General features: G+C 41.7%; 2 protein-coding genes, 1 long non-coding RNA gene and 3 other non-coding genes across 7 annotated transcripts; 4 read left to right on the forward strand and 2 right to left on the reverse strand.

Annotated features, from left to right (window-relative positions):
• Positions 1–7,734: 7,734 nt before the first annotated feature.
• Positions 7,735–7,973, reverse strand: LOC147867520 (uncharacterized). Its single transcript, XR_015532399.1, has 2 exons — positions 7,925–7,973; positions 7,735–7,770 (listed from the first exon to the last, which is right to left on the reverse strand). It is a non-coding gene; the product is annotated as an uncharacterized LOC147867520 (long non-coding RNA).
• Positions 7,974–23,746: 15,773 nt separating this feature from the next.
• LOC147867521 (uncharacterized) lies at positions 23,747–27,151 on the forward strand. Its single transcript, XM_087315309.1, has 4 exons — positions 23,747–24,210; positions 25,285–25,479; positions 25,684–25,877; positions 26,540–27,151. Exons 1-4 carry the CDS (start codon positions 23,808–23,810, stop codon positions 26,849–26,851), a joined length of 1,104 nt encoding a protein of 367 aa, XP_087171435.1. The 5' UTR covers positions 23,747–23,807; the 3' UTR covers positions 26,852–27,151.
• Positions 27,152–27,574: 423 nt separating this feature from the next.
• On the reverse strand, positions 27,575–36,899 carry LOC147867522 (Prolyl oligopeptidase family protein). Of its 2 annotated transcripts, none has more exons than XM_087315312.1 (14): positions 36,534–36,899; positions 35,349–35,565; positions 32,061–32,171; positions 31,868–31,916; positions 31,683–31,792; positions 31,036–31,539; positions 30,728–30,856; positions 30,356–30,649; positions 29,805–30,263; positions 29,647–29,712; positions 29,499–29,559; positions 29,224–29,373; positions 28,257–28,394; positions 27,575–28,106 (listed from the first exon to the last, which is right to left on the reverse strand). In XM_087315312.1, exons 1-14 carry the CDS (start codon positions 36,880–36,882, stop codon positions 27,819–27,821), a joined length of 2,925 nt encoding a protein of 974 aa, XP_087171438.1. In that variant the 5' UTR covers positions 36,883–36,899; the 3' UTR covers positions 27,575–27,818. The 2 variants fall into 2 exon arrangements, with proteins under 2 accessions (XP_087171438.1, XP_087171436.1); XM_087315310.1 differs by having other exon boundaries at positions 35,349–35,568.
• Positions 36,900–63,885: 26,986 nt separating this feature from the next.
• On the forward strand, positions 63,886–63,959 carry TRNAI-UAU (transfer RNA isoleucine (anticodon UAU)). Its single transcript has one exon. It is a non-coding gene; the product is annotated as a tRNA-Ile (tRNA).
• Positions 63,960–64,841: 882 nt separating this feature from the next.
• On the forward strand, positions 64,842–64,915 carry TRNAI-UAU (transfer RNA isoleucine (anticodon UAU)). The gene has a single exon. It is a non-coding gene; the product is annotated as a tRNA-Ile (tRNA).
• Positions 64,916–65,216: 301 nt separating this feature from the next.
• Positions 65,217–65,290, forward strand: TRNAI-UAU (transfer RNA isoleucine (anticodon UAU)). The gene has a single exon. It is a non-coding gene; the product is annotated as a tRNA-Ile (tRNA).
• The last annotated feature ends 6,799 nt before the right edge of the window (positions 65,291–72,089 follow it).

Consider the following 72,089-nt stretch of genomic DNA (forward strand, 5'->3'; position numbering starts at 1 on the left):
CCGGGAGGGAACCAAGCAGGAGCAATGTAAGTACCTTGTCAGCCAGAGGTACTTCAAGCAAAGTTGTTTGGTTTATGAGCCCATGAAATGCGTTCATGTGCTCCACCATGCTGGATCCGTGTTGAGCGGCAAGCTCGACCGGAGCCGGATCGGCTGAATAAGCCGGAGCTGGTAAGCGAGACGGATCGGGCGAAACGGATCGGTATGACGGTGACAACCGAACCGGCAAGCAATGGAGGCCGGGTGCAATCCCTAACCGGAAGTCCAATCGGAAGCCTAGTATAGGATAGACTACTAGGTAGCTATAGTCTCGTAGTAAGTGTCAGATGCTTGTGTGAGCATTGAAGTACATGGTACTTCTGTCAGTCCCAAGAGGACTTGTATAAATAGTGCTGCTTAGCACAGTGTGTGTACAGAGTCTGAAAATAATTTTGAAATCACGTTCTGCTCTCTCTGTCTCTGTCTGTTTGTCTGTCTCTCTCTGTGTTGTTCTCTGTTTTACGCTTCCGCAAACACTCACGTTTACATGGTATCAGAGCGCGAGGGTTGAGAACCTCTGCTGCAGACATTTACTCTTGAGAAGAAAACCCTAACAGGTCGAAAACAGACACAGTAGAAGACATGGATAGAGGCATGGCTACGTCGCTCCCGGTGGAGAAGCTCGACAGGAGCAACTACGCATCCTGGTCTTACAAGATGCACCAGTACCTGCTTGGATACGGGTACTGGAGTTATGTCGAAGGAGCGAATGATGCGGCGCCGGACTCGGCACACAAGGACTTCCCTGTATGGGAACATGCGGCAAGCAGGGTGATGTACTGCTTCGCGTCCAGTGTCGGCGATCAGCAGCTCAGCCATATCTGTGACGCCAAGACACCGAAGGATGCTTGGGGGAACCTGAAAAAGGTTTTCGCCGCAAGCACCACTGCCCGGAAGCTGCAACTCAGACAGGAGTTGAGCAATGTTCGACAGAAGAACATGTCCGTGGCAGACTACATGAGCCGGATAAAGGAGATATGCGACTCGCTCGCCTCTATCAATGTTACCGTAGAGGAAGATGAGATGGTGCAGGTATGTCTCGGAGGCCTGGCGTTCACGTTCGGAGCGTTCCAGACTGCGGTGTGTACAAGGGAGAATACCCCCTCATTCTTTGACTTACAGTCGATGCTCCTTGTAGAGGAGAACCACGCCGGTACATCTACCAGTGCATCCCCGGACAGCCGAATGCTGTACATGGGAACGGATCGGCTCCATGGGCGTGGTGGAAGAGGTGGGTCGGCACGCAGTGGAGGCAGCCGGCTAGAGCAGGAACGGAGGCACTATGAGCGTGCCGACAGCAGTTCCGGGACTTCCACAAGCAGGGGGAGTCAAGGAGGTGCCGGAGGCCGGCAAGACAAATCCGCTACGGAATGCTGGTATTGTGGCAAAAAAGGCCACAGGGAAAGCGAGTGCTGGAGAAAGCGTGCCGATTCGGACAAATCCGGATTCGGCAAGACCGGTAAGGATGGCTGGCAAAACTTCCACTACGCAAATGGATCAGGAGGATCCGGAACCGGAAAGGCCGGTAAGGGGCCAGCCTTGGTGATGAATCACAAGGCAAACTCAATGAAGAAGACCACTTCCAAAACGGAGGAAGTGTGGTATGTTGATTCCGGCGCGTCGAACCACATGATGAGCCACAAAGAGTGGTTCTCCTTTCTGGAGAAACCGGATCGACCAAGAGTAGTCAAAACTGGAGACGACACTCCTCACCCAATTGTGCACGTCGGAGAAGTCCCTCTAAGCCATGTCGGACAGAAAGGGAAGCTGATGAACGTATTACACGTTCCGACAATCACGAAGAACCTGGTGTCCGTCGGTCAGATTGTCGACCAGGGGATGCAGGTGCGGTTTACGCACCTCGGGTGCTTCATTGAGGATGAGGGCAAAGTCATTGCACAAGGGTGCATAGACGGGAGGATGTTTATCCTCAACACCAATGACTTTGGCACCGCTCTGTTCGCGAAACGACAGAAGGTCGAGTCGGACATCGACCTGTGGCACAAGCGGATAGGCCACGTCAACTACCGGAGGCTTCAAGACCTACAAACGAAACAAGTCGTTTTCGGTTTGCCAAAGTTCAGCGGCCGGAGAGCCGAAATTTGTGAAGTTTGCCAACTTGGGAAGCAACACCGGCTTCCATTCCCCACCGAACGGAACCAGAGCCGTAACAAGCTCGATCTCATCCATTCGGATGTGTGGGGACCGACATAAAGTGTAAGCCTTGGCGGGAGCCGATACTTCGTCTCCTTCATCGACGACTATACTCGACATACTTGGATCTACCTCATTGAGCGGAAGAGCGAAGTCTTCGACTGTTTCCGGAGCCTCCAGAAGATGGTGGAACGGGAATCGGAGAGGAAGATCAAATGCCTTCGGTCGGATGGCAGAAAGGAATATTTTTCCGGCCAATTCACTAGTTATCTGCAACAGAAGGGAATTCGGCGAGAGTTCAACTGCAGATACACACTAGAGCAAAACGGTGTTGCCGAAAGGAAGAACTGGACACTCGTCGAAGCGGCAAGGGCAATGTTGGAGGAGAAGAGCATGCCCCGGTTCTACTGGGTGGAGGCGGTCCGGACGGCCGTCTACATACAAAACCACATTGGTGACAAGGTGTCAGCTCATGAGCTGTATTTCTGGCGCAAGCCGAACTTAGGACACCTTCGGATATTCGGCAGCATAGCGTATGTGCATGTGCCGGATCAGAAGCGGAGAAAGCTGGATGCAAAATCAGAAAAATGCATCCTAGTCGGCTATGCTCAAGAGCAAAAGGGGTATAAGTGCTATAACCGCCGGACGAAGGAAGTCCGAGTTAGCCGGGATGTCGAGTTCGATGAACCGGCATCCTGGTACTCCGTACCGACTCCGACTTCCGATCCCGACCCAATGTCGGAAGATCAGGCCAGTGAGCCTGAATCAGTCCTGGCAGAGGATGATGAAGTCGGGACTCAAGATGAGAGTCCGGAATCGTTACGGTTGAGTGGACCGAACGAGCGACTGAGTCGGTTGGACCAGTCGGATGAAGAGACAGCAAGTGGTGGAAACTCTGCCGTGCTCTCCCCGCACAAGGAACCGAGGAAACGGTTCATGCGCAAAGAGAAGGGGAAGAGGAAGATGCAGGAATTCGAAACCGGCAACGATGAGTCGGATCGGTGCGTATCCGACTCCGGAAAGGAGAAAGGCGGATCTTCGGCAACGAAGACCGAACTGGCCAAGAAGGGCCTCAAATCAGGTGACGGTGCGTTGCGCCGATCAACCCGCCAGAAGGATCCCGTCATGCGGTACGGGTACAATGAATACATGGCGCATCATTATGCGTACATGACTAAGGTAACAGAAGTGCGTGAGCCAGAGAGCTACGCAGAAGCGGCAAAGGACGCAAGTTGGCGTGCCGCTATGGACGAAGAAATGCGGGCACTCGATGCCAACGAAACTTGGGACCTAGTTGATCCTCCCCGTCACTGTAAACCGATCGGATGCATGTGGGTGTACAAAGCCCGGTTAGTGGCGAAGGGATACGCGCAGACCCACGGAATCGACTACGACGAGACCTTCGCTCCTGTGGCGAAGATGACGACGGTTCGTGTGGTACTGGCGGTTGCTGCGGCAAGGGGGTGGCATCTTCACCAGATGGATGTGAAGAACGCCTTCCTTCAAGGAGAGCTTGAAGAAGAAGTCTTTATGACTCAGCCCCCCGGATTTCAATCGGAGATGAACAAGTCGGCGGTATGCCGACTGAAGAAGTTGCTTTACGGCTTGAAGCAAGCCCCCCGAGCCTGGAACGCAAAGATCACGCACCGGTTGCGTAAGTTGGTGTTTGCTGTCTCTAAGGCGGACTCTTCGTTGTTCATCCGGCAAGGCTCTGACGGTCTGGTATGTATACTCTTGTATGTGGATGATTTAGTCATCACCGGACCGGGTCTTCCCGAAATCAACCACGTCAAGTCCCAGTTGTCGGACGCATTCGAAATGAAGGACCTGGGGGACCTTCATTATTTTCTTGGGATCGAAGTGATCCGGACCCCCGACGGCATATTCCTCTCACAATGACATTACGTGTTGAATATGTTGTATAAGTTCGGCATGACGGATTGCCGACCTGTCTCCACACCCCTGGACCGGAACCAGAAGCTCCGTCCCAACTCCGGACCGGCTTGCAATGAGAAACGGTTCCGACAGGTTGTCGGAAGCCTGATCTACTTAACCATCACCCGACCCGACATCAGCTATCCGGTCGGCATGGTAAGTCAGGTCATGCAGAAGCCGACCGTGGAGCACCTTCAGTGCGCGCAACGAATATTACGGTATGTCAGCGGCACTAAGGACCGGGGACTGCTATACCGGCGAGGTATACCCGAAGAGCTTGTCGGTTACACAGATGTTGACTGGGCCGACGATGCGTCTGATCGCCGCTCCACTTCCGGATACATGTTCTCCATAGGTAGCACGGCCGTTGCGTGGAGCAGCAAGAAGCAGCCCACAGTGGCTTTGTCAAGCACTGAGGCTGAGTACTGGGCCGCTACTGTTGCCACTTGTGAAGCCATCTAGCTTCGGCGACTGCTGCGAGACTCGCGGATTGAGGTACCGACCCCGATCCCGATTTACTGCGATAACATGAGCAGCCTGCAGCTCCCCAGGAACCCTGTGTTCCATGCTCGCACAAAGCACATCGAAGTGCACTACCACTTCATACGTGAGCGGGTCCTGAGCGGTGAAGTTGACCTACGGTATGTTCATACGGATCGGCAAGTTGCCGACATCTTCACCAAGCCGCTCGGATCGGACAAGTTGTAGCACTTTACCGACATGGTCGGTATTCAGCATCTTGACGTGCCGCACTTGAGGGGGAGAAGCAAGGGCAAAGTCTTTACCGAAACGGGCAAAGGCCAAAAAATTGTTGAACCCGTCGGTAAGAGGAGAGCCGGAAGAAGAGGAGACAAGAAGATGACGGAAGCCAAGTCGACGAAGGAAGTCGACACATCCGAACAGGTCGGAGCAAGCGGTTGTGAAGAAGAGTTGTGCACTCAGGAAGAGAAGTGCATGCTGTGCGGAGGTCATCACGACGGTACTGACCATGATGCGGAGTCGAATGAAGAATTCGATTTCGGTTCACCGGCTGAAGAAGCCGAGGGAAGCATGGAGAAGGCCAAGACTCAGAAGTGGTCCGATGTGGTGAGAGGCCTGAAGCCGGAAGTCGAATCGGAGTATACCGATTTGGACAAGAGCTGGAACAAGTCAGAGACAGCTGACTCGGATCAACAGATGGATCCGGATGAGTCGGATCGACTGAAGGCCAAGGGGACATGGACACAGCGGAAGTCGATGCCATCGTGGGAGAACCGACGGATCGGCAAGCGCCGGAGTCACAACAACATGAGTGCTGAGATGGGCCTATTGAGCAGACATGCCGACCGAGAGGGTCGAGGCGCGTAGAACCAAAGGGGTCGCGGCAAACGGGACCAGACCGGACGAGGAGCGTGAGCAAGGCGGAGTGACACCAGGAGAAGTCGGTTGGAAGAACCGACTACCATAGAGGTCGACACTACGACCCCACCTCAGGTTGAGCTTGAGGGGGAGTGTTGAGCGGCAAGCTCAACCGGAGCCGGATCGGCTGAATAAGCCGGAGCCGGTAAGCGAGACGGATCGGGTGAAACGGATCGGTATGACGGTGAGCAACCGAACCGGCAAGCAGTGGAGGCCGTGTGCAATCCGTAACCGGAAGTCCAATCGGAAGCCTAGTATAGGATAGACTACTAGGTAGCTATAGTCTCGTAGTAAGTGTCAGATGCTCGTGTGAGCATTGAAGTACATGGTACTTCTGTCAGTCCCAAGAGGACTTGTATAAATAGTGCTACTTAGCACTGTGTGTGTACAGAGTCTGAAAATAATTTTGAAATCACGTTCTGCTCTCTCTCTCTCTCTCTCTCTCTCTCTCTGTGTGTTGTTCTCTGTTTTACGCTTCTGCAAACACTCACGTTTACAATCCGTCCTGGTACCATAGTCTCACTAACTTCCGAAATACCAAAACCTGATTTACGACGTTTTTACTCTCCAACATAGTGCCAATTTTCTCCCAAAGCACAGGAGCTTGACTTTCTTCATTGAAGTTGTTATATACGCTCATGTCAAGAAAGCACCGGATGTACGTTGTTGTCTTCATGTGCATCACCTCCCATGTTGTGGCATCGATCTTGTTCGGTTTCTTGTCCCCGAACTATACCGGTAGCCAGAGATCTTTGACCACGAGCATGTCCCTCATCTTCGACTTCCACACTAGGTAGTTGGAGCCGGTGAGCTTGAACATGCTGCCAAATGATTCTTCTATTTCCTTTGTTCGCTCTAATACCAGTTTGTACGGAAATAACGCTTGGCCACAAGCGAGTCTTCAACAAGGAATAGAAGAGAGAACAATTTGAAACCGAGATGACACAGGATGTTTACATGTAAAACCCTAAACGAGAAAAAAACCACAGGAGCCCACAGACTCCAACTATTACTATGAGAGGAGGAATACAAAATGAGACTCACAAGGAACGACCTCGAGCTCTATGTCTTCGCCAATGGCGGTTACAAACAGAAAATTAGTTATGTATCTCTCTCTCTCTCTCTCTCTGTATACAACAACTCTACAGCAACTCACAATAACCACATACTAAAGTAATTGCCCTAAGTCATATTTATAGCTATATGACATTTGGGCTATTTACAAATATAGCCTCGATGGGCTCACCATGAAACATATTTACACATATGTCCTTGGATCTGGTTTGCACCGGATCCATCTGGATTCACTCGATCCGAATTTCGGGTCTTATCCGGAACCCTTCCAGATCCGGTTCTCATCCGGATCCCATCCGGAGGGACCGAATTCCCAACATATGTATAAGTATAATCAATACCAAATCATTGTATGAAACCTTGAGCAACAAACCTTGCCTTAAATAACTTCTCCTTTATCATTACTTCTGCACAAAAACCCAACGATAGCCAACAGGTGTATGGACAATAGGTATCTCTTGAATTTTACCAAAAACTCCTCATTTGAGAAGACTATTTAGCTCAACTTGAATAGCTTCTTTCCATTGATCCCAAAGAGGAGATGATTTTGCTTATTGAATAGTTTGAGTATCTGATTCTTTCACGAAAGATGTTTCTTAATTGTTTATCTTTTGCTCCAATAGGCCACCCACACTTCCTTTGAGATTCTATGACATCTGGTGGTGATTCTCCAATCGAAATTCAAGCAAGCACATTCATAGCAAGATTAATGTCGGAGACCTTCATGTTGAAAGTGTCAACAAAAGCATGTAGTGCATTGTTGGCAATACTTTGTAGATGTAATATTCGTTGAACTTCTTCTCCCCCTCTCCAATATAGGGATCCGGTGGTACTACATGTCCCCATGTTGAACGATAGATTCGCAATAGTGAATAAAGGTTGTTGACGTAAACTGGGCAGCGTTTTCCATCCGAATCGACTTAATTGGAAAATCTAGGAATTGTGCACGCAACTTGATGTTAAGGATGAGGAGTTGAGACAATGCCATGTTGCGAGTAGAAAGAAGTGTGACGTGAGAAAAATGCGTTGAAGCATCTTTGACTCCCATGAAGTAATCAAATGGTCCAGAAGGAGGGTGCACTGGTCCATGGATATCACCATGTATATGCTCCAAAAATTTTGGTGACTCATACGGTTCCTTGTGCAAGGAAGGATGAATCACCAACTTTCCTTGTGCGGATGGAACACAAAAACGAGTTTTAACTCGATTCAAGTATTCCAACTTTAAAGGTAGATCATGAACATTATTGATCATTCTCCTAATCATTGTATGGCTAGGATGACCTAGTCTATCATGCCAAAGATCCATTATATTAGTATTGACCTTCGAGGAAATATTGGAGTAGTGGGCAAATGAAGCCATGTGGATCTTCAAGGCTTTAACGTTGAAACAATACGATTGGTTTGGTAAGACTTCTGACTCATCAATAACTTGGGTAGTATTTGACAAGTGCTTGACAACTTGCATTGTCTCTTTCCCATCTTGTTCCCATGTCATGAGATGGTATCTGTGAAAGTGATTTTAGAATTCAAGGTATTGGACACTACAAAAATATAAGGTATGGAGCATTCACATCTGGAGGCCAAGAACACGATCTAAGGTTTGGAGGATAAGTCAAACTAAAAGCAAGAAAGATGGAGAAAAGTAAAAGAAGAAAAAAGTGGGTCACCAAAACACAGTCTACAACGAATGATAATAACTCATTCGTTTGGAGGCAAAATATCATGTTCAAATATGGGTTAGAAAGAAAGCTTATGACGAGAGCTATCCGTAGCTTTTTAAAGCTCTACATTTGGAGCTTGTATGAGGGAGATATGACAATTAGAAGATCATTGTGTCATAGCTAAGAATAGGAGACGGAAAACTTCTAAAAAAAGCGTAAAAAAGAAAGCAAGGGAAAGTTATCTAGTTTAGAAGACTTTTATATAAAGGAAGAAGAGTAAGGTAGTGAAAGTGGAGTCTCTTTCTTGTGATGATTTCTTTCCAATTCATGTAGTGTTGTTTGAATTCTTATCAATAGATATTTGTAATTGTATCTTCTTTCTCTCTTCCTTCTTTCATGATCAATAGATCTTTGTAGTTTTAGATTTATATATCTTCTTTATCTTTTCTTTCTATCATCACTCTTTCATTTTGGCGCTCCAGGGAGGGCCGATCCTTTCTGTATAACGGGAGGAACGGTTGTCCACTCATTGATGCTTGGATCTACCGATTCATCATCAAACTAATGGCAAGATATGGAGTTCGCGATGCGACAGATCTATGAAGAGAACTTTTCAAATTGCGAATGGTTTCATCAATGTGCTACCTCGAGTATGAGAAGACGTTTTTGGATAGATGGTCCACTTGGATTCACTTGTTGGAGGCATTGAAGATGTATACTTCAAGATGCAAAGATTCAAAGCAGGGCTAGATCCATATTTTCAATATGAAGTGCATATGAAGTACCCAAGGTCTTTCCATGATTTGCTTCGAGTATGTCAAAGTTATGATCAAGAATTGAAGAAGTTGTTATTTGGTGAAGCATATGGAGTATTGACGTCATATACCATAAATCCAAGCTATAATAATTGTGGATCAGTCATGAGCCAACAACCAACATACTTGCAATGTCTGATTCAACAGGTTCCCTCATATCATTATTCTAATTTTTGGAGTTATAATGATGTCTATGAAGGTGATTCCAGAGACAAAGAAGAAGAGGTGATGAATGTTGAGTTCCCCCATATAGTTCATGAAGATAACCATGATATAAAGAATGATGATGTGAAAGATGAATCCAAGGAGATTGTTATGAGAAGCGATGCTATGGATGGTGATGCCAATATACATCATGTTGAGGACATTATTGATACAACAAGCGATATGGTGGTTGATGACGAATATGTGCAAGATGAAATGGAAGATATGACAGAAAAAGTTGTTGATGGTGAAGTACCCACAAGGGAGTTGCAAGATGAAGAAGGTAACCTGGAAGTGATAGATGAAGATTGGCTTTTGGAGATCAATGCGTGTAAGGAAGCATTGGTAAGTTCCAAGTTGTAGTGTATGAAGGTGTTCATGCAAGATTTGTCTTTTGGATTTGCATTGAGTAGCAACAAAGTTATGTAGGCATCAACTCTTCAACAACAATTTGAGAAAGAGCCAAGAGTGTTATGGGCATGACCATATAATATCTCGTAGTGAGAATTTACCGTAGTATTCTATACACGTGGATAAGTGTGAGGGTTAAACAAGAGTGTAAAGAAGGGGAGGATTACTTTTAATCCTCGGGATTGAGGCAACCCATTAGGCCAAGTGTGAACTTGCATGGGGGCCTTGGGTATCGTTATAAATAAGAGGCCTCGCTACCCTCATTTCATCATCTGGTTGACTACGTCGAGACTCTGTCTTGTGGTGGGTCAACTCTTGTAGCGAGCGCGCCAGCACCAGGTACGACTCGACGCCACGGCGGTGGTATGGGACGCCGATCGAGGTTCGAGTCCGTCTCGATCCCTTCGCTCGGGGGTGGTCGGGTGGATCAACACCCTTCTTTCTCTCTCTCCTTTCTATCTATGTATATTCTATCCTTATCTAATGCTTACATTAGTTCATGTTTCTAACCGTTGGTATCAGAGCCTATGTTGTAATGTTTCTTTTGTTGGTTTTGTCTTCTTGATGGATGGCGATTGATCAACGTGCGGTCGACCTTGTTCCAAACAGCAATCAACAAAGGAACTTCGGTAATATTTCTTGTTTTTTTTCTATTCTTTTGTCTCCCAATTTAATCATGTGTATGGTTAATATGTAATTTATTTTTTATATATATTCAATGATGTGGAAGTGGTAATTAATTGGTTGTATAAAACGTTTACATATGTGTATGAGGTCAATACCTCATTTGACATATATTGAATATGTGATTAGTGTCGTATGCGCACGAGGTTAATACCTCAATTGCGTATTACGCTCACATACATATGTTACGTATGCGTATGAGGTCAATACCTCGATTTCGTTGTAAATGATATGCGTTTGGTGTCGTATGCGTATGAGGTCAATACCTCAATTAAGTATTATGATTAAACCTTATTTTTGGATGTTTCGTGTGCGTAGAGGCTACATGCCTTGATTACGTGTCTCGATTTGATCATATGTTGGCTATTTAATGTTGCGATTTGTTTTAATATACGCATATGCGATCACGTGTATACGAATTTGATCATATATATGTGATAAATAAACATATGTGTATATTTGATATTACGTGATCTTTATAACGAATGTTTTCCTTTTCGGGGAAAGGATCTTGGTGGCCGTCCTCACATTTTTGTGAGAATGGCGTTGTCACCATCCCTTTTTTCAACAATTTTTTATTGTTGACATTCCCGTTGGTGACTTCGATTTTATTACGTAAAGAAATCCTATAGCCACAATGATGTTGAGAACGTAGGGCTTGACCCACTTCATGTGAGGTCGCTCCTATGACACACATATCCAACATCCCTCATATGGCCACGTAGGTCTACTACGAAAAGAGCGTGGGCCATGATGAACGAGAAGCATATGCCCAAGTCATATTGGGCCGAAGCTGCACATACGGTTGTCTACCTAATGAACCGGTGCACAACATCCGGAGTGCACGAGGTCACTTTGCATGAAAAATACTTCGAAAAGAAGCCAGACTTATCGCAAACCCGGATATTCGGCGCGATAGCATACGTGCACATACCCGACGAAAAGTGACAAAAGCTAGATCCAAAGTCGGAGAAATGTATTCTCGTAGGATACTCACTCACCTAATGAACCGGTGCACAACATCCGGAGTGCACGAGGTCACTCCGCACGAAAAATACTTGACCATTAGTTTGCACTTTGGCGTATACCATCATAATTATGAGACTTGAGGTTAGGTAATGTACCAACATATTTTGTAGTAAACGAGGGGGAAATAAGGACTCTTGACATATATGTTTCTTTTAAAAAAACATATATGGGCAAATGCATCGCATATCTTTTATACGCATGAAACATTAAACATTCAAGAAGAGCAACATACTTGGTTGGCTCAAATGTTTAATGCAATTGTTCTCGAGGTCTTGGGGTCCTCGTAATAGGACTTAAAGAGCTAAAACCACATATTTGGGCACAAAAACATAGTTTATTGTTAACATTTTTCGTAGTTGTGTGTATAAACTACTCATGACGCGAACATACATGGTTGAGCCTCGGGGAGCCGCCATGAAAAAATTGATATAGAGATCAGGGAAAGACATTAATTTGTCACCCCCATGGTTTTTAAAACACCTTTGTGTTACCATAGTAACCTGATCTTGAACCTCATCTCATATGTCTAGAGGGGGTATTGACGTGAGATCATGATATCGATTAATGTTTGCCCATGATATGTTTACATCACGGCATGATGTTATGACTATTTGTCTGACATTATCCTATTTCTTTGCAAGAAATAACCAATCAATGACTCAAAATAACGACCCGATGTCATCCGCTCAAGCGGAAGGAACTTTTTCGCAAATAACCTAATACCTTAGTTTCACCGCTCAACAGATGACTGAACTTCGGAAATCTCAAAGTGCTCTCGAGGCACGTGTCATTAGTTTACAACGTGAGACTAATAGGCTTGATGAGCGACAGGGTGAACCATCGTTTGTCGTTAAGCCATTTACGGGAGAAAAAAAGGAAAGAACCGAAGAAGCAATCTACACATGGTTGGGCCGATGGGAGTCTCATTTTGAGCTCTATCCCACGCTAGATAGTATGAAGATTGCATATGTCCGCCGAGAACTAGGGGGTAAGGCCGTCGCCTAGTGGCGTGGACTCCATACTTTGGGGAAATTGCCATATACCTGGACAGATTTTGTCACAGTTTTTAAGGGCCAATTTCTACAACCTCCCTCTCGAACCGAGGCAGCAGAAGCTTTAATGAACCTCTCTAGTAGGAAGTTTTCCTCGCTAGAAGACTATGTTCACCATGCTAGAACCCAAATCCAAAAGTCGGGTCTAGAAGGGGACAATTGGTTAATAGCTTGTTTGGTCAATGGCATCCCCCATTTGGACTATCACTGGATAGTGCACGATAAGGATCCAAAATCCTTCTAAGAGGCCGTTGAAATAGTTCTTCGCTATCAACGCACTTTGAAGAAGGACCACAACAAACCCAACGAAGCGCCCGAGACTAAGCAGTCGCAATTCGCTGGGAAACACAAGACACCCAACGAATTCATGGATCGCGATTGAAAGTGACAACATCCTTTTTGCGTATTCTGCAAAAAGAAGGGTCATACAAAAGAGAAATGTTGAAAGCTCCAACGGAAAGAGCACGACAGCAAAGCTAAAGTTGCAGTCCATAAAGGTCAAATTCCTAATGTCCTTCAGGTCTATACACATCATTTAAGTAATTGTCAATGTTCTTTCCCTCATTATGTATTGGAATCCAATGATTTACTACGTGCAAACAGGTATATCAATGGATCTCCCGTACAATTTTTGTTTGATTCGGGAAGCTCATACAACTTTGTGAATGATCGTTTGGTTCAAATATGGGGAATCCAACCCACCGTAAGTGATCACACCTATACGGTGCACTTGGCTGATGGAAGAGTACAATACATCAACGGGGTGATTCATTCATGAGGAATTTCTATTAACACTTATATAGAGGAAGTAGACTTCCATGTAATGAATCTTTGTACCACTGATGTAATATTGGGTTATCCCTGGTTCTATAATAAAAGCTCTTCTTTAACTATTGATTGGGTTCATCATTCAATTACATTTGTACTCAACGATTGTACTTAGTTTATTCAATGTGTAAAAAAACAATCCCTCTCGATTGTTTCCTCTCCATCAATATCCGAGTTGTCTTGTTCTACTCTATTTTATTGTGTACTTGATCCAGACATTCACGTTTACAATATCGATAATGTCTCGGTTCAATTAACATATTTTGAACAACAACTTGATGAAATCTTAAATGATCTTCGTGATGCTTTCCGAGTGAACTACCAGATGGATTACCTCCTAAATGTAATATAGACCATCGTATAGATATTGTACCTGGCGTTGCACAATAAGTATATCGCCTTATCGCTTAAGTCAATCCGAAGAGGAAGAGGTATCTAAGCAACTCAAGGACTATTTACAAATGGGTTATATACGTTATAGTAAATCTCCATGGGGTGCACCAGTTCTCTTAGTTAAAAAGAAAGACGGCACATGGCGTATGTGTATTAATTACCGACGCTTGAATAAAGTGACGATCAAGAATTCGTATCCATTGCCCCGGGCTGACGATCTAATTGACCGTCTCCAGGGAGCTCAATATTTTACGAAACTTGATCTCCGTACTGGCTACCATCAAATACGTATAAGTGAGGACGATGTTCCTAAAATGGCATTTCGTATGCGCTATGGCCATTATGAGTTTTTGGTTATGCCTTTTGGTTTGACCAATGCTCCGACTACATTTCAACAAGAAATGAATGACATTTTCCGAGAACAACTTGGAAAATTTGTCGTTATTTTCTTGGATGATAGTTTAGTTTATAGTCGTACATTACAAGAACATGCTAAACATGTCCGCGTTGTTTTACAAACATTGCGTGACAAACAGTTTTATGCAAAGATCTCAAAATGTGAGTTCTTCAAGAAATCAATTACTTATCTTGGACATCTCATAACCGAACGAGGAGTTGAAATTGATCCTTCTCACATCGAGAAAATCAAACTTTGGCCCACTCTTCAGAATATTCGAGAAGTTCGATTATTCATTGGTTTTGTCAGGATTTTGCGAAAATCCCTTCGTAATTACTCCCAATTGACAACGCCGTTTACTGATCTTCTAAAAGGTCAAATGCGTAAGTCTACAAAACCTATTGTCTGGAATGCTACACTAGACCTCGCCTTTAAGGAAATCAAGGACCCGGTGTGCAAGGCTCCTTTACTTCTTTTACCTGATCCTTCAAAACCTTTTGAGGTTGAAACCGATGCAAGCGATTATGCTATAGGTGTTGTCTTATATCAAGATGGTAAACCAATAGCATTCAAGAGTAAGAAACTTGATTTTGCTCAATATCGGTATACCGTTCAAGAAAAGGAATTATTTGCAGTTATACATGCGCTCAAAACATGGCGCCATTATCTTTATGGAAATTGCTTTGTGGTAACTATGGACCACGAGTCCTTGAAATATTTTTGTGACCAACAAGACCTGAAAGGTCGTAAGGCACGATGGGCTGATCTCATCCAGGACTTTGATTTTTCCATACGATATCGTAAAGGTTCCATGAACACTGTCGTTGATGCACTAAGTCGCATCCGTGAAGTTAACATGCTTAGCTTCACCGAAATATCATCAGATCTATATGATCACCTTCGAGGAAAGTATCCTAATGACAGTTATTTTGTGAAATATTGGGCAAGAGTTGAGTCTGGAATAGACACCACCACATCCTCGAAGGAATACTTCCACATTGTTAACAATCTACTCTATCGTAATGGGAAGGTTTGTGTTCCAGATTTGCTTGAGGTCAAAAAGAGAATTCTTTTTGAATGCCATGATGCACCTTCACCAGGGCACCCTGGAATACATTGCACACTCGTTCTCATCTCCACTCAATTCTGTTGGTCTAAGATGCGCCTTGACATACATAGTTATGTGACTAAATGTCACCAATGTCAGGTTAACAAAGCCGAGCGACTTAAAGCCGCGAGACTTTTACATCCCTTGGACATTCCCAATAATAAGTGGGAAAGTATATCCATGGATTTTATTGTTAGCCTTCCTCGCACCCAAAAAGGTCATGATGTCATCTGGGTTGTGGTTGATAGACTAACTAAAATGGCCAGATTTATTGCTACTAAAACCACGGCAACAACTCCTGAATTGGCTTACCAATTCATTGACGAGTTATTTCGTTTTTATGGGTTACCGATATATATTGTGAGTGATCGAGATCCAAAGTTTACTAGTGACTTCTGGACGCAAGTCTTTAAGAAATTAGAAACTACATTGAGCATGAGCTCCACGGATCATCCTCAATCCGATGGAAAGACAGAACGAGTAAATCAAATTATTGAGGACATGCTTCGAGCATACGTTGGTGCAAAACCAACAAAATGGGAACGTTATCTCCCAATTTTGGAGTTTGCTTATAACAGCTCCAAGCATACGTCGACGGGATATAGTCCTTTTATGTTGATGTATGGTTTTCAGCCACGAGCCCCGATTGATGTTAATATACATCATGATGAGTTGCGAAGTACGCAAAACTTTCTTCGGGATATGCAAGATATGTTGCATATTGCACGAGATAATATAAAAACAGCTCAAGATAGAGCGCATTTTTATGCAGATCATCATAGGCAACCTCGTGTATTCAAACCTGGACAGAAGGTATTTTTACGTTGTCGTAGTGTATTTTGTACACTACGTGAAAAACGTATATAGTATTAGATTCAATAAAAAATGAAGAAATAGAAGAAAATAGCAAAATAAATGGAACATGCATAGGGCAAGATTCGAACCTTGCACCTCCATGTTAATAATGTAATGTCTTACCATTACACTAGCATTTCATTAGTGTTAAAGCATAGATGTCCCACATAGAAAGGTAAATTCACGCTAGGATAAACATTAGAAAAACGCATAACAAAAGAAAAAGCTACACATACACATCTAGCGTGCATGATAAAAAACGCACAAGTTAGAAAAAGCATGATCACTTTAGATAAAGCATATAGTCTATCTATAGGAAAAGCATGGGGTCTATAGTTAGAGAAAAAGCATGGATTACTAAGACTTCCTCATCACTACATAAGGATGGGAAGCACAATGTAATTGTGTGTGTGAAATACTTGGAAACTGGATATGTTTCTAAAAAACACCAATTAATAAACTATACTCGTGGGATTCACGAGGATTCTATATCATTCTCTTTCAACCCAAATTTATATTCTTATATTCATATTGATTAATCAAATACAATACACTCGTGGGATTCACGAGTTTGCTATAACTCTTTCTTACAACATATTTATATTCTTATTAGCCTTAAACTCTCCTCTTCCTAGTCCAAAACCCCAGCGGTTCCCACCCGACTCACGCAACGATCTGGCGCCGAAAGGCACGACAACGTGTACCTCACAATTCTACGACATTGTCTAAGGGTAAGTGCGCTAAGTTAGCCCCATGGTTTTGTGGACTTTTTATAGTCCTCAAACGCATTGGGTCATCAACCTATCGTCTCGCTCTTCTCGAAGGTGTTGAAATTCATCTAGTTTTTCATGTGAGTCGTCTAAAAGAACTTCTAGGTTCTGGAGACAATATAGTTACAACTGAAACTCTGGTTACTTCTGAAGAATTATCTTCTAAACTACATGTACCAGAAAGAATTCTCGATGTTAAAACAAAAAAATTACGTACTAAAGAAATCCGAGAATTTAAAATAAAATGGAGGGATAAATTAATAAAAGATGCCACATGTGAACGCGAAAATACTCTCAGAACTAACTTCCCTAATTTTCCATTACAAGAGTGCAATGTTTTAAAGAGGGGGAGTATGTTACGAGCATGACCATATAATATCTCGTAGTGAGAATTTACCGTAGTATTCTATACACGTGGATAAGTGTGAGGGTTAAATGAGAATGTAAAGAAGGGGAGGATTACTTTTAATCCTCGAGATTGAGACAACCCATTAGGCCAAGTGTGAACTTGCATGGGGGCCTTGGGTATCGCTATAAATAAGAGGCCTCGCTACCCTCATTTCATCATATGGTTGACTACGTTGTTGTAGTGTAATTTGCACACTACATGAAAAACTTATAAAGTAGCGTTTTAGTAAATATGAAGAAATAGAAGAAAATGTCAAAATAAATAATACATGCATAGGGCAAGATTCAAACCTTGCACCTCCATGTTAATAATGTGAAACCTTACCATTACACTAGCATTTCATTAGTGTTTAAAAAGTAGATGTCCCACATAAAAAGGTAAGTTCACGTAGGATAAACTTTAGTTAAAAGAAAAACGCATGCTAAAAGAAAAAGCTACACATGCACATCTAGCGTGCATGAACACTATAGTCGATAAAAACGCACAAGTTAGAAAAAGCATGATCACTTTAGATAAAACATATAGTCTATCTATAGGAAAAGCATGGAGTCTATACTTAGAAAAAGAAAAGGCATGGATTGCTAAGACTCCCTCATCACTACATAAGGATAAGGAGCACAATGTAAGATGTGTGTGGATTATTTGGAAATTGGATATATTTCCTAAAACACCAATTAATAAACTATACTCGTGGGATTCACGAGGATTCTATATCATTCTCTTTCAACCCAAATTTATATTCTTATATTTATATTGATTAATCTAATATAATACACTCATGGGATTCACGAGTTTGCTATAACTCTTTCTTACAACATATTTATATTCTTATTAGCCTTAAAACTCTCCTCTTCCTAGTCCAAAACCTCAGTGGTTCCCACCCGACTCATGCAACGATCCGGCGTCGAAAGGCACGACAACGTCGAGACTCTGTCTTGTGGTGGGTCAACTCTTGTAGCGAGCATGCCAGCACCAGGTACGACTCAACACCACAACGGTGGTATGGGACGCAGATCGAGGCTCGAGTCCGTCTCGATCCCTTCGCTCAGGGGTGGTCGGGTGGATCAACACCCTTCTTTCTCTCTCTCCTTTCTATCTATCTATATTCTATCCTTATTTAAAGCTTACATTAGTTCATGTTTCTAACAAAGAGAATTACTTGTAATGCATGATTGGAGTATCATGAACTTATCACCATCAAAGGATCCACCAAAACTAATCAAATGTATAAAGGAGAAGGAATCGTCTATCGACAATGGCAAGCAAGAAGAGGAAAGCATAACAATTGATGAATCTTCATGGGATAGGGAAAACAAATCATTCCACATGGTGTCTAAGGAGGAAGAAGAAGTCATTGAAGAGAAAAATATTATCGCCCTAAAGGGGAAAAAGAAGATGATTTCAAACGATGTCCAAGGAGAAGAGGATCTAAGGTTTATTTCTCTTCTTTTTAAGTTTCCAAAGTTATTCATAAATGACTATTCACATATAAGAGTAGAAGGCATCAAGCACCACATCAAGTTGGAGGATTTGAAGTTTGTCTCACCTATTGTTGTGGTTCCAAAGGAGAAATACATCAACTTCCAACCCTTGAATGATTCAAGCAAACAAGATCTATTTTTGCTTCCTTTTCGAGATGAGATTATAGATGAAATGGTCAAACATACAAAACAAGGTAGTGTGGAGAATGTCATGTGCCAAGAAGGAATTCACGTGGAATCAAAGATCAAAGTAATTCAAAAGGTGACAACTCCGACAAGTCTCAAAGCTTTGAAGGTGTTTGTGCAAAAGGTTCGCTCGCTCAAAAGGTTTATTCATATGTTAACATGCTTACTTCTATCCAAAGTTATGTATCTCATGGACCTACTTGTGTTTGGAAAGTTGATGAAGACATACTAATTGTTGTAACCTCTTTCTTTGTGTTGACAAGGAGAAAGATGGTGATGGCAATTGTCAATGTGTGTGGTTGCCATCACCATCTTTCTCCTTGTCAACACAAAGAAAGAGGTTACAACAATTAGTATGTCTTCATCAACTTTCCAAACACAAGTAGGTCCATGAGATACATAACTTTGGATAGAAGTAAGCATGTTAACATATGAATAAACCTTTTGAGTGAGCGAACCTTTTGCACAAACACCTTCAAAGCTTTGAGACTTGTCGGAGTTGTCACCTTTTGAATTACTTCGATCTTTGATTCCACGTGAATTCCTTCTTGGCACATGTCTAGGAGTGTGAGGTTTTTCCTACCGACTAGCGGGGGTTTTACTCACATAATTTGTTTTATTTATTCTCTCCTTCTTTGTCTATAGCCATGAATAAGGCGAAGGAGAATCTTTTGTTTTATTGGTAACTTAGGGTTCACCATAAATGGTTCACCAAGAAGCAAGGGGGCGGGCTAAATGTGAAAATGATTTTAGAATTTAAGGTATTGGACACTACAAAAATATAAGGTAAGGAGCATTCACATCTAGAGGCCAAGAACACGAGCTAAGGTTTGGAGGATAAGTCAAACTAAAAGCAAGAAAGATGGAGAAAAGTAAAAGAAGAAAAAAGCGGGTCACCAAATCACAGTCTACAACGAACAATCATAACTCATTCTATTGGAGGCAAAATATCATGTTCAAATATGGGTTAGAAAGCTTATGAAGAGAGCTATCCGTAGCTTTTTAAAGCTCTACATTTGGAGCTTGTATGAGGGAGATATGACAATTAGAAGATCGTTGTGTCATAACTAAGAATAGGAGACGGAAAACTTCTAAAAAAAGCGTAAAAAAGAAAGCAAGGGAAAGTTATCTAGTTTAGAAGACTTTTATATAAAGGAAGAAGAGTAAGATAGTGAAAGTGGAGTCTCTTTTTTGTGATGATTTCTTTCCAATTCATGTAGTGTTGTTTGAATTCTTATCAATAGATATTTGTAGTTATATCTTCTTTCTCTCTTCCTTCTTTCATAATCAATAGATCTTTGTAGTTTTAGATTTATATATCTTCTTTATCTTTTCTTTCTATCATCACTCTTTCAGTATCCATTGTATCGTACATTTGCAAATGCAAGAAGATTTCTCAGTGAGGTAGGTGCATAGATAACATCATGTATTTCCAAGAAAACACCACTTGGAAGTTGGATAGTGACGGCGCCTCTTCCTTGTCCAATACAAGAAACAATTGTAGCCTTGATGTCGAAAGGGGCTTGATCTTAAACATGATGAAATAATTCTTTATGACATAGAATATTGTGTTGAGGCACAATCAATAAGACAAAGAAAACGGCTTGTACGCAAATCAATCATGTTGGCGCTGGGCTCAAATTCCAAAGGTTGATCCATAAAACTATATTCCAAGATTGGAATTGATGGTGAGATCGTTGATGATTCTACTACCATATTAGCCTCTGGTTTCCTAACTTGACCTTGTTTGCCATACTTCTGGTAAAGATCAACATGAAACTTAGAAGTTCGGCAAGTATTTGCCCAGTGCCCTCGTAAACCACATCGAAGGCATGAATTCGATGAAGGCTTATCTTGACTTGACGTTGATTGATGATGCATTGTCTTGACTTGATTACTTGTGGGATATTAATTCCTTTGTTGTTTTCTTCCTGTCCTTTCTCTTCCTCTCCCTTAACTCTGTGCATATGTTGCTCAGCGACAAGAAGTGCAAATAAAAGTTCAGCATAGGTTTTAGAATCACGATTACGATATTGTTCGGAAATATTAAAATTTGATGCATGAAAAGTAGTTACCGTTTTGTTGATTAGATTCGCCTCTTGAACAAGTTTGTCATGACCACAAAATTTAAGTTTAGAAATGATACTAAATAGTGAGGAATTATATTCAGCAACTGTCGTGAAATCTTGAAAACGAAGTTGATTCCACTCATGCAAAGTGTTGGGGCCGAGAACAGTTCATTGATGATCAAAGCGGGCTTTGCGTTGCTTCTAGAGAGTTGTATAAGAGAATAAGGTAGATTTGTAAAAGAGAATAATTAATTGCTATGGTAGAGGCTAATCGTGCTGATAATGTGTTATAGAATAGACTATTAAGCAAGATCAAAGAGTGATTAGATATTAATCAAGATCACTAATCACATATCAAGATAATCTCTAGATAGAGCTCATAGGCTATGCTCTTCTCAATACATCCAAAATGATTGAGATACATGAGTTTATGACCCACAAGATGATGGGATGCATGGATACTATTTACATCATGAAGTCTTGTTAACTAAAGCTTAAGACTAAAATAGATATAGCATGACTCATTTCATGCATGAGTTCATAACATTCTCTATTTTTTTTCAAAGACTTGTAACCTTTCTCTTGTACTTCCCTCTCATCATAGTGAAAGTTTGTTGGTCTGTGGTTTTCCCTGTTTTAGGGTTTCCACATAAATCTTGTGTAATGTGTATTTTATTGTTTTCAGTTTATTTTTCTTCTATGTATCATTAGAGTCTATTTTGCTTGTTGATTTACGACCCTATCTAATACAACCGTCATATGAACAACGAACACTTCAACCTACCCACTTCTTCTGCCATCCTTTGATTCTCTGCAGGAGAAAGATAAAGGTCGATATCCTTCCTTTTCTGTCATCGATGACCTCCTCCATCGCCTTCTCTGGGATTGGACCAATGTCGTTATCGTCTTGTTCCACCATGACATTGTCCATGGCTTCCTTGATATTCGTTTCTGCATGTATCGTGTTCGGCTCCTCGCCTATCTGCTTCGGGTCTGGATCTATACTTGTTCCTACTATTTCAACTAGAGGAAGCTTGACCATCCCTGTCTCCAAAAGATCACCGCCACTCTCATTGTTTTGCTCTTGCGTAATGAGCATCTAACACCTTCCTAACATTCTACCCGCTGTTGCCGAAGACCTGTCAAGTGCTTTCATTGGCCGACCCGGTCTCCTAGTAGTCATTCCTTCATTCTAGCAACCACTCTCATCGTTGTCAGCTCCAAATATGTCTTTCCTCTCCCTCCTGTCTCTACACTCCTTTCACTCCAATGCCTATGTGTAGGTAGCTCCCGCTACTCTGTCATCTCTGCGATCGCGTTGATATATCATTCGCTAAACCCTAAACCACCATTTCTTCCAAGAATCATATAATATCTACTATTACCATGTCAATAAATGATAATTGCATTCCTTGTCACATTTCATCCCAATACATAATCAAGATGTCTAAACATTTTATTTGGACATCTTGGTAACAATTATGTTCCTTCCACCAAATTCCTTCCTTTCTTAACGGAGGAAAAACACACCATCGACATTCCCAAACAAATAAAAGGAAATAATATTGAGCCAAAGAAAACAATGTTAATGCGTGAGGATTGACATTGGAGAGAGCTTCCTTTAAACAAAATTAAACTAACTTAAAAGTAAATAATTTCAAAGAAACTGAAGAATAATATTAATAAACCAAGATAAAATTGAGTTTAGGGAATAATAAAGTAAGAATCAAAAGTACTAGAATACCAGAAAATGAAAATTTCAAAGAATAAAAAAATACAAACAAGATATTACGTGCATAGCACAATATAATCTTCTCCTTGTTTCTTTGAAAATGTTTGATGAATTAACACATCACAAGAAAAATGCATGACAATTTCATTGAATAAATACTATAATTTATAGCTATTCATATGCCCAATTGCTCTTTGTTTTCTCAAAAATGAAATCTTATTCACCAACTTAGAGAAGCCCTTGTTGGAAAGCTCATGCAAACAAAGCATACTCCACCAAAGAAATGGATCAAATGAACATAAGAAGGAACTACAATACCACACTATGCACACAATTGAATGTGATAATGACCTTTTTATTTGTTGAATTATTTGAGATGTAGGGCCAAAACGCCGAGGATTAATAGTAAATCATGATAAAAACATTCGCCTTTTTATACAAATGCCCATTTATTCATAAACGAACGGTCATAGAATCTTCTTTAAAAAAAGAAGCATTGACAATTTATCAAAAAACCACACAATTATGTTATAACTTATAATTCCCAAAATATTAGTCTATTTTAATAAATTCTCAAAAACCCAATTAGGGATTTTGGTAAAGGTGAGTGGCATTTGGGTAATAACGCCTACATATCTACAAAGAAACTTACCCATGCTATTCAACACAACACCTGAATCATCACGATACATGAACTAATGATCTTGCTAACCAATCGGGGTTTACGTGGAGCAGACAATACTTCTCACATCACTTATTATGTGTGATCTATGGGACCATAGTGAGATGAATTCAACAATGATTTGTTAGAAGGGTTATCCAAGAAAGATACAGAAGGCCCTTCGATCCCAAGGAGTTTTATGGTATTCTCTTCTCCAAAAGCTGATAAGTTTTTGGCCATGTCTCCGAATGAGCCGGGTGAATGGAAGTCTGAAGATTAGCACACATCTCCATTGTGTTGAAGAAGGGCACCTAAGAGATAAAGAAAACTGAGGGGCATCCATGAAATAAAGGAAAAAAGCTCAGGAGTATGTATTTGTAAGAGATTTTGAATACACAACGAGAGAGAGACAGAGTCAGAGAGAGAAAGAAAGAGAGAGAGAGAGAGAGAAAGAGAGCTATGTCTTCAGGGCTGAGATTAATTGATGGTTCTCAGATAGCTTCTCTTCTCTCCTCCATCTATGATGAAGATCCGCAATTTGACCATATATTTGATGAAGCTCGAGGCCACCATGGCTCTAATAATCAAGTGGAACACAAGCAACAACAAGGGGACGAAGACATGGTGGATTCTTCCCAATTCCTTTCTGTCGCCATGTCTCTCATCAATCAAGCTAATGGTGGAACTGAGATCCCATCAAAGATTATGGATGAGGCTCTTCAAAGCACACAAATGAATCTCCTTTTTCATGGCGATGGTGAGGATGATGATAAGAAGAAGAACAATGTCGTCATGATGGATCGTCCTACCTTTGCATCGAAATTAGGCGATCTTCTTCGATCTATAGTCTGTTCTTTGCAAGGTAACTTAATGGAGATTCACATTTGATTGTGATGATCTACTTATGTGTATGTGTATGCGAGACAGAGAGATGATAATAAAATATCCCTAAAACCCAAAACTGGTTAACTTAAACCCAAAATGTTGGTGGAGAGATCATAAATATGTACCTCAGTCTTTTAGGTAATTTGGTAAGGAGATCCAGAAGGTCATTTCTTCAACCATTACGATCATTTTCTCAATCAATCCCTACATCCCACGTGATCATGTAGTAACATTGGTAAGATTTGAATCCAGGTCTATCAGTTAATAAAAATACAGTTTGGAGCCTGCCACAAAGATCATTCTGTAAAGGTTTTGATGCAAGTTTATGGGTTCATAAAATACATCTTGAAGAATAAAAGGCATGCATTCATTCAACTCTGACTTTCCAGTTTCCACACGTTCAGATGGGCTTTTTGGACTACATGGTTTGAAGAGCAAAAGTTCATGTTAGTTTAGGCCCCACTTTCCACGATATCATGTCGTAAACGGGTTGTATTTCAAACCAAGGTCACTGGCTAATACTAACAGCTAAGTGTAGCCTTAACATAGAGAAATATTTCTCTTTATGAAGTGCTATGTACGTCCATCAAGTGGACATTCTCTTTCTTTCATCTGCTCTTTGTTCTGACCCATTCTCATCTTGGTGAGTAGTTAAGCAGATGGTTTTCCTGAGTTCCCACCCAACGCCTCTTGTGAAGATGGCGACAAGTTTGTTGTCCATAAGGACAGAAAATTTAGCGTCGCGATATTGTTTTCTAAATCCATTTCCCAAGAATAGTGATATTAAATTTCAATGTGCTTCACTTGTGCATGGGAACACCAAACGCACTTTAGGTATAAAAGCTTTTCCCTCATTCTGATGGACGAATCCTGTATCTGGGAAAGGGAAAGCCCCTAACTGGCCAAAATATTGATGATAGAGTTTAAATAATATGCATTATCAAAGTGGAATTGCAACCTTTTATATGATTCCTTTGTTTTTGTTAAAGATCTACTTTCTACTTGCTTGATTTTGAAAATAAATCGATTTTTTGCGGATTTTTTTAAACAGAAAATCCATTGGTTGTGTCGATTATGGATGGATCTGCTATAAAAGCATCATTGGAGGATGAGGATGATTTCGCAATGCTTGCAGAGAACATATTTACAGATTTGGATGTAGAGGACAGTGGGAAGATTAGTTCAAATGCATTCCGCACAGCATTGCAAAACATGGGATTGGAGATGGGTGTTCCTGATCCATCAGGTTAAGAACCTTTTCATTAGGTTCTTATAAATTTCTCATTGTTTTGGCATACTGGTTATCCTTTTCTTCTTGTGTTTTGTAATTTTTGTCTTTCTCCATGTTCTTCGTGCATATTATAATGTATGTATAATCTAATCTAACAAAAAAAAGGATTCTGGTTCTTTTTGGAAAACAAACCCAATTTCTGCTTTTGGGACTTTGCAGCAACAATAGAAGCAGAAACTGTGATTTCATCCATCTTGAAAAAGCATCTTTCTGGAGAGGAAGTAGATATAGGTCAAGCACGATTTGCTGAGCTTCTTCAAGCAATTCTTGAAGATCTTGCAGAAGCTCTTACAGTAAATCCAATTGCGGTTACATTAGATCTGAACGTGAACAATGGATTTCAAATACAGAAGGTAAATCGTTCTATTGCACATGAATTTATATAGTTTTTTTACCATAATGTTTATCTCAAGTTAAAATCTGTAGAAATAATAAATTCCAATACAATGATGAAAATAGAAGAAAGGTTGGCCTACAATTATGGAAGCATATTAAAATGAGGAGTTTAGTGAAACAAGCAATAGCTGTAACTGAGGACATATTATATATTATGGTCAATAGAGATTGGTGTTAGGCCAGCCACTAAATATTTTCTGGGGAAGAATGAGGTTACCAAATCCATGGCAAAAATATAGTCTAGGTTCAATGGATTTCAACATTTTTTTATCGCATGTAATGCCAACTGTATCCAACAAGCTGGAAATTTCGAATGAAAACATGCAGATATTCGAAAGAATATAACATTTCCAATAGTTTGCCATTCATTGCATGACTACTATCTACTATGGTGTTTAGAATGGACATCAAAAAGAAAAATGGATTGAAGTTGAAAGTTTTTCTCTTTCAACTAAAAACTCCTTAAATAATCTGTAAAAATCGAAGTGGTATTAGGTTAGCAACTCAAAAATCCTTAAATAATCTGGAAAAACCGAAGAGGTATTTAGCGTTGTAACAACTGGTTGAAGAGGTGTAGCTTTATAGCTAAACTTGCTACTATAATTTTGAATGACTACAGTTGCTAGATGATGGAGAACGCTTTTCCAAGGTAGCAGACAACATGTTTGACGAGTTTGATACTAACAAGGACGGAATGCTTGACAAAAATGAACTAAAACTTCTTCTCGAGACGAGAGGTGAAGAATGGGGCTTGCCTTCAAAAGACTCTAATGAGCATATGGAACAACTTTATAATGAATTGTTCTCGTTGTGTGATGTGGACAAGAGTGGTGAAATTGAGAAGGTAGAATTTCAGGTACTTTTAAGAGAGATTTTTGAGACCTTTGCAGTGCAATTGAAGTCGACTCCAATTTTTATGAGCTCGAAATAACCTTCATTCATTGAGCTGAGTGTTTATTGGCTCCTAATATGCCTGGCAAATTAAATTCTAAAGAGTGGGAAAATAATTTACAGAAGTTAACTCCATGATTTCTATAACTTTGCAGCAAACTTTACCAGTATTTTTATTGAGGAAGACATTGTGATCCTTCCTCAAGTTATTCTTTCTGTGTTTTCTAGACTTAATTTTTACCAAATTTTTTTCTCAAAAGCTTAATTGGTTTACATCATTGCAGCAAGCCTTGCCAGCATTTTATTTGAGAAAACGATAAATGCCTCAAGATCTGATACACTTACAAGAACTTCCACAATTTCTTTAAAGCTAAAGTTGGTTTCCATGATTCCACCAAAGCTTTAACAGCACGTTGTTTGACTCAGGACTTATCCTTGCTTGAGTTTGTTCGTATAGACATTATAATCAGAAATTTATTGTTCCCCATTTCGTTTTTGACTACTGCATTTGCTTTTTGAGTCCATAAATTTATTCATTACAGATTGAAATATTATGTTCACGTCCATCCCTCTGATGATTCATAATTTGTTCACTTTTAGTATCCCTACCAGCAATTAATTGAGGTTTTAGTCCTTGTTTATCATTACAAAAAACTGCGCATCCAAAAAGGTGAGAATTGTATGAAAGAAAAAACTCAATGTGTAAAAGATAGGATACAGATATACACAGCAAAGCAAGACATCTGCAATATGCTTTGGTAAGTTGAGATTATCAATAAATGTTCATTTAAAGGGCCTTCATACACCAATAAATGTTGAGAGATTTCACTCTTGTGAACTGAGTGAAAAAAATGCCACTTACAAAGCAAATAAGATTTCCTCAGCCACTAAAAAATAGAGAAGGGGGGAGCCGAGAAAGAATTTTTTTATATTATGTATGAAGGAGAATTACCTTTTCATACATTTCTGAATAGTATAATACTACAATTCTTATCATGGTATTTGTGTTATAATGAAGAGATGGGATTCCTTGTGTAAACCCTCTCTAATTCAAGGTGTGGTACCTCTTTACGTTCCATGCCCAATGCTGACGAACCATCTGCACTGGGTTTAGTCTCTGGATTTGTGATGGTTGGGTAATTGTTGCACTGAAAGTGCTTCTCCAACCACCTATCCATCTCCCACAGCACATGCATGATACTCTCCCTTGCACTGAAACCATGGCTTTCCAGTGGAAGAATAACAAGACGACACGGCACACCATGACCTTTCAAAGCAGCATAAAATCTTTCTGACTGAAAACAAGAAAAGCCATATGATTGCAGTGGCACCATACACAAATTATACTAAAAAGTATGTTTTTTAAGGCTTCTCTTTTGTTCGTTATTGTATTTGTTCTTTTTTCTATAAAAGCAACAGAATGATGCAATATAATGGCACTATACCTGCAAAGTTAGTGTTCCTGAATTGCTGTCCTCCTCTCCATGAATTAGAAGAAGAGGTTTCTTTATTTTGTTGGCCAACATAAATGGACTCATGCTGATATATGTTTGTGGTGCTTCCCATAGAGTCCTCTCCTCATTCTGCAGCATCATCACAGTTCGTTTTAAGACTCGAGAGCTGATTAAGCGGAGAGAATGAAAAACCTCTTGCTACGAGGAGACATCACAACCATGATCTCTATGTCAAGAAAAACTGCAGCAAAGAAGAGTTCCTGGATGGAGGCCACAAGAAGATAATGGCTGAGATCCAGGAGAGTGCTGATTCAGGAGAATTATGTCATTATATTAATTCTCCATCTAAAGAATCCTGGTTAAAGGCCACAAGGAGATAAAGGAGATCCAGGAGAGCCCTGATTCAGGAGAATTATATTATCATATAATTCTCCATCTAAAGAATCCTGGCAAGAGGCCACAATGAGATAATGGCTGAGATCCAGGAGAGAGCTGATTCAGCTCCAAAATATCATCACATAAAAACATAAATACTTCATAAATATTTATGGTTGGAGAATAAACACAAGTGCTTGTATTCTTCACATCATTGTATTAAGATACCATGACCATGAGCTCTATGTTGAGACAGAACTGCATCAAAGAAGAGATAATTCTCTATCAAAAAGACCCTGGCTGTAGACCATAAGGAGATAATTGGCTGAGATCCAGGAGAGATTAAGATAAAAAAAATTCAGATGATTGATTGTTGTCAGGTTGTTACTAAATGACAGTCTCAAATTGAATGTCTCCAAAACCTAACCTACTAATCTAAGGAAAAACTGTGAAACTCATCACAGACTGCTTTATATAAAATATTCATGTTATTTCAGGTCTTCCCTTAGTGATTGTATGAAATTTGGTTGTATTTCTTCATTTTGCTCTAGCTGTTTTGGATCATCGATGTATCTTTTCTCACCTGAAATCCGAAGGGAGTCAAGGTTCGATTGTATGCACCAGCACGAGCAATACCACAACAAAACAAGTGGGGAGCATGTGCGAGCAAATTAGCTGTCATAAACGCCCCATATGAATGACCACCAACAGCTACACACCCTGCTCGAGCTACCTAATAAAGTCAATAAGAAATAAGAATATTCCTTAAAAGATAGAATAATGTTAAGATTAATCATAACAGAAAGTCTCACTCAAATTTAGAAGTCTGGCATATATCCTAAGACAAATCATACATACCCCTCTCTGAATGACTTCATTGACTGCAGCCTCAGCACTAGCCACAAGCTGCTCAACATACCTGCAAACAGAGTGTGCAACATTCAAGGGAACATCTCTGCAAAGAGTGGAGCTTCTTCATTTTAAAGGAAAAATGTGTGATAAAGACCTGTCATTCGCCTCTTCATTTCCCTCTCCAACAATTGGAATTGTAGGCCCATCTAATACTGCAAATCTATATATTAAACAGGGGAGCCTCAATAATACCAGTGGAAAGTAAAACGAGTTTACGATCAAATGAAAATATTGTTAATGATTGATACTCACCCTCTGGCCAGCCACAAGAGAGGCGAAGTTGCTCCAATACCTGCAAACTCGTTGGGTGAACCACGAATTTGCCCTGCCATATCTTTGTTTTTAAATTCCCCGGGATATGACCACACCAGAAGCGGCAAAGGGCCATCCTTTGTTGGTTCATATTGTGGAGGAGTATAAAGTATTGCACTGAGTTGCACACCATCTTCTCTTGAGTACTTTATAAGTTCTTTCTTCAGGTCAACTAACTGCGGATATGGATGTGGAAAGTTGGTTATTTGCTTTACCCTGTGATCTGGCCAGTATAGCATGAAGTACTGAGGGCGTTCTGTCTGTGACTCTTTTGAAAACAAGATTTTGAGTCCATCATATTCTAGATCAGAATCAGAATAATCAGACATGAGTGAAACCACTGATTCATAGTATTTTTCTTTGGGGCTTTGCCAAATGCGCTCTTTTTCCTTTGTGTGGCTGCAATATAAAGAAATAATCAAATCAGGAAGTGCCTACAAATATCTCAGTTAAAAAGCAGATGACACTGGAACTGGGTTGAAATTACATACGGATCTAAAAGATCAAGGAAGGGAATATCTCCCTCAGGAGTGGCCCCATTCCCATTCAGAAGCAAGTACTTCTTTCCATCATTCTTTCGAACCCATGCAAGGACGTATGTTCCAAGTGATGTTCTTCTCAACATTGGTGAACCAGGATTAGAATAAGCATCCTCTGATGATCTGTCAAACAAAATGTGTGGCTCTTGCTTGATTTCGGGAGAAATTATCCAGGTCCTTGTCTTCCTTGTCTTATACCATGATTCATACACTAATGCAAATGAATCATCTCCCCAAACAATTCCCCTACAAAGAACAAGCTGAAATGAAAACATTTAAAGGAAATAGACATCAGTTCTCCAGGATAGCTTAAAAGCTTCATACCCATAACGTAAATCAAGCTGATGAAGTATTTTCACATCTTCATCACTTTCTGATTCTGCATTCTGAGTGTATATAATATCACGAGGTGAAACCTCAACTCTTGCATCTCCGCCATCTTGTGTCTCAACCCTAGTTCAAAAACACACAAAGCCAGAGGGATATACAATCCCAAATGACTGAAAATTAACACTCCCTTACTTACACATTTTCAACTTGCACTACAAATTACTTCTCTTGTATTTGCAAAAAGAAGCACTTCATGTCTAAAGAGGCCAACAAATATAGAGCAACACAGGCCAATAACTGACCAATAAAGCGATGACTCCTTGTCTGATCGCCACCCAACAGATCGCTTCCCTTTCCTAACACTGTTGAATGCTATTGGAATATCTTCTGCAAGAGGAAGACTGCAAATCTCTCTCACAAATTCCCCAGTCTTTCGCCATAGCTCAGTCTTCTGTGGAAACCGTCCACATGGGACTGTGAATGAATAAGGCTTCTGTATTGTTGATACAAGAAGATATTTTCCGTCAGGCGATGGCTCAACAGAAGTGTAGATTGCCGGTGACTGAAATGGTGTTACAACGCCATCCAAAGAGACAAGGACAAGTTGTGAAGTAGCATAATAGTCAAACAAATCTTCGTCGTGCTTATCTTTTAAAAGATCTTGATATGTGCGAGCTTGAACAACTTTTCCCACTTCGTTTGTTTGTATCTTTGGACTGCTTGGAATTCTGGGCTTCTTTGGTACTTCCCCTCGGTTGCTCGGAACCGTAAATGCAAGCAAAGTTGAGTCATCTAGCCATGTGTATCTGCAATTTTGTATATTACATGTGTGAAATCTGTTTGTTCCCTGATGTTTGGAATAAAAACTCACAACTTATAATTCATATTCAGATAAGCATGTGAAATCTGTTTCATGTTGGGTTAAGAATTAAAAGATTAAAAAACTCACGAATCGAAAATTGTATTCAGGCTAAGTTCAGGTGGGCCAAAAAGCTTTCGAGCTTGTCCAGTAGAGATTTCTGCTACCCATAAGCTCAGCATACTGGACCCATCTTCTTCCTAGATAGGCATGTTATTAGAATGCTTGCAGATGATGAAAGTTAGATTACACTTTATAAACTCTTTCTCACAAACCTGGTTTCCTCCTCGCACACCAAATGCCAAGTGGCGACCATCTTTTGACCTGCATTTGGCAGATAAATAAGAGTTAAAATATTGGGATATTCTTGAGCTATGATGTACTCAACAGAAAGAAAGAGTCCAGTACACAATGGTGATGTACTACGAGAAGGTTGCATCACACAAAAAAGGGTTTAGTATAGTATACCATGATATAAAGTTGATTTTCACTGATTCTGGGAGCCCCACAATTTCTAGTTCTTCACCTAAGCTACCATCTTCCAAAAGAGAGTGAACAGTAATTCCAGTGTAGAAAGACCTGCAAAACCATGTATTTTCAAATAGGTGAACAAAAAAACAACGATAGTTCATTTATAGTCAATGACAAAAGCCAAAAGAATCTAAATTGTCAGGATTTGAGCACACATGATAAAAGCTGCAAGGATTGAAACTCGATTACTGGTATGTCGGAAATTAATGTTGACTCAAGCCTCACTAGAATTATAGTTTAGAAGGAATGAGAAATCAAGACTCCTTCAGGTGCTTACAGGACTTCTGATCCAGCATTAATTTTAAGTGATCTCTATGCTTCCAAACCTGCACTCTCTGCAACTTGCTAATAGCTACTATTTTAGTTCGAGATTCCCAATTCGAGGAATTGGCCACTAGCATATGGGTTATAGGTGAGCACCATAAAGTTCGCTAATAAAAATCAAACAGTAGCTAACAAATTTCCTAGAACCTTTCAACACTATAGTAGTGTGGTGTCCCAAATTCTTAAAATTGTCAGAATGTATTGAAGTTTGTAAATAAATGTATGTATTAATCTGGTGGCCACACAATTCAGTATGCATGACATGTTTATGCGATATGATCAGATTCAGACAGCTTATAATGGCTTGATTTCTCATTGCAGCACCATATTCTTTACTCGGCTTCAAAGGATAAACAAAACACATGGACAAACATAATAAAGATGGTAAAAGAACTTGTGATGAAATTTATTTAGTAGAAAACACAGTACACTGTAGACAAACTAGACACCTGTTGGAGGAAAGTAAGGTTTGCCTGGTGTACTAGTTGGACAGGAGAATTTCATTTGGTAGAATTTCACATAGATACAGCACGAATTTATTATGTCATGTGTAAGGACGACACTAAATGTAAAGGTGAAATTGCCATTTTAGATACAATAAACAAAAACATAGTGCCATTAGTGGACATGTACACTCTTGAATATATACAGCATCACAAATTTTCTTGATCTCGAAAAGTAGCATAGATGTAGACATGCAAAAAAATGACATGTTAAGGTGAAACAACTAAATTATTTCAGATTGCATACTTTCTTGCTCATGATGGTATTCAATTAAACAAATAAGATGCTGTGCTTTAATTTTAAGAGGGAGAAAACCCCAAATCTACAAAAACAATGAGAGTTGTATCAATTTCATTTCAGTGGTAGAAAGGGTAAAAATATCTCTATGTTTTGGAATCATGATGAATGAATAAACCGATAACGAACACAATGATAATCCTGATGCATCTTTTTTAAGAATAATGGATGTTATGCATGGTTCTTTAACGACATTTTTGGAAGAGAGCATTTGATTCAAGAAGTCTGTTGCATTAGGAACAGATTGGGCAAGTGTAACGATAAAAAACAATCAAGAATTGGAACTAGGATGGCAGTTGATTGTCCTTTCATAACTATGCATTGTGTAGCCCTTCACACAAATCATTGTTCATCAGAGAATATAGAGAGTTGCTCCTCGTTGTCGACAAGTGTATAAAAGTAAAAAGAATTACAAGAGCCATTTGAATGCTCCATCATTCAATTTGAGAAAATTCTTTTGATTTAAAGGTTGAATAGGTTATTAGTCTTAAGAAACATTTTGGTAAGTAATTAAACCCTCTTATCGAATTCTTTGATAATGACAATCTCATACTATTTCATTTAGGAAATAGTAAGCTTATTTCTCTTGGCTGACCTATATGATAATTTAGGAAAGTTGACATTAATTTTCCTAGATGCATGTTGAGAAAACACATGTCAATGTCAAATCAACTCTAGGCATTGTGGATCTAAGATTTGTGGCCTCGTAGACTTTGTAGAACCTGACGTAGATATGAGCAGCCAAAAGGATGATTCAATGGGTTTCGATATCCTTCTGATTATGAACCAGATAATGGATACTTGTTTTGCCTACTATCCTTTTTAAAAGCAATATTCAACCACACCAAAGGGATTCCTCTTTTTCTTCATGAAGTGATTTTGATTTTGTTATTGTCTATCAAAAACCATTTATCTCATCACATTTGATGATTTAAAGGAGAGGTTTGAAGATAGCTCTACCTCACCATGCCAGGAAATTCTCTCTTGCTATCCTCCAGGAAATCTGCCTACAAGTTTTAGTGGTCATGAATTGGATAAACTTATGTTGTTTTATAGAGATAAAACGTTCATTGAGGAATTGTTTTAAGATTACCTCTGAGGTATCAACTTATTCTACATTTTAGATCTGTCATTTTAAATGTTATACATAATCTACATACTTAACAAGTAACTAACATTTCCAAAAAAAACAGGCCAAAAAACTATTGTTAGATAATACCACATATGATTGGAAATATCAAACTTGCAGGGAACTTGATCCTCTATTAGCACCAATGCCCCCATCAACTAACATATGAGGGTTTGTGAGCCTTGTCACATATCATATAAATGTAATGTTCTAGTAGAGGATACATGTAAGGATGGATTAAGAATTCAAAATAATATCAAGACAAAGTTACATGATAGCATGGGTACAGAGTGTCTAGCCAGCCTCAATACAAATATAAATTTCAGGTCCTCTAATGTAGGGGTTCAAGTTTAACTTGGCAATAGAGCTATGGAGGAAGCTAGGGTCCTCCGAGTCACTAGGAATGCTTTTATAAAGAATGACTGAAGTCTTCTTTTTACTTTATGGTGTTTTAATTTCATTCAAACACTGGATTTCAATGATAAAACCTACAAGGATTTTAAAACAATGATAAGAGCTGCAAATGGTTTCAGCACAATGCTAAAAGCCATAAATGATTTTGATAAATTGGTACACACTAAGTATTTAAATGTAGCAACACAATCTGCGAGGACTACAATTTAAAAACTTGATCAATGTGCTTGAAGGATTTATACACGATGACAAATAGCTACAAGTATTTTAACACGATATTAAAAAGTCACCAAGATTTGAGTAAAATATCAAAAGTTGCCAGGATTAAGCATCAATGAAGGCCACAACAAGGAATTAAACTCAAGCGATGGATCTGCAAGGATTTAAACTCAATCAACAGGCTGCAAAAACTTAAAATACAAAATTATGATTCTATAAAAACCACGATGATTCTATACAAATGACAGAGGGTTATGAGATGTTAAACACACATTGACAGGCTTTAAAACTCACATCGATTAGCTGCAAATGTATGTAAATATAGTTCCTTTACTTACATTCGGCTCCTTGTGTTGCTATTGGCATCTAATCGCAATCCCCCTAGCTTGAGTTCCGAGACGGCAAGGTCTGAGAGAGTTGGCAGAGATCTTCGTTTGAGAAACAATATCTTGTCCCTTTGAGGGGAAAAAGAAAGTGCTGGTGTCGGAGGAGCATCAACTATCTCTTGAATCTCAAGAGGTGGAAGCCGATAACCTAAAGCATTCTCTTCATCCTCTGCTGAAGGAGAACAAATAAGAAGCAGAATGTTAAAAAAACAGGGGAAAAAACCTACACTTAACCATTACTCCTCTCCTAAAGAAGATTAACAACAAAGTGAACAAGAAGAAAATAAGTGATGATGTATTATGTGAGACCATTGCTTTTATGCATCATACACGAAACTTTCAAATGTCTCCACAATGACTGATTATAGATTCAACAATGTTTACCTTAGAACTGAAATTCGAAATTTCAAATATATATAAACTGGATGGTGCAATGGTAAAGCTAATGCTTTGCAACATTACAGCCATGGGTTCAAATTTCATATGCAACAGGTTTAATGTTGTATTCATTATAGAAACTCTTACATACTTATGGACTTCTTCTTTTTTGCTCTAAATCATTAGGAATGCAAACGATAGCATACATCACAAACAAAGAAACTATAGCATTGCTCTTTAAAAGGATATGCTAAAAAGAAAATGGGCAAAGAGACCCTAACCCTAGACATTACTGACTCATCCACTGAAGAAGAGGATGAAACTAGAAAAAAGGGAAATTGAGGCCTAACATTAGACAGTTATTCCTACCCTTCCAAATAAAAGAAGAACGAGTGAGGAAAGAAAAAGAGAAGAAAACATATCCTAACCGTAAACATTAGTCCTATTCTGAAAGAAGAAGGAAAAACAAACCCTGACCCTGGGCCTTCCTCGTCTAAAATAAAGAGGCAAAATCAGATGTGTGAATAAGTGAACAAAACGAAGAAAAATTGGAAAGTAAACCCTAACCCGAAACATTAATCTCCTGAAAGAATGTAAGATAAAAAATGGAAAATACACTATAATCCAACACAATGCTACTCAGAAAACAACAAGAAGGAAAAAGGATTCGGCAAAAAGAAGAAGAAAAATACGAGGAAGCACTACATATGAGAAAACAAACTCTAGCTCTAAAGCAAAATAGATGATTTTCTGGCGAACCTGAAACAGGGGAGACATGAGAACTGATGGATTGCAATCGATTCATGTTGGGGCTATTGAATAAGGACCAGTTTATACTTCTCCAAGAGTGTAACGATATTGTACTTCTATGAATCTGTGAAATAGCAGATCTCGATGAGGATCGAAGCAAGGTGGAGCTATGTCGGTGGTGATGAGGGTGAGGAAGAAGATGCGGATGGGGACGAGGTCGAGAATGGGAGTGGGAGTGGAGGAATGAGATGAGAGGTCGAGAAGCAGAAACAGAGAGTAGAAGAGTGGCAGAAGAAGAAGAAGAAGAAGAAGAAGCAGGAGATGAAGAAATGGCAGAGAGGCGGGGCAACACCATCATGATGACGATGATGATGATGGAGATGCCTGCTCGTGTCTATCTGCTACTAACAGTACGCAACGGCTCGGCTCAAACCTCACCAGAGCCGTTAAACCGTTATTCAACGGTTTGGCTGTTTAGCGGTTCGCTTCGGTTCATTTCAGGCTTGGGCTCCGTAGCCAGTTTGAGCTTAGTTTGGCAAGTCTCAAGCCGAACCAAACTGTTTCTTAAACCGGTTAAGGCTTAAACGGTTTGGTTAAAGCCGAACCAAACTAACAGTACGCAACGGCTCGGCTCAAACCTCACCAGAGCCGTTAAACCGTTATTCAACGGTTTGGCTGTTTAGCGGCTCGCTTCGGTTCATTTCAGGCTTGGGCTCCGTAGCCAGTTTGAGCTTAGTTTGGCAAGTCTCAAGCCGAACCAAACTGTTTCTTAAACCGGTTAAGGCTTAAACGGTTTGGTTAAAGCAGTTACTAAACCGGTTTGGCCAAACCATGTTAACTGGTTTAGGAAGCTGTTTGGTTCAAGCTTGAAAACTCTCAAACCGGTTAAGGCTTAACCGGTTTGGTTTGGACAAGGCTAAACCAATTTAGCCAAAATCGGACTCTTGTCGATTCCTATTGAGATGACAAGCTCAACAGAAGACCGAAAGTCGGATCGACCGGAAGCGAAAAGGGTCGAAGAGGCCAAAAAGGCCATAGGGTCGAATCAGTTGTTAGTCGTTAGGATGTAGGGCTATAGGGCCGAATAGGACCTAGGTTATAGGAATATTATAGGTCTAGTAGATGTCAGATCTCTTGAATGAGTTCATTGAAGGTTGTCAACCTACTATCAGAGGCTTTGTATAAAAGGTGCTTTGTGAGCACATTGTAGTGAGTCGACAATTTTTGAAATATAGTTCTCAGTTATCGACTCACTTCAATTTTTGAAATGTAGTTCTCAGTTGTCTCTATGTGTATTATATCTACATCTCCATCTCTGTGTTTACCTAACTATCTAACTGTTGCATACGGTGTGTTCGGCTCAGCCGATTATGTCTCTCTAGCTTCTGCACTTTTTCTTTTACATGGTATCAGAGCGCAAGGGTTAGGACTCTATCCTCTGCAGTCAACATTGTTGACACAGAACTAGCAACATGGACAGAGGAATGGGCGGTGCTCTACTGACGGAGAAGTTGGACAGAAGCAACTACGCATCTTGAGAGTACAAGATGCCCAATACCTACTCGAGCATGGGTACTGGAGTTATATCGATGGATCAAACGAGGTGATGCCAGAGCCTGCACACAAGGACTTTCTGACCTAGGAGTAGGCAGCAAGCAGAGTGCTCTACTTCCTTGCGTCATGTGTGCACGACCAGATGTTGGGCTACATCCGAGATGCAAAGACGCCAAAGGAGGGAGGCTTGGGAGAATCTAAAAAATATTTTCGTCGTGAGTACCATGGCCCACAAGTTGCAACTTTAGCAGGAGCTCAACAATATCTGGCAAAAGGATATGTCGGTGACCAACCACACGACCAAGATTCAAGAAATATGTGATGCATTGGGATCCATCAATGTGACGGTGGACAAAGATGCGATGGTCCAGATCTGTCTTGGAGGTTTAGTGCAGAGGCACGTCTTGTGAATAAGGTCGTCAATATGTGGAAGACAAACAACACTTAGGTGTTGAAGAACAAGAAGTTGATGATAGATTAGCTAGATTAATGGATTAAGGCCAAGAGTTCCAAGACAACATGAACAAAATCAAGATCAAAGACAAAGTGAAGGAGAGAGACACAGAGGCACAAATCTGTAACTACATTATTCAAAGGTTACAGAGTTCGGCTATAAAGTAATTGAGCTAGGGCAACTGCCCTTTGCTCTTATTAAAACTGTAAAAGAAAATGTGAGCGAAAGCGTGTACGAAAGACAGCGAAGCGAGTACACAGTCGATTACTTAGAACTCGACAGTTAGGTAAACACAGAGAATAGATATAGAGAGAGACAGAGAGAGCAAACAACAACACTTCTATTTCAAATAATAAACACTATGTACATACAATGTGCTCGGTGAGCACTTTTTATACAAGCCCAAACGAGCGGGCTGACACAAGTAGCATCAATACTTAAATGCTCATAAATGAGCCTGACACTAATTCTACCTATAATATTCCTATTTACTAAAATAGGAATATAGGCCTCCAATGGCCTATCGAAATCCCTCCGACTCGGCTTACCCGAATCGAACTCCATTCGATTTGGCTCTCAGCTCTTGGCTTCTTCAGCCCATTTGGCCCATGTTGAGTTTGTCTCTCAACACTCCCCCTCAAGCTCAACTTGAGGTTCCATCGTGTCATCTCTAGTTGGTTCGTCATTCCCGCCTCTCTTGTGTCTCGACGCCTTGCTCGTCTTGTTCGGTCCTATGTCCCATGACCCCTTCGGTCCGACGCTTTTTGACTCGTTAGGTTCCGTGCATCTCGACCTCTACGGTCGGCTTGTTTGCTACTCAAGCCCTTCTCAGTCAGCTCCCTCGTTGTCGCAATATTGGCGCCCCTCGACCTGTCCGCTCCTCTGTCTCGACGTCGACTTCGACTGCCTTCTTGTCTGCTTGGCCTTCATGTAATTTGGCTCTTCTGAATCACCTTCCTCAATCGAATCAACTAGTTCTGATTTGTTCCAATTCTTGTTTGAATCGGTTGTCTTCGATTCATCCTCCTTCAGACCCTTGACCACATTTGCCCATGTCTTGGTCCTGGCCTTCCCTTGGTCGGCTTTGTCGCCACTCTCGGCTCTTCCTCCCCTTGGTTCAGTTGGCTTTGGCTTGGGCTCTCTCTTTCGGCCGCTCCCCCTGCATCTGGCTAGTCTCCACTTAGTCGATCTTCTTCCACTTGTCCATGCGTCCTCGGCTTCTCCAGCCGATCCGGATGTTTCGACTTCTTCGGTCGTGCTGAAATCTAAGTCTTCATCCGATTCGGCTTTTCGGACTTTGTGTCTCTCCTTTTCGGCTTCACTCCTCCCCCTCAAGTTCAACATGTCGAGATGCTATAAGCCAAGCATACTTGAGAAATGTCGCAACTTGTCAAGGCCAAGAGGTTTGGTGAAGATATCGAAAACCTGCCAATCAATCGGAACATACACAAGTTCGACTTCAGCAAAGAGGACTCGCTCACAGACGAAATGATAATACACCACAATGTGCTTTGTCCGAGCATGGAAGACGGGATTCTTCGCAAGTTGGATGCTGCTGAGGTTGTCGCAATAGCATCATCAAATACAAAAATACCCACAATGAGGTATATATACATCTCATGTGTAAAGGTGCAAATGTGTGAGTGGAATATAGGTACAAATGTGTAAGTCCTATATTAAATGAACATGGGAGTGGAGGATCTACAATGTATCCCACTCGAGTACAAAATCCTATGTAAGGCTTTAAGGTCAACACACTAACAAGATTCTATCTAGGTAACCTATTAAGTTATGCGTGTTGACTAACTAACTAAATCTAGTTGAGCTTGATATTTGTGTATGATCATTTGGTGTTCGGCGTGCTCTTCTGCCATGCGTTGGGACACCTTGATTTGCAATGTAACCAGGAACTCCATGAGTTCGAAGGTGGTGCCGAATTGCACGAGGGCCCCGAATTCATGTGCCGTGTCTGGAATGTCCGGGGAGCTCGACACTTCCGCTTCAGATGTCAATACGCCCTTCGCCAATAGGGCATGGGACCACCCGGAAGGAGTTAATCATGTGGGTAGCTTCAGGGCGTCCTATAAGATAATCAACTGTGCTTTCCCCTCCTCCATGTGGGAAACATGCGAGCTCTTTTGAGCTCAGCCACTTGGCTAAACCATTATATATGACCATCGGGTGCCAACTGCCAAGTTCGAGCAAATGATGGCCAAAGCTCGTGGCGTCCGCACCTTGATCCTTTGATCTACGTGTGGTGCCTATATCTAAAGGATTGACATTTACCATTTCTAGGTTTCTATTCATCTAAAATACTGTGCATTGTCGGGATTGGGTTCTCGCATTGAAGTCTCCTACAAGGAATACTTCTCCTTGGGAAGAATATCGGATTTTTTCATCCGATAGAGGTTCTTATGGGGAGGCCCATGTGGCACTCCTTCATCAACTAATCTCGCCTCGCCAGCTAGATTATAACGAGAGCCTTTCGGGGGGAAGTAACAAATGGTGAAAAATACTACCTTGTCCTTGCTTGTGGAGACTTTCACCCACATAAAATGAGCTTTTGGGTTTGTCCTCAGTATTTCTATCCTATTATGTAGCTCTCTCCAAAACAATATTGCGACATCTCTAGATCCCCTGGTAGTGCATCGACGTGAGGTTTGTCTAAAAGCGGGCTCCCAACGAAATCCTTTGACTCGTGGGAGTCTTCTATTTGGGCTTTGGTGTGTTTCTACTAAGAAAAGTATATATGATACCTTTAATATCTCCTATAGGCGGCCGGGGTGTGTCCAGAGTGCGCCGTTACAATTCCATAAGGTCATCTTAAGTGTATTTTCTGTCACATGGGCCACACGCTGTCAATTAGTAGTGTGATCATTTATGATCACTCGTCCGTCTCGATAAAAGGTGCGATGCCCTTCTTTACGATCTTGCATAACTCGTGGCATACAACTCTTGCGATGCTCAATTTGCATCTTAGTGAGGTCTTCATCGAGATAGATAGGGTCCCCACCCAATCCTCAAAGAATTGGTCTCTTCTTAAAGAAAGTGATTCGAGAGTCTAAGTCTTTTAATTTAAGGACTAAGGCTCTCTTCCTAGTTGTGTCACGTCTGGCCCTCCAAGCTTTGGTGATAGGTAGGGCCTCTGTGTACCCTAACATTTTCCCAAGTGTTTGTGCATCCTCGTATAGGGATGCACCTTCCTTGAGCCCAGTGACATGCACATTTAAGTGTCGGGCCTAACACATTTTCTCTTCTTCACGGGTGGAATTAAGAATATTTTCATCTTTTATTTCTTTTCTAATGTTTCTTTTAACCACATTTACCCAACCCGTTTTAGCTAACTCTATGTTATTTTTAACTTCCACTTTACCGTTTTTAATCTCATCTTTTATATCCTCTATGGAGGACATTCACCGTCCTCTCAAGATACCTCAATGTCATTAAGTTGTTTTTTAAGGTTGATGTTTTCCACTTTAAGTTTCTCTATTTCGGCCTTGAGGGCATCTTTTTCCTCTCTATCTTTTTTCTTGTGGGTTTCAACATCTTTCGCCCATTTTTTCATATCTACCTCTATTTTTGTTAGACGATTAAAAATATCTAAAAATTCCTCTTTACTTATAGCCCCATCCTGTATATCCTTATGTTCCTTAGCTCATTTAGACGTCATTGTGGCGTCAACAAGAAAAAGATAAAATAAATAGGTGCGAGACTTAGCCGAGTTTGTGTGTATGTTGCAGCCACATCGGCATTTCGTAGCACGCGACGAGCACACCAAAAGAACCCACCAACGGAGCTAAACACACCGCGAAGGTCAAGGATGCGTGGTCAAGAAAAGAACACGACACCAAGCAACATCAAGAAAAAGAAAGAAAAGAACATGGCATCACGACAGTACGGCCGACAACGGCGATGGACGGTGAGAGAGGACCGCGCGGCAGCAAATCGTGCAGCACGCAAACGGTCGCAAACGGCAGTAGACAATGATAGACGGTCGTAGAGGGCTGTAGACGACAACGTGGCAGCATACGACAGTGCGATAGCACCACACGACAGTAGACAACAACAGATGGTGTCGTTGTTATCACAAACGGCTAGGAGGGAGGGAGGAGAGAGAGAGAGAGAGAGAGAGAGAGAGAGAGAGAGAGAGAGAGAGAGAGAGAGAGAGAGAGATTATATTATCGTCTTCGGAGGTCAAATATGACCTATAAGACCAAAAATATTACATTTCACGTGATACGTGTGAAGGTGAGTAGCGACTCTCGATGTTCAAGAACTTTACCAACGAATGTTGCAATCGAGAGCGTACATCATGGTTGTGGGAGAAATTCATGCAAGGATTGGGCTCGATTGAAGAGATGTGGAAAGCATGGTCGAATATGATCAAAGATAGAGCATTGTATCAAAGTGTGATACTCAGACTCTCGAACTTGTTTAGGGCAAAGTGTGCATAGTCAGCCACTCTCATCACTTGTGCCCCAATGCCCTGTCTCACATCTCAATGCATGCGAGCTAAGTTGCATGGAAGCAATGGTTCGAATGGTAGATATCGGGATGGGCTCTGACATGTATCGATGTGTACGGCTTCCCCGTTCTGCGAAGAATATGGTTTTGTAGTTAGGTGCAACATTTGTAGTATATGACGCGAAATATTACTCGGCCACAACCGAGTCTCAGATCGTGTCGTTTAGAATTGAACACCGAGAATGGGAATGGAGGTGTACACACAGACAATATGAGAGAGGGTACACAGTATGTTAACATGGAAAACCCTAAATGGGAAAAACCACGTGAGTCCACAAACTCCAACTATCACTATGTCGAGAGGAACACAACAAGTGAACACAGAGGCAACAACCTCTTGCTCACAATCTTTGCCTGGCGGCGGTTACAACAAAGAATCACTCTGTATCTCTCTCTCTCTCTGCTATGCTCTGTACAACAGTTACAATCAATAACTCTATACAACAAATAATAACAACAACAACGAATAATAAACAAGTGTTTGCCCTAGGTCATATTTATACTAATATGACATTAGGACTATTTACAGGTATAGCCCTAATGGGCTCTCAGAAACATATTTACCTATATGTCCCTTTATCCGGTGAGAGGTTCTCACCGAGCCTGCGTCATCCAGTTCTCACCGGGTCTTCCTTGCCGGGTACTCATCATCTGGTTCTCACCGGGCCTTCGTCATCCCATCCGGAGGGACTGAGATCCTAACAAACTCCCCCTTCACTCCGGCATGGGATGCCTGGTTAGTCCTATTCGCTTCCGACATGCGTCCAACTTGTCGGGCGTCAGCACCTTGGTCAACATATCTGACCCATTGTCCTCTGTGTGGATCTTCGTCAGCACGAACTTTCGATCTTCCACTCGCTCCCGGATCCAGTGGTACCTCCGATGGATGTGCTTCGTCCTGGAATGATATGCCATGTTCTTTGCAAGGTGGATGGCACTTTGACTGTCGCAGTAGAGCCGATATTCCTCTTGCCGGATCCCTAGCTCTCCAATGAAGTCCTTCGTCCATAATATTTCCTTGTCGGCTTCCACGGCTGCCATGTACTCCGCCTCCGTGGTTGACAATGCAACCGTCTTTTGTAGCCTCGACTGCCACAAAACAGCTCCCCCTGCATATGTCATTACATATCCCGATGTTGACCGGCTGGTATCCGCATCAGCCAACATATCCGAATCGGTGAAACCGTCAAGTTGGGGTTTACTGGAGCTGAATCGAAGGCACATAGTTGAGGTGCCTTTCAAGTATCAGAGTATCCATTTTACTACATTCCAGTGCTCCTTACTGGGATTGCTCATAAACTGGCTCACCACTTTGACTGCGTATCTGATATCCGGTTGGGTCCACACCATTGCGTACATTAAACTCCCAACCGTAGAGGCATATGGTATCTTCATCATATCCGCCTTCTCTTCTTTCGTCTTCGGGCTTTGCTTACCGGATAACTTGCGGTTTGCCGGGAATGTCGATCCGACCAATTTCGCATCTGACAAGTTGAACTGCTGAAGCACCTTTGTCACGTACTTCTCTTGTGACAACCACAATTGCTTCGTTGACCGGTTCCGGATGATATGCATCCCCAATATCTGTCTTGCCAAACCCAAGTCTTTCATTGAGAAGGTCCGGTTCAGGGCCTTCTTCAGCATCCGTATCTTGACTCGGTCTTGTTCGACGATCAACATATCATCCACGTATAGGAGGAGTATCAGGAAGTCTCCTCCGTCAAATTTCTTCACAAACACGCAGTGATCGGCTTGCGTCTTGTGGTACCCTTGATCGGTCATGAAGGAGTCGAACTTCCGGTACCATTGCTAGGGAGCATGCTTCAAACCGTATAGGTTCTTCTTCAACTAGAAAACCAAGTGCTCTTTCCCTTTCTTCACAAATTCCTCCGGTTGCTACATGTAGATCTCCTTTTCGAGGTCGCCGTGGAGGAACGTCGTCTTCACGTCTAATTGCTCTACCTCGAGGTCCATGCTTGCCGCTATGCTCAATACCGTTCGGATGGAAGTCATCTTTACTACCGGGGCAAATATCTCGTCGAAGTCCACTCCCTTCTTCTGCCAGAACCCCTTCACCACGATCCTGGCTTTGTACCTTGGGGGGTTGCCGGCATCTCCCGGTTTCAACTTGTACACCCACTTAATCCGGAGTGCCCGCTTTCTTTTCGGCAACTCCACCAATTCATATGTGTGGTTCTCATGCAGGGAATCCATCTCGTCCTGCATGGCACTCAACCACTTGCGGCTATGGGTGTCATCCTTCGCTTCTTCGAAGCTTTCTGGCTCCCCCTCATCGGTCAGCAACACACGTTCTACATCCGGAAATCTCCGGGGGGCACTTCTTTCCTAGAGAGGATATCTCCATCCTCGGTTTTCGGTAACCGGCTCTTATGTCTGTTCTTCATCCGAATCCGATTCGGGGCCTTGTCCGGTTCCGGTTTTTGCTTCCCCTCCTTCTTTTGCCAGTTTGGTATCCTCACTGTAATCGGCTGGTTCTTCGAGTGTCAACCGGCTCCTAGCCAGGTAGGTCTGAATCTCTTCGAACCGATCCTTACTGGTCGACTCAGAGTTCATTATCTTCTTCTCCGACTCCCAGTAGGCAAGGGTCTTGTCCTCCATGAAGATAATATCTCGACTCCGGAAAACCTTCTTGTCGATCGGATCCCACACTCGGTAGCCGAACTCATCATCGCCGTATCCGAGGAATATGCAAGGCCGGGACTTTGGATCCAACTTTGCTCTCCAATCCTTTGCAACATGGACGTAAGCGAGACACCCGAACACCTTCAGATGCCGGTAAGTCACTTCCTTATGACAGGAACTATACGCTCCCTTTGAACAATGCTCGGCCACAACCGAGCCTACAATAAAACACAGAAAACAGGGAATGAATGCACGACACAAAAGTGAGAGAAGAGTGCACAAGATGTTTACGTGGAAACCCAAACTAGGGAAAAAAAACCACGGCAGCCCACAAGCTGCAAACTATCACTATGTTACAGTGTACAACAGTAAAGCACCGAGGCAACAACCTCGAGCTTTCTATCTTCGCCACAGGCGGCGGTTACAACAGAGGCAACAACCTCTTCCTCTCTCTCTCTCTCTCTCTCTCTCTCTCTCTGTACACAGTTACACGCTCTAATCTTGTGCAAACAAGAATAACGACACTACCATAAGTTTTCCCTAAGTCATATTTATACTAATATGACTTTCTGACTATTTACAAATATAGCCCCGATGGACTCTCAGAAAACATATTTACGAATATGTCTCTTCATCCGGTGAGCACTCCTCACCGGGTCTGCACCATCCGGCTCTGAGTAGCCGGGTACTCCTCATTCGGTTCTCACCGGGTTTGCACCATCTGGCTCTCCATAGCCAGGTACCCCTCATCTGGTTCTCACTGGGTCTGCACCATCCGGCTCTCCGTAGCCGGGTACTCCTCATCCGGTTCTCACCGGGTCTGCACCATCCGGCTCTCCGTAGCCGGGTACCCCTCATATGGTTCTCACCGGGTCTGCACCATCCGGCTCTCCGTAGCCGGGTACTCCTCATCCGGTTCTCACCGGGTCTGCACCATCTGGCTCTCCGTAGCCGGGTACCCCTCATCCGGTTCTCACCGGGTCTACACCATCCGGCTCGCCGTAGCCGGGTACTCCTCACTGAGTTTGCTCATCAGCACTGTTCTTCTCCCTTCCCATTCGGAGGGACCTGTCTCCCAACAAACTCCCCCTTCACTCCGGCATGGGGTGTCTTACTAGTCCGATCCGCTTCCGGCATGCATCCAACTTGTCGGGTATCAATACTTTGGTCAGCATATCTGACCCGTTCTCGGCCGTGTGGATCTTCGTCAGCGCGAACTCCTGGTCATCTACTCTTTCCCGGATCCAGTGATACCTACGCTGGATATGCTTTGTCCGGGAATGGTAGGCCACATTCTTAGCAAGGTGGATGGCACTTTGACTGTCGCAATAGAGCCGGTATTCATCTTGCTGGATACCGAGCTCTCCGATGAAGTCCTTCATCCATAATATTTCCTTGCCGGCTTCCACAACCACCATGTACTCCGCCTCTGTGGTTGACAACGCAACCGTCTTCTGCAACCTCGACTGCCACGAAACAACTCCCCCTGCATATGTCATTACATACCCGGATGTAGACCGGCTGGTATTCACATTAGCCGACAAGTCCGAATCGGTAAAACCGTCAAGTTGAGGTTTTCCGGAGCCGAATCAGAGACACATGTTTGAAGTGCCCTTCAATTATCGGAGTATCCATTTGACCGCATTCTAGTGCTCCTTGCCGGGATTGCTCATGAACCGGCTCACCACTGCGACTGCGTATCCTATATCCGGTCGGGTACACACCATTGCGTACATTAAGCTCCCGACGGCAGAGGCATATGAAACCTTTGTCATATCAGCCTTCTCTGCCTTCGTCTTTGGGCTTTGCTTACCGGATAACCTGCAGTTTGCCGGAAGTGTCGATCCGACCGATTTCGCATCTGATATGTTGAACCGTTGAAGCACCTTAGTCACGTATTTCTCTTGTGACAGCCATAGTTGCTTCGTTGGCCGGTTCCGGATGATATGCATCCCCAACATCTGTCTTGCCGGACCCAAGTCTGTCATCGCGAAGGTTCGGTTGAGAGCCTTCTTCAGCATCCGTATTTTGGCTTGGTCCCGTCCGACGATCAACATGTCATCCACGTACAGAAGGAGTATTAGGAAGTTGTCTCCTTCGAACTTCTTCACAAATACGTAGTGATCGGCCTGCGTCTTGTGGTATCCTTGATTGGTCATGAAGGAGTAGAACTTCCGGTACCATTGCCGGGGAGCCTGCTTCAGTCCGTACAAGCTCTTCTTCAACCGGCATACCAGGTGCTCCTTCCCTTTCTCCACGAATCCTTCTGGTTGCTGCATGTAGATCTCCTCTTCGAGGTCACCGTGAAGGAATGCTGTCTTCACGTCTAGCTGCTCTACCTCGAGGTCCATGCTTGCCGCCATACTCAGCACCGTTCGGATGGAGGTCATCTTTACTACTGGGGCAAATATCTCGTCGAAGTCCACACCCTTCTTCTGTTGGAACCCCTTCACCATGATCCTGGCTTTGTATCTCGGGGGGTTGCCGGCATCTCTCGGTTTCAACTTGTACACCCACTTATTTCGGAGTGCCCGCTTTCCTTTCGGCAACTCCACCAATTTGTACGTATGGTTCTCATGCAGGGAATCCATCTCATCCTGCATGGCACTTAACCATTTGCGGCTATGGGTGTCATCCTTCGCTTCTTCGAAGCTTTCTGGCTCCCCCTCATCGGTTAGCAGCACATGCTCTGCATCCGGAAATCTCCGGGGGGCCCTTCTCTCTCTGAGAGGATATCTCCGTCTCTGGGCTTCGGTAACCGGCTCCTCCATTTGCTCTTCATCCGAATCCGATTCGGGGCCTTGGCCAGTTCCGGTTTCAGCTTCCTCTACTTCTTCTGCCGGTTTGGTATTGTCAGGAATAGTACTAAAGCAGAGATGGAATTAGTACTAAGAAGAGAAGTACTATTAGTACTAAGAAGACGGGACTGCGTGAGATTCCCGAGAGAGGAAGTGAGAAGAGGAAGGAGAGAGATAGAGAGGATGAGAGAGAGAGAAAGATGATGACAGCAGCTAATATATTATGTGAAAAGATAAGTACAAAGCGGCTAAGAGGCTTAAGACTGGCGTTGAACCAATTTGGTTCAACATAATATCTAGTGCCTTCTTTTATAGTGTTGTCAGGAGTAATCCTGAAACTTCTAGAATGTTCCAGAGATATCTAGAATATACATTACTTTCTTATAATAAAACATAAATGAAAATAATATCCTATGAATTACAATAGATGATGTGATGGTTAAGAGCTTGACCCATATGCCATAAGGTCATGGGTTCGAGTCTTGCCATATCATGACAGGTATCCTCACCGTAACCGACTGGTTCCTCGAGTGCTAACCGGTCTCTTGCCGGTTGGGTCTGCTCATCGTAGAATCGATCCTTACCGGTCGACTCGGAGTTCATTATCTTCTTCTCCGACTCCCAGTCGGTGAGCGTCTTGTCCTCCATGAAGATAATATCTCGACTCCGGAATACCTTCTTGTCGACCAGGTCCCACACTCGGTAGCCGAACTCATCGTCGCCATAATCGAGGAATATGCATGGCCGGGTCTTTGGATCTAACTTTCCTCTCTGGTCATTTGCTACATGCACGTACGCGAGACACCTGAATACCTTCAGATGCCGGTAGGAAACTTCCTTACCGGTCCAGACTCTCTGTGGCGTGTCTCTGTCCAAGGGTACTGAGGGTGATCTATTTATCACATATGTCGTCGTTGACAATGCCTCAGCCCAAAACTTCTTGGGTAGTTTTGCATGCGCCAGCATACTCCGGACCCTCTCCATTATGGTCCGGTTCATCCTCTCGGCCAACCCGTTTAGTTCCGGCGTCTTCGGCACGGTAAATTCGAGCCGAATTCCCTTTGAGCGACAGTACTCCTCGAATTGCCCCCGGTATTCTCCTCCGTTATCTGCTCGAACCGCTTTCAACTTCCGACCGGTTTCTCTTTCCACTGTCATGTGGAGCTCCTTGAAGACAGATAACACTTGATCCTTCGTCTTCAGCGGCAAGACCCACAACTTCCGGCTGTGGTCATCTATGAATGTCACGAAGTACTGCGATCCAACATGTGACTTTGTGTCCACTTAACACACATCGGTATGCACCAGCTCCAGTGGTGCATTACGTCTCATCGATGGCCTTGATCGGAAAGAGGTCCGGTTTTGCTTACCGGCCAGGCAGTCGGTGAACCTCTCAAGATGCACGTCCTTCACCGGAATGAGGTTGTCATCGGCAAGCCTTTTCATCCCCTTCTCGTTCATGTGACACAATCTCTTGTGCCACAGCTCATCGGTAGTGTCAGATGCAACGTTCACTTCTTCCCAGCATAACCGGGCATTCATTAGGTACAATGTGTTGACTTTCCAGGCTCGAGTCACTATCAGGCTCCCCTTGCTGAACATTATGACTCCGTTCCGGATGCTACCCTTGTAGCCTTCATCGTCTAGCCGACCGACTGATATTAGGTTCAGTCGAACCTCCGGAACATGTCGGACATCCTTCACCAGTAGCTTGCATCCGGTTGATGTCGTCAACAGCACATCTCCTATGCCGATAATTCGGCATGTCCCTTCATTCCCCATCCGGACACAGCTGTGCTCACTGGCTGTGTAGGATGAGAAGCAGTTCCGGTCTGGGGTCAGGTGGAACGACGCTCCGGAATCGACAACCCACGTTGTCTCATCGCCTGCAAGGTTCAACTCACTCTCCTTGGTGATGAGCATCAACTCTTCTTCACTTGCCGCGATTGCCGTTGTTCCCTTCCGGTCCGGTCCCCTCCGGTCTTTACCATTCCGGTCCGGTGACCGCTTCGAATCGGTACTGTCGGTTTCCTTGTCTTTCCGGAAATGCTGACAGTTCTTCTGGAAGTGCCCCGGCTTACTGCAATAGAAGCAAGTGGGCCTCTCCCTTGACTTTGACCGTGTCCCCTACTTTTCCCAGTTCTAGGGACTATGGTTCCTTTGTCTTCCGCATTCCAATTCGGTAAGGAGCGCTTTGGAGTCGAAGATCGTATCCTTGTCTTTCCGACGCGCCTCCTCATCTACCAAGCTCAACTTGACTCTTGCTAGGAATAACTATTTTCCTTCCGGCCCGACGTTGCCCAAAGTGACAACCAACGTCTCCTAGCTATCTGGGAGGGAACCGAGCAGGAGCAGTGCTAGTACCTCATCGACGAGAGGTACTTCCAACGATGTTGCCTAGTGAATCAGCCCTTGGAAGGCCTTCATGTGCTCCGCCATGCTGGAGCCATCTTGGTACCAGAGTCTTACTAGCTTCCGGAATACCGAAACCTGTTACCGGCCGGCAAAGGAGTCCAGAGTGGGAAACGAAGAGCTAATTAAGTAGTAGGAATGTGGTTGTAATTACGCTATGAGTGTGGACGGACCGACCGGAAACGGTATGCCGTTCCGGATCCGGACTGATCCCGAACAGGTGCGGATGGCACCGTTTTGTAATGCAGACCGGAAACCTATTTAAAGGCCCGGATACAATGTAATAGTTAGCGGTTAATTAATGAAAGCTTAAGCATTGTTATCTTTCTGTGTTAATTGCCGTTCTGTCTTAATTGCTATATCTTACACGCGTGTTATGAAAGATGATCATAATAAGTAACTTAACCAAGTAGGATTAAGCGTTGAAGTCTAATCCGGTTGCCGTAACACCCTTTGGTGAAGTGTCTCCCGTAGACACCTTGTGTTAGGCCATTGTCCGGCCCGAAGTCGTGGTCGCCAAAAGGTGTTATAGGTTTTTAGGGTTAGGGTTAATGGTAATAATGATTAGTGATTGGTGATGGAGATAGACATGGTGATGGAGAGTATGATTGTGAGAGAGATCATATAGAGAAGCATTGCGGGGTGGGGGATGGTGCCTAGAATGGCTCCACCCCCCTCCCAAGGGGTTCAACGTTAAAGGGGAGAGAGAGAGAGGGAGAGAGAGAGAGATTAAGAGAGAAAAATGATCATTCATGTTTCATTCATTCCCCATAAGGGGTTAAATAGTACAAGAGGGGGTAGATACATAGGGGTGTAAGCCCCCTCGAGCATTCATACTGGACACTCACTCACACCTCCTTGTATCCATCCACATGCACACACGTGTGCATGTGTTCACATACGTATAGACTCACAATTACATTTATGCCCCCTACACACACACAACATCATGATAACATTCGACCCTCGCTCATCACACTTGACTCTCCGTACATCTCGTACGGGGTAACAAAACCCGATTAACAACATTTTTGTTCTGAAACATAATGTCGATCTTCTCCCAGAGCTCATGAGCCTTGCTCTCCTCCCACACCGTGGCGTTGTATAGGTTCATGTCGATGAAGCACCGTATGTACGCCGTTGTCTTTATGTGCATTACCTCCCACACCGTGGCGTCGATTTTATCTGGTCTCTTGTCCCCGAATTGACCGGAAACCAAAGATCTTTAACCACGAACATGTCCCTCATCTTTGACTTCCACAATGAGTAGTTGGAGCCAGTGAGCTTGAACATGCCGCCAAATGAATCTTCCATTTTCTGTGTTGTTTCGCTCTGATACTAGATTGACGCGAAATATGCAGAATATTACTCGGCCACAACCGAGTCTTAGATCGTGTCGTTTAGAATTGAACACCAAGAATAGGAATGGAGGTGAATACACGTACACACAGACAATATTAGAGAGGGTACATAGTATGTTAACGTGGAAAACCCTAAATGGGAAAAACCAGGGGAGTCCACAAACTCCAACTATCACTATGTCGAGAGGAATACAACAGGTGAGGACAGAGGCAACAACCTCTTGCTCACAATCTTTGCTTGGCGGCGGTTACAACAAAGAATCACTATGTCTCTCTCTCTCTCTCTACTATGCTCTGTACAACAGTTACAATCAATAACTCTATACAACAAATAATAACAACAACAACGAATAATATACAAGTGTTTGCCCTAGGTCATATTTATACTAATATGATATTAGGACTATTTACAGGTATAGCCCCAATGGGCTCTCAGAAACATATTTACCTATATGTCCCTTCATCCGGTGAAAGGTTCTCACCGGGCCTGCATCATCCGGTTTTCACCGGGTCTTCCTTGCCGGGTACTCATCATCTGGTTCTCACCGGGCCTTCGTCATCCCATCCGGAGGGACCGAGATCCTAACAGTATAATGTGTGAAGCGTGAGCCACCACATTTGTCCCATGTCATGATACATTGGCGTTGCAAAAAGGCCTTATTTACAGAGGAATCTAGTGACGCATCATGAAGCAAGTGTCTTGCATCCCATCTACCAAACCATTTTTCTAAATCTTGCATCCAACCGGAACACAAAATTTTGCTTTTATGCGTCTTTTGGATCTTTTTGCTTGCTTCCCATTGCAATTCTAGGAAGTCGATGTGACGAGCTTTTTTGAACCTTAATCATGTATTCAACAACCCTTTCCATGGCCATGATCTCAATGGGAAGTGATCCCGTCTCAAGGCGGAGGAGGGCGTAGGGGGTTTGTTTCTTAACTTGTAGAAACTTTGTAAGAATTTTTTTTTGGACATTTTCAAACTCTTTCCACGTAGATTTAGGGATGCTACTGCCCCATACTTCCACCCCATAGAGAAGAACCGGGGTCACCAAGGTGTCAAAAAGATATTTCTTGAGGACCCAACACTTAATATCTCCAATATTGCATGTGCTCTCAAATGCATAATATGCTCGCTTACCCGCCTCTAAGCGGCGTGTAGCACATTCATTCCATTTATGATTTGAAGGAACTTCAATTCCAAGATTTTGAAGCTTTCCACACATTCAAGTGGCTCATTGTTGTACATAATGCATGGTTTATCTCTTTTTTTACTCTTCACAAGCATAATCTTTGTTTTAGAGCTATTGACACTTAATCTAGTATGCATGCAAAATTTTTCCAATGCCTTCATAAGCTTTTGTGCATCTCTTGAAGTATTTGCAAAATGCATTACATCATCCGCCTATAACAAAAGCATAATCACAACATTCCCAATTGCAACTTCTTCAACACATTCTTCCTTTACAAACTTGGTAACCATTTCTTCTAATTCATCAATGCATAGACCAAATAATGTTGGTGAGAGTGGGCATCCTTGCTTAACACCAATAGTACTATTGAAAAAATCTGAAAGTCTATCTCTCATATGCACACAACATATAACCTTCTCATATTTTCAGGAAATTGCAAGCAGATATTCACTTGACACTTCAAGTTCTTCCATCTGCCTCCAAAGATGCTCACGAGGTACCATATCAAAAGCTTTCTTGATGTCTACAAAGCAACAATATAAACCTTTACCTCTAAGGTGATTTTCATCCATTAATACTCGAAGAGTGACAAGATGATCAATGGTGCTATGGTGTTTTTGAAAACCAGCTTCTCCATAAGCTCTCTTACCATTTTTTTCGGCCTATACACTTATCTTTGATTCCATTATACATCCAAATAGTTTTGCCATTAATGAGCCAACCATGATGGTTCGATAGTTGTTTACATTATTTACATCTCTGCCTTTATGTAAAGGTTTGATCCAATTTGTAGTCCAATCATATGGCATACCATGTTGCAATGCATCATTAAACATATCGCATATCCATATATGTGCTTCCTTTCCCGTCCATTTGAGCATTTAAACTTTTATACATTGAAGATCGCTTGCCTTTCAAGAGGCCAATTTCTTAAGTCCTATGCATATATCTTCAATTGTAAAGAAGGGAGACATATGTGAAAGAGAACCATAACACATCATCTTTCCGGCAAGAGATAACTCATATAAATTCTTACAATGCATAGACAAGTCATGAAGAGTTAAGTCACCATAACTCTCAACACGTTTCCCCTTTAGATTTCCCCAAAATTTAGCACATGCATGTGCTTTCTCTTGCGTTTGGAGAAGTTGTTGAGTAACTTCCCATATTCGTCTCTTTCTTTGAATAAGCCTTTTACAGTCATGCAAAATGCTTTTGGTAATTTTCTTTATACTTAACTACATCCAAAACCATAAGGCACTTTCGAGCTTCATGACATTCTTTATCAAACCATTTTTTCTTACATTTCTTGGTGCATTTCCATGATGTGCGGTTGGTCGAAAAACATTTCTTTGTACAAGAGAGAATGACATTCTTAAAAGCTTCCCATTTGCATTCTAATGTGGCACCATGTTGTGTCTTTGTCATTTGTAACATATCCTCAACCATCTTGGAATACATGGGTGCTCGCTTAAGATTCATGCTCAAGTGCGTTTGTTTACTATCTTCAATGACCTTCTCGCAATCAAACCTATGCATACATTTGAGATCAATACATAAATTCCTATGATCGGATTCCGGTGTCCATTCCCCTAGTGGGAATTTATGTATACGATCCAAAATACCTTCGGAAAGTAGCACATAGTCAATCACACTATTTCCATTGTGTTTTCTACATTTAAAGCCGTTAGTATTGGGCCATAAGGAAACACCATTTGCAATAAGCAATCTGGTACTATTGCACATTTGTAGGAGTAGTTTCCCAAATTGGTCCGGATCTTTTTCATCGCTAGAAGATCGACTATACATTTGCATATCCTCTTGCATCCTCGAGATATGTGGCATGAAAGATTCTTGTGAATCAAGTTGGAAACTTCTTGTACGAGCATTCATGTCACGAAGGACAATAACTTCCCCTTTGGATTTGAAATAAACAATATCATCTTCTATGTTCATCATTTTTTATGATTGACACATATTTCTCTATTTCCTTCTTAATCAAACATGCCACCCCTCCTTGTCCTCTTCTTTGTCTTGGATTTTTCTCCCATATCAAAGAGTGTACATTATAGTTTCCCAAACCTTGAATCCTTTCAGTATCATGCTCCCATGTTTCAACAAGAAGTGTGATATCCGAGTCATCGATGAACTCCTCTATGCCGAATCCCTCATTCCATGGGTATCCATTGTAATTCCAAAAACATAGTTGTAAAAGAGGTGGTTTAGTCTCATAGGTCACGTGTCCCTATTTGCCTACATTTCCATCTTTAAGCACATCCTTAACCTTATTTTTCAATCTTTCTTCATATGCTTTACGATGGGCATTTTGTAGTGAGATAGTACGATCTTCACTCACAAAGCATTGCGTACCTTTGAGGTATACCCAACTATTTTCGAGTATGATCCGCCGCTTTGTATCATCCGTCATTGCACATACAATGGGCCTTTCTTTGGAGCGAGTAACACCATGTTTCCCAACTCGGTGTGCCCCATATACATTCACATCTGACATCCCATAATGCAGCTAAAAAAATTCACCAATGGCCTTTCCAAGGGAAGCGGGTGTTTCCATACTCTCCTCTTTAATCCCACGGATAACAATGTTCTTTGATCTTCGTTCACGCTCTTTCAATTCTCGGGCATCTATGCTTTCTATATTCTTCTCTTGATGCATCACATGCATGTTAGATGAGTTTGATACCCCATCCCCACCACATACTTCGGCCCATGATTTCGTTGTACATACATTTTTCATCTCACTTACGTCCCGCCTCATCGTGTCTAATTTTTCTTCTTTTAATGCTTCCTTTAACTCAATCTTATTAAGGCACTCATTTGTTTCGAAAGAAGCTTTTTTACATTCTTGAATCTCTTCTTCAAGTTTTGCAACCACTTTCTTAAGAATTTCATTCTCGATGACAATAGTTTAGAGCTTAACATTGTCTTTCATTAACATCCTAATCTCTTCACCTTGCTTGTTTATGGTTTCTTGAAGAGAAATCAAGTGACTCATAAGCATTTTGTCCATTGTGTTTATTGCATTGGAATCAACATTTGTTGGTGATTTTGGTTCATTATCAATCATACTCCCAAACTTTGAGGCGGCCTTATGAGTGTGTGTCATTGTAGGACCAAACCCTACGAGAAGAGACAGAGGGAGAGAGAAAATGTACCTTTCACTTGATTTAGAGCTTCAAAATCTACCTTGCGTTTGACGAGTTGTGGGGCAAAGATGGATGTGGACGAAAATGCTCATAACTTCTCGCCACTATAACGGAATTCAGTAAATGAACATTCTTTAGAAAGCTCTTTGAAAGAGCTTTCCAATGAGCTGTAGAATGTAAAAAATGATGTCTGGAGTGAAGAGAGAGAGAGAGAGAGAGAGAGAGAGAGTTGCAAAAGTTGCTTCTGTTGTAACCGCCGGTTGGCGAAGACAGGAGCTCAAGGTCGTTGCCTCAGAGTCTAACATTGTAGTACCTCTCCTCATAGTGATCCTCTGTTTGGAGTTTGAGAACATCCGGTCCCGTCTTGTTTGACTGTGTAAGTGCATATATTCATTTCTTGTTAATCTTCCATTGGTATTTGAAACTCGGTTGTGGCCGAGCGCAATTCTCGACAAATTGTTATCAGAGCTTGTGTTATAAGCTTCAAACAAAAGAAAGAAAATGGAAGAGTCATTCAGTGGCATGTTCAAGCTCAACGGCTCCAACTATTCAGTGTGGAAGTCGAAGATGAGGGACATGTTAGTGGTCAAAGATCTCTGGTTGCTAGTACAATTTGGTGATAAAAGACCGGACAAGATTGATGTCGCAACCTGGGAGGTGATGCATATGAAGACAACGACATACATAAGATGCTTCATCAAAATGAGCATATACAATAACTTCAATGAAGAGAACAAGGCCAATGAGCTCAGTGAAAAGATTGGCACGATGTTGGAGAACAAGAATTTCATAAATCGAGTCTTAGTATTTCAGAAGATAGTTAGGTTGAGATATCAAGATGACTCCAGCATGGCAGAGCATATGAATGCTTTCTAGGTTTTGATAAGCCAGACGACCTCACTAGAAGTACTCTGGCCGACGAGGTACTTGCTTTGTTGTTGCTTAGATCTCATATGGATAGTTGAGAGACACTAGTTGTTACGTTAGGCAAAACCGGACCGGAAGGGAAGCACTTATCCCTGGCGAGAGTAAAGTCGAGCTTGCTAAATGAAGAAGCTCACCAGAAGGAAATTGGTCACGGAAGATGACAATAGCTAGGGAAGAGGTCGGAATTGAGGTTCCCAGAACCGGGAGAAGTCGGGGATGAGGTCGAAGTCAAGGGGGTGACCCACCTGCTTTTATTGCAGAAAAATGGGGCACTTTCAAATGAATTGTCAACCGTTCAGGAAAGTCAAAGGGAGAGCCCACGGTTTAGAACCGAAGAAGATTCCGAAAAGGAGAAGAACGTCGACAATCGTGACAAGCGAAGAGAAACTGCTGCTAATCACGGAGGAGAGTGAGTTGCACTTTGTCAACGATGAATCAACATGGGTGGTCGACTCCGGAGCGTCGTTCCATCTAACCCCTGACCAGGAGTGCTTCTCATCCTACAGAGTTGGAGATCATGACTATGTAAGGATGGGGAATGAAGAAGCATGCCGAATTGTCGGCATAGGAGATGTGTGTCTGACAACGTCAATCAGGTGCAAGCTACTGTTGAAAGATGTCTGACACATTCCTGAGGTTCGACTAAACCTGATATCAATTGGTTGGCTAGATGATGAAGGATACACTAGTAGCATCCAGAATGGCAAAATGAAGTTTTGGAGAGGAATCTTGATCGTGGCCTGAGCCCGGAAGATCAACACATTGTACCTGATGCATGGCTGGATATGCCGAGAGGAAGTGAACATGGCATCCAACACTTCCGGTGAGTTGTGGCACAAGAGGTTGTGCCGCATGAGCCAGAAAGGGATGAGAAGACTTGCCAATGACAACCTCATTCCGGAGGTAGAGAACATGCAACTTGAGAAGTACACCGATTGTTTGGCTAGTAAGCAGAACCGAACGTCTTTCCGATTGAGATCGCCGATGAGACGGAAGGCACCGCTTGAGCTCATGCATACCGAGGTATGCTCTGTGGACACGAAGTCACATTTCGGATCACAATACTTCTTGACATTCATAGATGACCACAACCGGATGTTGTGGGTATCCACGCTGAAGACAAAGGACCAGGTATTATAAGTCTTCAAGGAGTTCCATGCAAGAGTAAGGAGAGAAACCGGCCGGAAGCCAAAGGCGGTTCGAGCAGACAACAGAAGCGAATACCGGGGGTAGTTCGAGGAGTACTGTCGGTCGAAGGCAATTAGGCGCAAATTCACTGTGCCGAAAACACCGGAGCTTAATGGACTGGCCAAGAGAATGAACCGGATCGTAATGGAGAGAGTTTGGAGTATGCTTGCACATGCCAAGTTGTCCAAGACATTTTGGGCCAAGGCACTAATGACGACGACGTACATGATAAACAGATCACCCTCAATGCCCTTGGACAGAGACACACCACAGAAAGTATGGACCGGTAAAGATGTTTCTTACCGACATCTAAAAGTGTTTGGTTGTCTCGCTTACGCAGATCGCAAAAGATAAATGGGGAAAACTGGACCCGAAAACTCGGCCATGTATATTCCTTAGATACGGTGATGATGAGTTCGGCTACTGGTTGTGGCGCCTAGCCGAAAAGAAAGTGATCCGGAGTAGGGAGACATAGTCTTTATGGAAGACAAGACCATCGCCGACTGGGAATCAGAGAAGAAGATATTATCCTCCGGGTCAACCGACAAAGATCAGTTGGAAGATGCAAGGATTCAGTTGGTCGGAAGTCAGATGTTAGCCGAAGACCATAGTGAACCTGCCGGATTTGGACAAAGAACCAAACCGTCAAAGAAGGATCGGTTGTTGTAACCGGACAAGACCCCAAATTGGATTTGGATGAAGAATTGACTGAAGAACCGGTGGCCGAAAGTCAAGGATGTAGATACCCTCTAAGAGAGAGAAGAGGCCCTCGGAGATTTCTAGATGTAGAGCATGTTTTACTGACTTACGAGGGGGAGCTAGAAAGCTTCGAAGAAGCAAAGAAAGACACCCACAACCGCAAGTGGTTAAGTGACATGCAGGATGGGATGGATTACCTGCATGAGAACCACAGATATGAACTAATGGAGCTGCCGAAAGGAAAGCGAGCGCTCCGGAATAAGTGGGCGTACAAGCTGAAACCGAGAGACTCCGGAAATCCACCGAGGTACAAAGCCCACATTGTGGTGAAGGCCTTCCAAGAAAACAAAGGAGTGGATTTCGATGACATCTTTGCCCTGGTAGTGAAAATGACATCCATCCGGATTGTGTTGAGCATAGCGGCAAGCATGGACCTCGAGGTCGAGCAACTAGACATCAAGACAACATTCATACACCGTGACCTCGAGGAGAAGATCTACATGCAGCAGCCGAGGGGATTTGTCAAGAAAGGGAAGGAGAACCTGGTGTGTTGGTTGAAGATGAGCTTATACGAACTAAAGCAAGATCCCCGACAATGGTACCAAAAGTTCGACTCCTTCATGACCAACCAAGGATACCACAAGACTTAGGCCGACAACTGCATGTTCGTGAAGAAGTTTGATAGAGGAGATTTTCTAATACTCTTGCTGTACGTGGATGACATGCTGATTGTCGGACCGGGTTGCACCAAAATCAGAATGTTGAAGAAGACCTTGAACCGGTCCTTTTCAATGAAAGATTTGGGTCCGGTGAGACAGATATTGGGGATGCACATAGTCCGGTACCGGATGAAGAAGCTATTGTGGCTATCATAGGAGAAGTACGTGACGAAGGTGCTCCAACAGTTCAACATGACGGATGTGAAGTTGGTCGGGTTGACACTTCTAGAAAACTACAAGTTGTTCGGAAAACAAAGCCCGAAGACAAAGGCGGAGAAAGTGGAGATGACGAAGGTACCATATGCCTCAGCAGTCGGAAGTCTAATGTATTGTATGGTGTGTACCCGACCAGACATCGGATATGCAATCGGAGTGGTCAGATGGTTCATGAGAAATCCGGGAAGAGAGCATTGGGCCTCCGTCAAGTGGATCCTCCGGTACTGAAAGGCACCTCGAACATGTGCCTCTAGTTTGGCTCCGGTAAACCCCTATTGGCAGGCTTTACGGATTTAGATGTATGTCGGTTGATGTAGATACCAGTCAGTCCACATCCGGATACATCATGACCTATGCAGGGGGAGCAATATCATGGTAGTCAAGACTGCAAAAATCGATGGCATTGTCGACAATGGAAGCGGAATACATGGCGGCTATAGAAGCCGACAAGGAAGTAATCTGGATGAAGGACTTCATCGGAGAGTTAGGGATCCGGCATGAGGAATTCTTGCTCTACTATGACAGTCAAAGTGCCATCCACCTCGCGAAGAATGTGGCCTACCATTCCCGGACCAAGCACATCCAAAGGAGATATCACTGTCTCCGGGAGAAGGTAGAAGACAAAGAATTTGCAATGATGAAGATTCATATGGAGGAGAACGGGTCGGACATGCTAACCAAGGTACTGCCAACCGACAAGCTGGACACATGTCGGAGACGAATCGGATTGATGAGACATCCCATGTCAGAGTGAAGGGGGAGTTTGTTGGGAAACTGGTGTCGTGCCTTTCAGCGTCGGATCGTTGCGTGAGTCGGGTGGGAACCGTCGGGGTTTTGGATGAGGAGGAAGAATTCGAGACGAGTTTAGTTATGAATATGAATCAATTATAAGAAAGAGAGATTGAAACTTGTGAATCCCACAAGTATATTGTATTAGATTAATCAATATTAAGATAAGAATATGAATTTAGATTGAAACATAAGGATATAGAAACCTCGTGAATCCCACGAGTATAGTTTATTTATTTTATTAATATTTAAAACCCTAATAATAAATTAGAATAGATTGAAAGAGAAAGATATAGGAAACTTGTGAATCCCACAAGAATAATTTATTTTATTAATCATTATTTTTGAACCCTAATGATTTTTCATCCATAATTTTCTCCCCCTTTATTACATTGTGCTCCCCATCCTTATATAGTGATGAGAGAGTCTTAGCAATCCATGTTTTTTCTCTAACTATGGACTCCATGCTTTCTCTATTATAGACTATATGCTTTTTCTAACATGTTTTTTCTAACCTCATGCATTTTTTATTGACTATAGTGTTTATGCATGCTAGATGTGCATGCATAGCTTTTTTCTATCACGCGTTTTTCTTCTAAGTAAAGCTTTTTCCTAGAAAATATGCATGAAAAAACATTTCTATGTGGGATATCTACTTTTCTAAGATTTATGACATGTTAGTGTACTGGTAAGGCTTCAAATTATTAACATGGAGGTACAAGGTTTGAATCTTGCCCTATGCATATAATATGTATTTTGATATTTTCATCGTTTTCTTCATATTTATTAAATCGAGTACTTTATGCGTTTTTCACGTAGTGTATGAAATACACTACGACACCGGTTCCTCCGGATGGATCTGGATGAGAACCAGATAAGCCCATATCGGATTAGTCGAAGGAAAGAACTAGATCGAGCGGTATTCGGAAACCGGATCGGATGGATCCGGAAGGTACCCGACTGGACACATTAGTAAATATGTTTTGATGTGACTGTTGAGGTAATATTTGTAAATAGCCCCAAAGTTATATAAGTATAACTAGGGCAATAACTGTGTTTGTGTTTTTATTGTGTGTTGTACAGAGAAGAAGAGAGACTGTGTGTGTGTGTGTGTGTGTGTGTGTGTGTGTGTGAGAGAGAGAGAGAGAGAGAGAGAGAGAGAGTTGCAAAAGTTGCTTCTTTTGTAACCGCCGGTTGACGAAGACAGAGCTCGAGGTCATTGCCTCGTAGTGTCACATTGTAGTACCTCTCCCCATAGTGATCCCATTCGGAGTCTAAGAACTCCCGTGGTTTTGCCTATAGAGGTTTTCCACGTAAAAATCCGATGTCGTCTCGTTTGATTGTGTAAGTGCATTGATTCATTTCATGTTAATCTTCCATTGGTATTTGAAACTCAGTTGTGGCCGAGCACGATTCTCGACACGTTACAATTTCAATTATTGATGACACTGAGTTACTTACATGATCTTCAATAGATATTGCTTCAACAATTTTGAACTACGGTTTGGGACAAAAACATAAATCTTTTTTGAGAAAAGAAGTTATATGGAAGAATGGGTAAGGAGTGTAGTATAGGCTAGGGAGAAATCCAGACTTAGGAACTTCATGTATATATCAGATAGGCAAATCACAAGAACAAGTTGAGAAAAAATGGTTAAATTACTTCTTTTAGTACAATGTGAAATTTGGCAGAACCTTACTCGTGTCTAAGAATATTCCAACTCCTGCAAGGTGTTTCAAGCATTCATTTGAAGGCATATTGGAAATGAATTTGGTCTTTCAAGGGACCAACCAAATATATTCTCTTCACATGGCTTTTACTACATGCAACACTACCAATAGGTCAATCATTGAAAGGAGATGTGGCAACTAGTCTTAGACCATGTTGTTATTGCGGTGACATGCAAGAAACTACCAAGCATGCTCTTTGGTCATGCTCACTAGCCCAACAGGTATGGAATAAAGTTCTCTCTTTATTCCTGACAATTAATGCAGGATGCCTCTTCTCCTGGGGATCAACGGTATGGGGGGTTCTCCATTTCAGTCTCCTGTTGTATGAAGTAGATGATGCTCCAAAGGCTATGATAGTCATCAACAAACATCTAATTACGGTTTCCCCTTTTCAGCAACCTCACAAGAAAATGCGTGCAACCCATGTATGGAAAATCATATCTACGGTTACATTATGGATATTATGGAAGTATCATTGTAAAAGACGATATGATTCAATAATTCCTCTTCTCTCAGATATATTGCCGGAATTATGGGGGAGCTTATTGATGGTTGTGTGGGGGCACTATGAGAATATGCCAAGCTCTTCAGAGGTTGTCTGAAGAAAAGGAAAAAATTATTGCAATTATGGAGGAAGTTGCCTCTGTTCATAGTCTCCTCTCATGGACCGTTATGGAAATATCATCACCCCTAGTCCTTGCCCTGACAATTTCTTTTGTATATAATACTCTCTAATTTTCCATTTTTGTAGCCCTCCGGCGCTTTTCTTAATACTAATGAAGGAAATCTTTTTGAAAAAAAAAAAAAGAGTTAAATTACTAGAGAGAGTTTAGAACATGGTTGAGTAGTACCAAGGTTTCCTAATTGTGTAGTGTGCTTGTAGCTCTGTTGGTTAGAGTGTTGGTCTTATGAGCCAAAAGTCCAAAGAGAGTTTAGAACATGTTTGAGTAGTACCAAGGTTTCCTTGTGTAGTGTGCCAAAATGTAATAGAGGTTTTGTAGCTCAGTTGGTCAGAGTGTTGGTCTTATGAGCCGAAAGTCGTGGGTTTGAGCCCCACCAAGACCAATGTCAATTATTGATGACACTAAGTTAGTTACATTATCACAAAAATTTTGAACTATTATTTCAGACCAAATGTAACAGAGGTCTTGTAGCTCAATTGGTTAGTGCGTTGGTCTTATGAGTCGAAAGTCGTGGGTTCGAGCCCCATAAAGACCCTTTTGAACTATTGTTTGAAACCAAATGTAACAAAGGTCATGTAGCTCAGTTGGTTAGAGCGTTCGTCTTATAAGTCAAAAGTCATGGGTTTGAGCCCCATCAAGACCAACATTGCAATGTCAATTATTGATGACTTTGAGTTAGTTACATTATCATAAAAACACAAACAAAAAATTTGAACTATTTTTTGAGACAAACATATGAACAAAAATTGAGAAAATTTTGAACTATTGTTTCAGACCAAATGTAACAGAGGTCTTGTAGCTCAGTTGGTTAGCGCGTTGGTCTTATGAGTCGAAAATCGTGGGTTCGAGCCCCATAAAGACCCTTTTGAACTATTGTTTGAAACCAAATGTAACAAAGGTCATGTAGCTTAGTTGGTTAGAGCATTCGTCTTATAAGTCAAAAGTCATGGGTTTGAGCCCCATCAAGACCAACATTGCAATGTCAATTATTGATGACTTTGAGTTAGTTACATTATCGTAAAAACACAAACAAAAAATTTGAACTATTTTTTGAGACAAACATATGAACAAAAATTGAGAAAATAAGTGATATGGAAGAATGGGTAAGGGGTGTAGTATATAGGCTAGGGAGCAATCCAAACTTAGGACCTTTATATACATATGGGATAGGATAATCACAAGAACAAGTTGAAAAAAAAGGGTTAAATTACCAGAGAGACTTAAGTAGTACCAAGATTTCCTAATTATGCCAAAATGTAACAAAGGTCTTGTAGCTCAGTTGGTTAGAGCGTTGGTCTTATGAGCCGAAAGTCGTGGGTTCGAGCCCCACCAAGACCAACGTTGCAATATCAATTATTGATGACATTGAGTTAGTTACATTATCTTAAATAGAGATTGCTTCAACAATGTTGAACGAACTATTTTTTGAGACAAACATATGAACAAAAATTGAGAAAATAAGTGATATGGAAGAATGGGTAAGGGGTGTAGTATATAGGCTAGGGAGCAATCCAAACTTAGGACCTTTATATACATATGGGATAGGATAATCACAAGAACAAGTTGAAAAAAAAGGGTTAAATTACCAGAGAGACTTAAGTAGTACGAAGATTTCCTAATTATGCCAAAATGTAACAAACGTCTTGTAGCTCAGTTGGTTAGAGCGTTGGTCTTATGAGCCGAAAGTCGTGGGTTCGAGCCCCACCAAGACCAACGTTGCAATATCAATTATTGATGACATTGAGTTAGTTACATTATCTTAAATAGAGATTGCTTCAACAATGTTGAACTATTGTTTGGGACAAAAACATAAACAAAAATTGAGAAAAGAAGTGATATGGAAGAATGGGTAAGGGGTGTAGTATGTAGGCTAGGGAGCAATCCGAACTTAGGACGTTTATATACATACGGGATAGGATAATCACAAGAACAAGTTGAAAAAAGAGGGTTAAGTTGGGTAGAGCGTTGGTCTTATGAGCCGGAAGTCGTGGGTTTGAGCCCCACCAAGACCAATGTTGCAATTATTGATCATATTGAGTTACTTACATGATTCTATTGTCTTTTGAGACAAAAGCATAAACAAAAATTGTGAAATGAAAAGATATGAAAGAATGGGTAAGGAATGTAGTATAATCTAGGGAGAAATCTGAACTTAGGACCTTCATGTACATATGGGATAGGATAATCACAAAAACAAGTTGAAAAAAAAGGATTAAGTACCAAGGTTTCCTAATTGTGTATCGTGCCCAAATGCAACTGAGTCAATCTGACACGCTCTATGGGACTTCCCAGAGATCCATCGAATATGGAGGGGGGTTGGCCGCCTATTGCAATTATGCCAAGTGCAAGGCACAATCAAATGGGGGAATGCATGTTGATTATCATGGCATTCCCCAATTGACAAGTACAAACATCAAGAGGAGGGGATACCTTCGGTGTACAAGAGATTTGTTTTTTCCACCATCGACTCAACTCCTATTAATGTCAAAGCTCAAGTTGTGTTGGAATTGGTCGTTCCAATAACTCTTTGGATTCTATGGAAACAATGGCGTAGACGGGTCTTCTCCAACCAAACTGTGCATCAAGTATTGTTAATGCAGGAGATATGGTACGGAGTGAAGTTGTAGCCACTCTAAAGAGCCAATACAATTGCCTTACGGGTGAATCCCATGGAGTTGAAAGACAACGATCAACCTTCATCCAACAATGGTCGTCCTCTCCCTCTATTGAGTTAGTGGGCATCCACATAAGATGGAACTATCGCGTCCCTATAGGGATTTGTATATAATACTCTCATCTGAAAGACAATGATTAGCCTTCATCCAACAATGGTTGTCCTCTCCCTCTCTTGAGTCACTGGGCATCCACATAAGATGGAACTATCGCATCCCTACAGAGATTTGTATATAATACTCTCATCTATAAAATTTTATAACTAATGGAAGGAGTTTTTTGGGGAAAAAAATAGTACCAAGGTTAAGTTGGTTATAATTATTTTTTTATGATAGGATAGGCATTGAGGTACTACATATAGCCTATTGGCAAATGGTTTGGGCTAAATAGAGTAAGATTGCTTCAAGTTCCACTAATCCATATGAGATTGTGACATATCATTTTGTTTTGAAATGTTTAATCATGCTACTTGGCTAAATTGAGTAAGTTTGTTTCAAGTTACATTAATCCACATCTCTAATATCTTATTTTGTTTTGAAATGTGCAACCATGCTAGGAGACTTGAGCATATGATGGCACTTGCTACTCATTCTTTAACCTAAGCTATATGTGTGTAACGTATTTAACTCTCACCTAAGCCAAAAAACCTTAGTCACCTAAAATTATTATTTCAAGGTGTGCAATCATGCTAAGAGAGTTGAGTGTATGATGCCACTTTCCACTCATTCTTTAACTTGAGTTATATGTGTGTGCGTATTTAACTCTCATGAGCCCAAACACCTTAATTATTTAAAATTATTGTTTCAACATGTGCAACCATGCCAAGAGATTTGAGCATATAATGCCACTTGCTTCTCATTATTTAACCTAAGTGTTTGTACGTATTTAACTCTCACATGAACCCAAAAACCTTAATTATCTAAAATTATTACCTCATTAATAGTTAAAATTGTTTCATAATATAGAGTTATAGGATCCAAAAATTGTTCCTCATATTTATCGACAAATGTTTGGATCATAGCCTAAACCTTAGATAAACATTTTTCTTTTTCATACCTTATGGAAGCCATTGGAGGAAAGTTATACTATGTGCCATTGGAAATATGACATTCACCCTCACCAAACCTATACATCCTCGAGTATGTGCCAACATCTAGAGTAGATGATACAATTCTCTAGTTTTCATCTTGTTTGGTACTGACATCCCCTGCAACATGGATCAAATGAGCACTGAGTCTCTCAAAATGTTCAGAAAACGACATTCTAAGTTGTTATCATAGAATAAAACCCAATATCCTTCTTCTATTATCTCGGAGTGAGGTTGATGCCTTTTACTAGAACACACTTTATTCTTTAGACGAATGCCTTATAAATGGTCAATAACCAAACTCCACATCCATTGGTCTTTTTCCAAGTTATTGAATTTTCATTTCAAATGGCCTTCTTGATTCATGTTGTTATGCCATGACAATGCAACCCATGAGTAGTAGATGTTCTTTGGGGATTATGGGCATTTGATTGTAAATGAGCTTTGCAACCATAAATATGTCACCTTGATATGCATGGTCCCATCCACCCACAATGCATACATAGCATACATGACCACTCCTTCAAGTTGTCATTATTGGTTTTCGCAAGTGCCTTCATGATAGGTCCATGCTCATGCCCATGCTTTAATTTCCTATTTGCTTTAAAACTATATGTTGTGGTGATTGATAACCTAAAAGTATTTCCTAAGAAGAACTATCTTGCCTCACTAGCATCTCACTCACCTTCACTTGACACGACATCTACAAGTAAATCTTTGCACATTGACATCATCTTCTTATTCCTCTATGCTCTAACCTTCATATGGTTTGTGACATTTTCCCTTGCTAGTACCAAATACTTCATCTACCACAACCCTATAGGATTGATGACGAGGTCATCCATCCATTTATAATGCATTGGTAATGGATATATCAGATGTAGCCCATCTGTGTAGATACAATGGATTCACAACAATCCTTATACGTAATTCCACATCCTTCTACATTCTTAACAACCAATGCTTCTTCTTCAACTTTAAAAATGTTCCATATTCCCTTATGCTAGGTCCATAATGTATTGTGATATTAAAAAATCGATATCGCTTGTTGTTCCTTTTTGCACACTACCTTATACTAGGTTTCTAAGATTTTGTTAGGGTGATTCCATAAGTGCCCTTCATGAAAGAACAATTTGGCTTCCATAGGTTGTAAGTGTGTGAAAGAGGCTGAAGAAATGAGCATAGGTAGGTGTGAAGCCTAGGCTTGATAAGATGATGGGATGAGGCTAGGTATCGAACGACAATAGTTGAAGCATTGAGTACAACAATTGTTGCATCATAGTAGGAGAAATTGATACATTAACAAGCAGTAGATTCATCAATCACAAGGTCATTTTTGCAATTTTCTATTGCTTATCAACTCTATGGGGATAGGCCTAACCTAGCGATAGTTAGGGCTAATTTAAGAGGGTTCCCAAGGTTTGATATTGAGGGTCCGCTTGTTTATAAGTTCTAATGGCCTATTAAGGGTAAACTACCTTGGGATTTTTCTAGAGCTGTTTTAAGAGGGTTCCCTAGGTCAGATTTTGGGGAATTTACCCAAGGATGATTTAAGGGTTGCTAGGACTCATTAGGGGTAAAATTACTATCAATGCTTGAAATTTCACACTAAAAATGTATTCACTATGACATTTTTAAATCTCGTATATTACAATAAGTTTGGAGAAAGTGAATTCAAATTACACATATCTACAATAATTTGTTATGAAATGATGTCCCTCCTTATGGGAGAAGAGTCGGCTAAGTACTAAGAGCCGGTTATGTACTATTGAGAAACAGGTCCCTCCAGATGGGATGCGTATGACAACCGGACAAGCCGGATCAGACAGGACGAAGGGAGGAACCAAACCGAATGAATCCAAAACGAGTCCGGTCGAATCCGGTATGAACCAGCAAGTAGGAACATATTTGTAAATATGTTTTGATGTGACTGTTGAGGTCATATTTGTAAATAGCCCGTAAGTTATATTAGTATAAATATAACTAGGGCAAATAGTGCTTTAGTAGTTGTTGTTATCATTATTGTTGTATACAAACAAATAGATACCGAGAGAGCGAGAGAGAAACAGAAAGTATTTTCTGTTGTAACCATCGGTTGGCAAAGACATAGAGCTCGAGGTCGTTGCCTCTGAGTCTCACATTGTATCCATTCTCTCATAGTGATAGTTGGATTCTGCGGGCTCCTGTAATTTTTCCCGATTAAGGTTTTCCATGATAACATCTTGTGTCTGTCTTTTTCTATTTTCTATTTTTCTTCCATTGAGTGATTGAGACTCGGTTGTGGCCGAACACTATTTCTTACATTTACAAGGGGTCAGCAATGAGCTGGCTATGTTCCACTAGGAGCCGATCTGGCTAAGAACCATTATAATCGGCCAAGGACAAATATGTAAATACATACATATATAGATAGATAGATAGACTTGTATGTATGTATGTATGTATGTATAAACCCTAGGTGGGTTAATAAATGGGTGATTATCAGTTTTCAAGAGAACTGTAGAGAAGGGAGATTGAGAAAGGACGGTGATGTGCAGGTCAAGCCCTCTTGAGTGCCGACCCTCAAATCTGATCTGTTGATCGATGGCTTTCCACAAACCAGGTTCTAGTACTCCTTACCTTCTTTGTTTGTTCACAGTGTCCGTTCCGTCTGTTTAAAGGGGCGATAGTGTCATGTGTGTGGAATAGTGCTTGGCCACAACCGAGTCTTACTCACTCAATGGAAGAAAACAAAAAATAGAAGTAAGACAGACACAAAATGTTAACGTGGAAAACCCTAATAAAAAAAACCATGGGAGCCCACAGACTCCAACTATCACTATGAGAGGAAGGATACAATACGAAACTCAGAGGCAATGACCTTGAGCTCTATGTCTTCACCAACCGGTGGTTACAACAGAAGATACTTTATGTTTCTTTCTATCTCTCTTTGTCTCCCTGTACAACAATAATAATGACAACCAACGACATTGAAGTGATTGCCCTAAGTCATATTTATACTTATATAACTTTAGGAATATTCACAAATATGGCCATGACGAGCACACTAGAAACATATTTACAGATATATCCCTGGTCGGCATTCTGTGAACTCTTGTCCGATGGAGATTTATTCGGATCTACCCCTTCCACAAGAGTATTCGACCAGTGAGTTGGTGCCTTGGCCGGTTTGGATCAGTCATATGGCATCGTAGCTGATCCGGCCTTGGTTGTTTTTCTAGCCGTTTGGAATTCAGCAATTGACCATGTGCCGATTCGGGTTCAACTGGGGGTTACTGGATGAATCAGGCTCGACATAAGGTATTTCGGCCTTGGAACCGGATTCGGAGAGATCAAAATTGACTCTCTTACCAATTCAAGGTTGTGATTCGCCCAAGATGATGGAGTTTTCATTGAAGACCATATTGCTGTCATGGGGTTTCGCGTGTACGGGTCAGGTCAAGCAGTACCATCAGGGCCTTGAACCAAGGAGTCCGAGAGCAGACACATAGCTTGTAGTGACTATCCCGTTCGGTTTCCGGAGATCTTCACGGGGCGCATGGTCTCAGAGGACCCGTATCTGATCTGGGTCAGACGACGGATTTCGGAAACGAGCACACAAGCTCGCCAACATCTAACCCATTCGGGCCTTTCACCGGAATACAGAGGATGAGTACATGGGCTTAGAGACTCAAATAAATATGCGAAATAGGAACAGAATCAGAGACTAGAATGTTCCAAACACAGAGAGAAAGATATACAACCAATACCAATGTTAATCAGGAAAACATAGAAAAAAATTGCAACCGGTCTTAGATGGTGACATCGCTTCGAGCTCTGCACACGCACACACACACACAACCGATGAGCCTTCAATCAGGAGAATATTGGCTTCCTATGCAAGCAGAGGCCTCACCTTCCCCTCCCAAAAGCACAGATTAGAAAACTGAAATTTACATAGCTCAACCGACATCACTTCTCCCTCCAAAGCAATGAATTCCCCAAAACGGTATTCCTTCCCTCCCTTTATAGTTCAAGGAGGGTTGGTTACATCAGCATTCATGACAACCATTTTTTGTCAGTGATCCTCCCCTCGATTCTCTCACATCACACACTTTATTCTCCTCTTTTTGTGGGACATTAGAAGTACCTAATAACATTCTACCTTGCACTTACTAATACTATATTTATTTACATTTGTTTATATAGAAGGACCGAATTCATGTGCATACTTCCACACCCTCGTTCACACACATCCGACAAATTTTCTCCTCCTGGCCGGAATTCCCCACGATATCCAACCCCACCAAACCACACATCCGAAGCAGTGGGGATTCTGAATCGACCTCTACTCGTCTTCCTCCGAACCGTCGTCAGTCCGGTCCTCGTCCGGCTCCTCATCCTCCACATCTTGTCGCTTCTTGAAGGCCTTTATCTGCTTCCCTGCAATCGGCACTGATATCCTCGTCCCGTCGAGCTCCGCAAGGTGATGCATGGCGTTGTCATTGGCACTCGTCACCACATACAACCCGAACCAAGGTTGTTAGGTACGTTAGGTACGGTACAGATACCATACGTATTTAACGTATTAATACCCGTATAGTACCTCCCAATTTAAAAATACGTTAAATACGTTTTCTTAATATGTTAAATACTTATAAAATATGTAATTTACATATAGTACGTTAAATACTTCTAGAATTTGAAAATTATTTACCTTTCTAAAAAATATCTATAATATTGTAAAAAACATAAATGTTTACACAATTTTGT

Source organism: Azolla caroliniana, unplaced genomic scaffold (genome assembly GCF_043228905.1).
Source record: "Azolla caroliniana isolate FFs.n. ecotype wild unplaced genomic scaffold, voAzoCaro1.0.p SCAF_2, whole genome shotgun sequence".
In the NCBI taxonomy this organism is placed as follows: Eukaryota; Viridiplantae; Streptophyta; class Polypodiopsida; order Salviniales; family Salviniaceae; genus Azolla; species Azolla caroliniana.

Coding starts and splice junctions, on each gene's coding strand:
- LOC147867522 (XM_087315310.1), bottom strand. CDS start 36,882: ATGATGGTGTTGCCCCGCCTCTCTGCCATTTCTTCATCTCCTGCTTCT. Junction 31,917..32,060: donor AAAATCAACTTTATATCATG/GTATACTATACT, acceptor TGCCAAATGCAG/GTCAAAAGATGGTCGCCACT. Junction 30,650..30,727: donor CAGCTTGATTTACGTTATGG/GTATGAAGCTTT, acceptor TGTTCTTTGTAG/GGGAATTGTTTGGGGAGATG.
- LOC147867521 (XM_087315309.1), top strand. CDS start 23,808: ATGTCTTCAGGGCTGAGATTAATTGATGGTTCTCAGATAGCTTCTCTT. Junction 25,480..25,683: donor GGGTGTTCCTGATCCATCAG/GTTAAGAACCTT, acceptor GGGACTTTGCAG/CAACAATAGAAGCAGAAACT. Junction 25,878..26,539: donor ATGGATTTCAAATACAGAAG/GTAAATCGTTCT, acceptor GAATGACTACAG/TTGCTAGATGATGGAGAACG.